Source organism: Xiphophorus hellerii, chromosome 16, assembly GCF_003331165.1.
Source record: "Xiphophorus hellerii strain 12219 chromosome 16, Xiphophorus_hellerii-4.1, whole genome shotgun sequence".
Lineage (NCBI taxonomy): Eukaryota > Metazoa > Chordata > Actinopteri > Cyprinodontiformes > Poeciliidae > Xiphophorus > Xiphophorus hellerii.
The window spans coordinates 12,075,169-12,147,257 of NC_045687.1; the positions used below are offsets into that span (position 1 = coordinate 12,075,169).

The 72,089-nt window shown below is 37.5% G+C and overlaps 4 protein-coding genes across 5 annotated transcripts; 2 read left to right on the forward strand and 2 right to left on the reverse strand.

Moving 5' to 3' along the window:
* Positions 1 to 12,469: 12,469 nt before the first annotated feature.
* On the forward strand, positions 12,470 to 18,313 carry LOC116735589 (somatostatin receptor type 2-like). The gene is made up of 2 exons (XM_032587569.1): positions 12,470 to 12,923; positions 14,542 to 18,313. The coding sequence occupies exon 2, from the start codon at positions 14,579 to 14,581 to the stop codon at positions 15,689 to 15,691; it is 1,113 nt and encodes a 370-aa protein (XP_032443460.1). The 5' UTR covers positions 12,470 to 12,923; positions 14,542 to 14,578; the 3' UTR covers positions 15,692 to 18,313.
* Positions 18,314 to 18,940: 627 nt separating this feature from the next.
* LOC116735588 (ubiquitin carboxyl-terminal hydrolase 22) lies at positions 18,941 to 47,936 on the reverse strand. Of its 2 annotated transcripts, XM_032587566.1 has the most exons (14): positions 47,479 to 47,936; positions 46,698 to 46,730; positions 34,069 to 34,201; positions 30,734 to 30,847; positions 30,524 to 30,625; positions 29,292 to 29,458; positions 27,976 to 28,135; positions 27,449 to 27,554; positions 26,314 to 26,472; positions 24,831 to 24,957; positions 24,264 to 24,355; positions 23,009 to 23,071; positions 20,878 to 21,027; positions 18,941 to 20,796 (listed from the first exon to the last, which is right to left on the reverse strand). In XM_032587566.1, exons 1-14 carry the CDS (start codon positions 47,596 to 47,598, stop codon positions 20,754 to 20,756), a joined length of 1,569 nt encoding a protein of 522 aa, XP_032443457.1. In that variant the 5' UTR covers positions 47,599 to 47,936; the 3' UTR covers positions 18,941 to 20,753. The 2 variants fall into 2 exon arrangements, with proteins under 2 accessions (XP_032443457.1, XP_032443458.1); XM_032587567.1 differs by lacking the exon at positions 46,698 to 46,730.
* A 6,470-nt stretch (positions 47,937 to 54,406) lies between these two features.
* On the forward strand, positions 54,407 to 56,396 carry med9 (mediator complex subunit 9). The gene is made up of 2 exons (XM_032588663.1): positions 54,407 to 54,525; positions 55,847 to 56,396. Exons 1-2 carry the CDS (start codon positions 54,446 to 54,448, stop codon positions 56,070 to 56,072), a joined length of 306 nt encoding a protein of 101 aa, XP_032444554.1. The 5' UTR covers positions 54,407 to 54,445; the 3' UTR covers positions 56,073 to 56,396.
* Positions 56,397 to 56,788: 392 nt separating this feature from the next.
* On the reverse strand, positions 56,789 to 58,905 carry LOC116736279 (dexamethasone-induced Ras-related protein 1-like). The gene is given in 2 exon segments (XM_032588662.1): positions 56,789 to 57,450; positions 57,565 to 58,905. Coding segments are annotated over 2 exon segments (951 nt in total). The 5' UTR covers positions 57,992 to 58,905; the 3' UTR covers positions 56,789 to 56,926.
* Positions 58,906 to 72,089: the final 13,184 nt, after the last annotated feature.

The following is a 72,089-nucleotide window of genomic DNA, read 5'->3' on the forward strand; positions in this document are numbered from 1 at the left end:
GGTAACCAAGGATACTAAAATTTGATTTTTTTTCCCCAAGAGACATTTACATTTATAAAGGAAAATATGCACAATTCAACCCAGATTCATTTTCTACACTTTTTATTCTTCAGTTTGTCTATGCCTTGTTTATGTCCCCAGTCTTTTTTTTTTTTTATAAATTCTCCAAAAGATTAAAACTGTCAGCAATTAGGTTTTTTAAGCAGCTTTATTGCTTCTACAGGAGCAATTAGCAACTAAGAATGCTAATTAATTTCACTGTTAGTAGTAGAGCTCACTTGCTTAAAAAGATCTAGTAATAATTACGGAATCATGTCATTACAGACATCAAGGGTGGGCATTTTCCCCTCCCTGCACACAACCACATTCTGCAATACTATGCTATATTGCCATTTTCAAATATCACTGAAACTCACAACAGTGCAAAGCTTTACAGCTGTATATAACTTTGTAACCTTTATAGATACATATTTACAGTTTTCAAAAGCATTCATATCCCTTGAGCCAATCATTTTGTGGAGCTACAGCTACAAACATCTATGTCTTTTAACAGGATTTCATGTTATGGATTAAAACAAAGAAGTGCATCATTATGAAATAAAAGAAGATGGCACAAGGTTTGAGAGTCGCCCCAGCAGACTAAAAAAAAATTATTTAGCCAAAAGTACAACTGAGTCATAGTTTCATGATATTGATACAAACATTAAAGCAGAATAGTAGAAGAATAGTATAAGATGATTTACACAATTAATTGCACAGCTAGAAAACAAGTTGAAGGCAACATCAGTAATGCTGCTGTCTTTTTTTTGTCTTGAAGGTGTTGAAATAAGAGATAGGAGAAAGAAAATTGAACAATCTTTAAATCTTTTACTTTTCTTAAGTATACTTTTCTTAAAATTCTGTTAAACCAGACAATTGCTAGAATTAATCTGTTTAATAAAAAGGGCAAATTAATCACAGGAAACACTGTATATCTATCAATGTTATTTAACAGAGGGGGTGTTTAAAAATTATTTGGCACATTCAGGTTGATTGCTGCAAAATCAATAGGCAACCACTCCTTTGTCTGCCTGCTGTAAAAGGCCAATGTAAAACAATACTGTAGCTATTCTCTAAGCTCCACTCTTATCTCCACTGGACACCTTCGTTTTGATTGCTGCCATTTTTGTGCATTGTCTTGTCAGTGGGGTTTTCACCTGTCATTTCCCTTCATTTTGCCTCTAATAACCACAGAAAGTAGTTGATGAAGTATAAGTTTGATGTGCGTTCTTATTCTTTCTTAAATGTTACTTTGGTTTGAGGTCTGCTGATGTTTGGAGGGAATTCTGATCCTTTTATCCCTGCTAATACCTCACTGCAGTTTGCTAGTGCATTGCTTGTTGACTTTGTTTGTTTTTGCTTTTGTCCTTTTTATACGCTCTGTCCCCTACGTTCCCTGAGGCTGGGTTTAAGGTTTACCTTTCACATGGGTTCTGGTTTAGCTCTGCTTTATAAACAAACTTGCTCACCAAACAGGCCTGCTCTAAATCAGATGATTTTACTGATAACATCATCAGCCTCTCTGTGTGCTGCAAACAATCACACACTAAACACAAGCACAAGAAATAGAATTATAAATCAGAGTGAACTATTGTGTGTCGGGGTGTCTGTGCGTGCGGTCTATTTCCCTTTCTTTCGTAACCTTTACAGTTGTGTTGGTCAGAATTTTAATTGTTTTTCTTATGTAACCAGCATGCATGATTAATCTAAGTTTGCATTTTACAATGTTGCAATTTCTGTCCTGGTGCTCCACTGTAAGGCGACCTTTTGTTTAAAGCTGTTGCTGTCCGGTGTGTTAGTCACTGCTCATGAGCCTCAAGGTGCTTTTGGTTGATATTGCCTCAGTATATGAATGTTCTTTGTCTTTTTTAGCAGCTCAGAGCTTGGGGCACTGACAGTGTAAGACCCTTCTTAGCACAATCTCCCTCGCATGCTGTGCACTTTATCACTCTGCTGGTTTGGGTTGCAGCACAGTGTTTTTGTCAGTGTGGATGATGCATTTGGGATTTCGGTTGACAACTAAATGCTTCTTCACCTTTTTAAACTCCCTCACTACATTTTATTCTCCCGTGATTACAATTTTTGACAGTGTTTTAATTTGACTTTATAAATCTAATAGGATATTTCTCCTGCTAACGCTAGGATAGCACATTTGTTTTGGTTGCATTTACCCAGAATCCCCTGCACTGTAATCCACTTCCTGCTTTTAAGCGGTCGCTGGTCAGTCTGGTGTTCATATATGCATTTGAGGTGCAACAGAGTTCACTTAAATCAAACACAGACCGAGGTTTGTGGACAGACCAGATTATTCACACCTCTCCAACTGAACTGGACTAGTCTAGAAATTCATTCTATACTTTCAAGAACGACTTTCTAGTTGGATTAAAACACCCAGAACCAGGAGGAGATCTGCACAGCACTGGACCCTGACCAGGATATAAAGTTCAGTTAGTTCAGAAACATTGGAACAACAGGAAGTTCACGATTTCAAACGAAATTAAATAGAAACTGAACATTTAATGATAATTTGCTGACCTACAAATTATCATTAAATGTTCAGTTTCTATTCAATTTAGTTTGAAATCGTGAATATATATATATATATATATATATATATATATAATATAACTATATTATAACCATGTGTAAAAATGACATGCTGTTATTATTCAAACTGCTACTAAAATCATAAATTTGTTCATGATCACAGTTCCAATCATGTTATCTATAACATTTATGTTGTCTATAACATTATGATTGAATTTGTCTATAAAATTCAATCATGTTGAATTTGATGCCTAAAATCCTTTGTTCTTCCCATATAATACTTTGAATTACCTTGCGGATGAAGAGTGCTATACAGATAAACCTGCTTTGATTCCCCTGCATCAAACAGCAGAATAATCTGGTTGCCATCTTTGGCATCATATTAAAAGGACTTTAAACCATACAAAATGTATGATGAAAATTTGTTTTCATTTTTGTAACCTTGGTATACGTTAATGGCGGTTACTGGCCAGTACACTTACATGTACACTTGCAACAATAAGCCTACAGCAAACTATTGTTGATCTTGCCTGTTTTAGCAACTTCTTACACAAGTGGAACCTGCAGCTTTTATGCTCCGTCTGTCTTGCATCAGCAATCTGTCTGTTGAGCTGCCAGTTTCATATCAAAGTAGCTGTAAGACCTGGAGCAGAAACATGCCAGTTGTTTGGTAACATCACAACACTTTATAAATGGAAGTTTTCATTGAAGTGAGTAGCATGTCGAATCAAAAGACAGGAGATTAAGATTCTGCCATGCAGCCATCGTCTGACAGTTCTTTTGTCGATCATTCAAGCAGTTCTTTAAGCATTCTGACATCCTTCAAAAGTAAGATCACAAACAACAACCAGAGCAGCAGAAAGCTCTGCAATGGCATGTCAATTATTGTACATTATTGTACATTCACAGATGGAAGAAAGTCAAGCTACTAAGTTGTGCTTGACCTACAGCTCTGGCTTCCCTCTCTGTTGATGGATCAAGACCATCTGCATGTCTTCAGATACAGTCAGAGAAACACTGAGGTGACCTCTTCACATCCCTCTGCTGTCACAACTGCTGAAAACTCAGAGGTTTCACTCTCCTGTTTTTTCACCCTTCCCAGTTGTCTGCTATTCCTTGATCTCTGTCTCTGGAAAAGGATGTGTGTGTGTGTGGGTGTGTGTGTGTCTGCGTGTACGTTTGGAATAACACTCGGACTGCATTCTGAAACTCAAGAGGATTCTGTGCTCAATCAGTCAGAATTACTTACCTGTTACTCTCGTTGTTCTCCATGTCTCTCAGGTCCATCACCGCTGTCACCTTGTCACGTCTGCCTGCTCCATCTCACCATCCATCGCACTTGCCTGTCAGCTCAATTTGCAGATACTCAACCTGTCAATTTGGACTTCCACTCTGAAATGCACATCTGTCAAAATCAGAGAGACAGTTTTAGAAAAAAGCAGATATATCCTCTCAAGGCTTGAGTTAACGTATCTCCTTTTGTTTTCTATACATCATAGGTATTTTTATTTATTTGTATGTGTTTAGATGCATGTTGGGAAGCAGTTTCCTCCAGGCTGAAAGGTCACTGGTTCAAGTCACTTGGGGACTATTTTTTTTTTTCACTCTTGACTTTTAAGGATTGCCATTAGAGTGCAGCTTGTCAGGCTGATTTGCCCTTAGTATGGTGAATGTGTGACTAGCTGAATTACAGTGTCTTATCATGTTCAATCTTTTTACATTATAACTTGAAACTTTCATGTATTTTATGAAAGCTCTGCAGTAGGCCAAGAAAAAGTACTACATAATTGTGAAGTAGAAAGGTAAAGATGAAAGATTGTCAAATTTGTGACAAAATTGAATAGTGTGCTGTTCATTGTTGCTCAGAGCTCTTTACTTTGATACCTTTAAATAAAATCCAGTGCAACCAAATGCCTTTAGAAGTCCCCTAATTAGTAATTAGTCAATCCAGTCTCTCATAAAAATACAATGGACTAGAACATTCCAGACAGGCAAGTGATGAAGTTGGAAAGAGGTTTAAAACAATAGCCCAGACTATAAAAATAGAGCAAAGCACTGATTCTTTATTTCATCATCTTAAAATGGAAAACGGTGGGCATATCTGCAAACTACCAAAACCACCTAAAAATATAGGCAAGGACATCATTAATCAAGGAAGCAGTAAATACTAATTCCTAAGATAACTCTTGAGAGATCTAAATGTCAGGTGGGAGAGAAGGATACTTATTAGTCGTAGACTCCATAAATTATTTTTACTATTTTATGTAGTAGTGGCTAGGGGAAAAAAAAAAACATGCCAGTTTGCTACATGCCTTACAATGTTCTTGTTGTCCTATTGTTACGCCCCCCCCCCCAAGGTCTAGGGGTTCAGGGGCGGTAACATAAAAATGTGTCCAGAGAAAAAGTGGAATGAAAAAATGATTTATTACAAAAGATGGTTTTCACAGAACCAAAACACAATACAACTTAACCCAATTAAACAAACGTAAAGGACCAACAAATTCAGAAATCACTGAGTGCAAATTAAATAACAAGATGTTCAAACCTTGAACAAGCCTTTAGCTTGTTCAAGGTTTATTTAAAGCAGATTCACCACTTAGCAAAAGAAGCAAGAACAAAATTGTTCAAACTGTCCGAAAACAGTCACCAAACACAGAAGGTGGGGGTCAGCTTTACACAACCTCTTCCTGCTAGCTGCCCCACTGGAGGAATGAATTCAGATGTCTTTTATATGGTGCAGGTGGGCCTCATCAACGTCTGATTGGCTTTGCTGATCCAATGGGGTGGCTGCTCTCCTGCAGCCTCTAGGCAGCCAATCAGAAAGGTGTGCCCGCACAGCTGATCCTGCATAACAGAAAAAAAACAAGGGGCCTGCACAGCCACAAGAGGCCAGGGGCCTTAACACCTATGTACATGCAACTTTGTGTGGCTGAAAGTTAACACTGCACAACACCTTGGAAATGAAGTATTACCCCCAGTGGAGAAATGAGAGAGGCAGCATTATGCAGTGGTGATGTTGGTCCTCGTATTGTGAGTTTAGCAGTTATTTGCCTAAATTATTCATACTCAACAGTTAAGTGAGTAAATAACAAAAACAGTGCACTGAAAAATAATTGGGTGCCCAGCTGAATATGAGAGACTGTCATTGCTTTAATAACTAGAAAGTATGGCTCTTTGGAAGAGAAGTGTTAAGAAATGATAGATTACTTAATACTTTTGCACAGGATCATGAGTCACACAGACTTTTGCATAATGCCTCCTTCTATTTAAAAGGGAAGGCTCGAGAGATTTGAATATTAATGCTTTTTTTCACTCATTGTGGGATCCCTGCAGGGCTGGAAGCTGAGTACTGTGATCATTAGGAAAGCCACGGTTTTAAACAGGTAACAGTCTGCATTAGAAAACCACCTACACCCGATCACTTCTCCTCCTCTAACAGTTTATAAGCACCATCACTGCTTTCCTCTATGATGTATTCATGTATGCTGTCTGCTTGACCACTGCATGGCTTTTCAGCATCCATAATGTGCTGCAAATGACGTGCATTGTTCAATTTCAAAGGTGGGAACTACAAATAATTAGCACAATACTTTGTTAGGAAAACACGATGAAAGAAGGAGTTGTGAAGAGATCAGTTTTCACCCTTTTTTGTGGTCACATCTAATTCAATCTAATTGCTGGTTTGTCCTAGACTCTCGTGTTCAAATCAGACAATTCACATTAAAGCTTCAAAAGACCTCAACTGAATCTCATCGGTTCCTCATAAAGGATGAAGGTCTCATGTATTTGCATCATAGAACAGCTGTGCTTAAAAGATTTGGGTATGAAGCAGTGTGAGACTGAGAGGTCACAGAGAGAAGATTGATGTTACACTTAATTACAGCAATAAATATGCTTTCAAAAGAGAGGTAGATTCCAATTTTCATTGTTCAATATTTTTTAATATATCTGCAAAAGGACCAATCTTTGCATATTTCCTTTTTTTACATGTTAAACTTTCCTTTATACCTGATTAATTGCTTTGATTACTAATACAAAAGCATAAGTGTTGTCATTTTTCTTCCGTTGCGCTTGATGCTGCGTTATATAATTTCCGCTGTTCTGTTTTGTGTGGAATGTTATGTATGAGTTGTTTGACATGTGGACATGCTGTGAAACATACTCCCCACAACTCAAGCTTAATTGTATAGCACATTTCAGCAACAAGGCAGTTCAAAGTGCTTTATACTATAAAAACATCATGCAGTGAAAGAACAGTTCAAGGAAGAATGGAGAAATATGGCAGTGTCCAGATGTGCAAGCCTCACTGAGACCAAGCCACACAGAGTCTATGTTGTGATCGCAGCCAAAGGTGCATCTACTAAATGCTGACTTGAAGGTGGCAAATATTTATGCACTTCTTTTATGCTAAATATTTTATTCAGTTGGAATTATTTTGTTGAAATCTGTTTTGAATTTGACATTAAAGTCTTTCTTTGTAATTATTTGCGTCAAAAACGTTAAATTTTGTTGCTCATGGTTGATTGAAAGGGATAAGTATGATAAAACATCCATCGGGTGGATACTTTTCATAGGCACTGTACACCCAAGAGTAGCAGGAAGTCATAGATTACTGAATAAGGATCTTAAAATTCCAGTCAACGTCAAAAGAAAAATGTAAAAATAATAACATTTAAAGATTTTTGTAAAATAGTTCCAAGATTGTGAAAAGTTGTGGGGCACATCCTTGGAAAGTCTGACATTAAGATGTATTTTCTTAAAATCTGTTAACATTTAGATGCTAGATGCTCCAGGTTAAATATATCTACCATCAGGTATGGGAATGAAACAGACATATTTGGATCACAGACAGCTATTTCATACAATGAAAAATGAGGCTTCATTTACTAGAATGAGTGTTGGAAATGTCAGTGTGTCTTGAAGTGGAGCTCGGTGCATAAGAGCTCTGTGTTGTACAGATGGCTGTGCATTCTGTTTACACCTCAAGAGGAGAAATAGAGGCAGAGCTGTCGTTGCCTGAATGTTAATACATTAGGTTCACAGGCACAAGAAAGCATACACTGTCTTTTAAACAGGTTAATTGGACGGTATATTACACAGCAGTGCAACATAAAAAATATTATTCTTTTAAAAAACATTTTACAGGGTAGGATATATTGTCATAGTATTACATATAAAGTAACCAGAATGTTTCTTTAAAAATCTTTTTTTTAATTTTCATTGAGCACCCGATTAGGAGTTTGAGAGGGGAGTTCTTGCAGTGAGTCAGGGAGGGTAACATGGGGTAGTCTGTGTCACTGACAGCCTATTCAAGCAGAGACCACCTAAGAGATCTTATCCGGTGGCTATTCTGCTCTATGAGCTTCATTATCTGTCATATCTGGGCTCTGAAGAGAAGACTGAAAAACCAATTGGTTTCATAAGATTAGAAAACTGAACTCCCTGACCACAAGCTGCACCTCCCTACATTTATGGCAACAGAGTTCAGAGGACAACAAGCTCTCTGTTTGTACAAAGAATGATTCAAATCTGGAATTGGTTGACTTTGACTACAATTCACACATAAAAAATGTCAGGTGGATCTCATTTAATCTAATGAAGGACATATTTGAACCGAGGTCGAGAGCCTTTCTAAATCAATATCTTCCAACTAATCAATGACTCTAAAGCAGATGGTTGTTTTGCACCTTAGCATCAGTAAAATAAAAGAATAAGAAATGGAAAATGGATACACAACTCCTTTTCTACGCAGGATGATAGGTTTTGACAAGCCTTTGAGGCTTTCTGAGCACAGTTCCAGCCACACACCAGGAACTGACCAACTGTCAGGTATTTTATAAAAAAATGATAGAACAGCCGGTGTCTGGCTGTGCTACAAAGCTTGAGTCTCATTGCAGATTAGTGCCTGCTTTATTGCATTCACACTTTCAAGTATAATTGAATTCAGGGTGAAAAAGTGAAATGGTACGGCTTAATTTGGAATTTACATGCTGCCAGATATCACTGACACGTTTTTTTGAGACATTTGAAATTACTTTTTAATCTCATTCTCTGTCAAGTGCCTGAAATAATGAAAGTGATTCGTTTTGATGCAGACATTTTTGTAGCGAACACAGAATCACTTTCTACAGCAATATGAAATGTGAAGTATAATCCAGGAATTATTGTCAGGGTAATGACAGTCAGAAGTTTGTGCACGCTCATGGGCATGAGTGTCATATTAATTGTGGGCTTTTCATGATGCATTTGAATGATCTTTTTATAGAAGACTTATAACAATCAACTTTAACGAATTTTAAACAAAAGTGTTTGGTGTACACATTTAAATTTATTGTGTAATTTCTCTAATCCACACAGAACCAAATTACACATACAGGCCTAAGCTTATACAGTCACATAACCCCTACGTAACATTTAGCTAAATATTCCTTAGTCAGTTGTGGAACCCAAAGCTAGCTATCAGCAATTTTGTTGCTTTATTCATAAAATGGGCTGCATATAGGAAGACTTTCCTGATAAAGCTGACTTAAATTGTTTGGTTTTCTGGCAGGGAACTTGTCTTTTATGAGTAGTAAAAACATCTCCAAAAAATTGAAGAGCTGCCAAAAAGTGCTTGTGAGGATGAGTCACCAGCTCTTTCCCAGCTTTGTGCAGCATCAACAGTACGCATCAATGAATGAAATCTGCTCAGCTGTCATAGGTAGCACATGACCCATGTCAACCACTGGCTGCATATCTGCAACTTGTGTTAGATAATAACGCTTAGATAGTAAATGCAATGAAATACAGTTGTGGTTTTCACAAAAAAATAAAATATTACCACTTTACCAAACATCCAAGATACTTAAAATTTAAACTGAGTCAAGCAATCAACCAGCAGTTGATTGGTTTCGGACTTTGCTTTGACTTCAGGTATGAAAATAATGAACAAATAACGTAACAAAAGAAACATTTCTTTTTGCATCTTCCAATGTTCATTTCTTTAATGTATTAATTGAAAAAACAAATCAAAAAGTGTCAGGGTATCAGCATACTCCAGAATCAGACATTTGCTGAAGCTGTGCTGGTGAAATGTGGAGTCAGCCAGAGAAAGCTTTATCACAGGAGCCAGGCTCATTTTATGTAAACAAACAGCAGTGTCTAAAGAATACAGATAGAGCAAACCACACAAATTGGCTTAGACTTGTGACTAAGACTGACCCGGCTGATAAGAGTCACAATAATGAAACAAGATGGATTTTTGTCAGCGTGGTCATATAAAATGCTTGATTTTGATCGGAAGAATCAGAATATCAGAGAAATGGTCCCAGACACAATTGTTCTTTCTGAACTGTTATGCGAAATATATCAAACAGCAGGTAAGGAACCCAACATCATTCATTATTCAGTCAGTCCTGCTGCCAGGTCTCTCTACAAGGCAAATAATGAGAGTTTGACTTCAGCTCTAGCAATTGAGAAATGACATTTACCTTACACTGATGACAATCAGTAAATATTTTTATCACAAAATAATTACTTTTTAATTTAAAATATACAGATTTTCTTGTGGCTTTGATTTGAAGACTTTGAAAACAACAAGAGGCACAAAGTTTCTGATCCGTCAAAGTCAAAGCCTTGTTTCTTACTTAATGAATCTAAGAATGAAAAAAAAAAAAAAAACACCAGATTGCTTGAAGCCACTGGAGTAAATAAAATCTTTTTTTTTTTTTCTCTGCCATCGCATCACATCAATCTTTTCTGATCTGCCTGCTTTATTTGTTTGTTCCAAAGCCAAATCATTACAGAAACATCAAAAAAGCCTCAGCAGTATTTATGAAATATTTTGTATCTGCCTTGGGCGGCTAATTGTCTGTCAATTTACCCCAGCAAGATGCCTAATCAATCCCCTCAATTTGAGGCCTGAATCAGAGAGGCGCTTGATCATTCATAGTAATTAGAGGGCAAAGAGAAACCGGAGCAACTGATTCAATATTCTACCCCACACATCATTTTGGTGCATTTTATATGTACTGGTACACATTTATAAGCTTTGATAATGGACAGAAATATTATTCCTGAAGGTCATTTTGGTCCTAATGTATAATTTCTACTGAAATTATAACTGCTTTACCTAAAACTACCTAAAACTCATCAGCTTGCACATATTGTATTTTACATTAAAGCAAGTTAACTGGTCATTGATTGTAGGAATAAAAGCACTTATAAATGACAGCAACACTCTTAATCGTGTTTAGTTTCTACCATTAACTTTTCACTTGCATTCCAGTGTTTCTGGCTGAAATGAAGGTTTTCTTTTATTGCTTTTGTTTTTATCCCATTTGACTAAAAGAATAATGTAGGAATGAGTCATGTTTAGAGGGCTCAGGTGAATCTTAGAAATGAAGACAAGTAGATGTGCATCAGCAAAACACATCCTGTTTTTCCCTCTGCTGCAGACAACGTCTGGTTTTAGATTGCACACAACCTAAATTAGAAACAAGCTCATAGGAAAATTGACACACTTAGTATTTTACGACTAAGCTCCACAAAAAAGATAAATGGGCAGACAAATTGGATGGTTGAATGGATGGACGGATGGTAGCCAGATCCACAGTTAACAACACTGGGGAAAGAATGGGAATTTTGCTGTGCAGAATTGTGGAAAGCGAAGAACACTTTTCAGGTAGTACATCATTCCCCAGCTTAACCTAAATACCTAAATACATGGCTTTTCCCAAGAGATGTAAACCAAATACTGGGGCTGACCACAAAAGGACACAGCTGACCCAGCCCCACAAAATTGGAGGGAATCTAACATCAGTCTGTATCAGAATGTAAAAAGGAAAAATCTGGAGAAAGCCTGTAGCAACACAACATAACTACAATGAGGAACCCTGAGAGGCAATGCCGTGGCATAGTCACATGTGGCTTTTAATGGCACTGTGTCACTACTGTTCATGGATGTGACAGGAGACAGAAGCAGTCAGATGGATTCTGAAGTCATTTAGAGGACTGTCACCTCACATTCTGTCAAATTCAGTAAATATTATTGGACTGTGTTTCTCAATACAGATAACCCAAAGGGCATCAGAGGTCTTTTTATAAGTGAAGGAGTAAAATATTTTTCAGTGACTGAGTCAATCAATTCAACTGAGGTCATTCAGGTTCACTCTTTCAAGGCTAAAGGCAAAATTATCCACAGAGCAGCAAACGTTTTTTGTTTTTTTTTTAAAATAAATATAATATTTTTAGCAGAGATGCAAATAATGTATATACTGTAAGCTAAAGCTGTTCAGTTTTTGTCACATTGCATCCACAAATTTCAATGGATTTTATTATGTGATAAGAAAAAGTGTTTAATGAATTAGAAGGGACACTTTCCAATTAGAACTGTGTTTTTACATTTACATCTACTTACCAGCTACTTCTTACAATAGAGGGCACTGGACTTTATTAGGGGTATCAGATTACAGGAACCTGAACAAATGCAAACATTTTTCTGGTGTTCTTCATATATATCTTGAAAAACAAGATGTACTTTATAATGCTAGACTGCAGTAGGCAATTACATAAAGTTTTAAACTACCTTAAAGTTTCAGGTTTTAACGTGACAAAATGTGAAAAAAGCTCCAGAGATACTTTTGCAAGGAACTGTTTTTATTACAATCTGCATTTATTTTTTGTCTGTTTGGTAAATAAACAGGGAATTGTGCCTGGAAAGGACTGAAGTATTTATACTATAGAAAAGGCATTGTATGATGAAGTATACACTGCGTCTTGATCCACAAATAGCTGGAAGACATGCCATTAGCTTTCTATTACCTGGATATTTTTTTTTGTTTTTTGTTTGTTGGTTGGTTTTTTCATCCAATGCTGTTGACTTAATTGACATGTCAAATCTTCAACTCTCTTCATGTGGTGAAAGGTTTCCCAGTGCGTGCGTCAAAGCGCTACAGATACCATTAATGACCGCTATCAGCGTGAATATCCTGTTTTATGTAAGAGTGGGCTATCTGTTTACAAAAGAACCTGTCTCCTCGTTCAGAGGTGAGTCTCCTCAGCACCTCCGCGGCGCTGCTCCTGTGCGTCCTTTTACATCTCCGCGCCCTCCAACTGGAGACAGTCACGGCGCGCACCACGCCAGGAGCGCATCGGAGCATTGCCTTGTCCTTTTTGTCTCGAGCTCTGCGCAACACATTATGGGATTGCTAAGAAAAAGATCTAAACTATCGAGAGTCATGACTCCTCGAAACCAGTGAAATTGTTCTGATGAATTCCTAAAGGAGAAGAAAAAAATGACACATAAGCTCTGAAGAAGTGGCGCATATTTTGACTGGTGCGATTAAACCCAGCTACAGGTAAGCGTTTTTTTTTTTGGGTGGGGGTGGGGGGGGGGGGGGTCATTTTCACATATTCTAGAAGTTCAGTTAAGCTCAGGTCAGTTAAGCTCACATGTATCAAATGTTTGTTTTGTTTGTTTGGTTGGTTTTGTTTTTTTTAATCATTATATCTAAATGGATAATTATTTGACTTGATTTTCCGAGCCATATATATATATATATATATATGGCTCGGAAAATCAAGTCAAATAATTATATATATATATATATATATATATATATATATATATATATATATATATATATATATATATATATATATAAAACAGAATTGCCGGATGGTGTGTGCAGAGTTTCTCAACATCGTTAATGACTGACATGACCTCTTCGTTTTACTTCGTGTTTTGTCAGATTGCATGCCATCTGTACACAATCTCTTAAATAGAATTTATTCATATAGTCTAAAGAAGAGCAATAATAATGACATTCTTGTGAAAAGGAAGAAAGTACAAGAAGAAACAAAAATTAACCGGCATCTTGAAGTTATGTCATCATAATTTATTATTGAATATTTTATTTGCTATGTTACACATTTTTGCAAAGAATCCTTTTTTCAGGTTTTCAAATCCTTCATTGTTTCTTATTGTTGATTCATTGTCTTAATTGTAATGGGAAAAAATTATCGACTTATGACAGATTTGTGTTAATTTTTTTATTCCTCTTTGGTGTGTTGCTAGACTATGATTTATATTATCCTGTGCAAAGAAAACCATATTTTATCAAAGTTTATTTTAGTCCACCTAACTCCCGAAATGGACATTGAGCTGTCACTGAGGTCAAACATCTGTTTCAACATCAGGATGTGTGTTCACTTAACATTGTCCACAGTCCACTCCGTTCTACTGCTACAAAGAGAGAGAAAAAAAGCAGAAACTGGCTCAATAAAACCACTAATGTTATTGGCACTGAAGTTGCGTTTGTCTTTTTCGTACTGGCAGTGAGAAGCACTTTAATCTGACTATAGAAAGGCAGCCTGGCAGTACTCTGATTCTCTCCTTTCAATTACTTGGGTTGGGATTAATCTACAGCCATGCCCAGGCCTTAATAAATTGAAAACACAAAATCTGAGGGGAAATTTAGAGTAAATTGTCACATCTGATCGTTTGTCATTTCCTCCTGGGGAGTTTGTTATTGCTTTCTGCATGGAAATATTTCCCTTGATAGATGAAGGTCTTCACTGAATATACAAAGTGGTGTGACCTGTCTGGTTCTGGCAGGGATCTTCTTCAGACATACTTTTAGTCAGATAAGTTCTCAAGATAGACGATCAAGATGTTAAATCAATAAATTCCCTCCAGGAAAGGCTGTCCTTATGAGTAACGGGAAAAAGTAAACATAATACAACAGCTCAAAATGCTGAACTCACAGTATTGTATTGCACCATGTCACTCTTGCGTACAACATTATTTTAGATAGTCATCTGATAGTGAGTCATTAGGTTAATGTCAAGTGGGCCACCAGCATCTGTCAGTGAATGCTCTTGATGCTGAAAGGCTTGCTTTTATTATTGGATATATATCATAACCTGCAGAGAAACAATCAGGATCAAAATCAATGTTCTTTTCTGTCTGTGCAGGTGGGATGCCGTAATCAGTTTTGGACAGGGAGAGATCATGGAGCCCTGGATGTTCCCATCATCCCCACCAAACCTAACGGAGCACCTTTTGTATGACAGCTTCATGCAGGGGAATGAGTCCAGCATTAATGGAAGCTACATAGACCACAGCTTCAACCAAACCAGCACTGTGGTCATCACATGTATGTACTTTCTAGTTTGCGCTGTGGGACTTTGTGGGAACGCTTTGGTCATCTACGTTATCCTGCGCTATGCCAAGATGAAGACAGTCACCAACATCTATATTCTCAATCTGGCGGTAGCAGATGTGCTCTTTATGCTCGGACTGCCATTCATTGCCATCCAGCTGGCACTAGTTCACTGGCCCTTTGGGCCTGTGCTCTGCAGGGTCGTTATGACTGTGGACTCCCTGAACCAGTTCACGTCCATCTTCTGCCTTATGGTAATGAGCATTGACCGCTACTTGGCAGTGGTGCATCCCATAAAGTCCACAAAGTGGCGAAAACCACGCATCGCTAAAACTATTAATTTAGCCGTATGGGTAGTTTCACTGTTAGTCAATCTGCCCATCGTTATCTACAGTGGTGTGATTACAAAGCACAATGGCTGCTTCTGCACCATTGTGTGGCCAGAACCTCAAGAGACCTACTACACAGTCTTCATGTTCTACACCTTCATTCTGGGCTTCTTCCTTCCCCTAATGGTCATCTGCCTCTGCTACCTGCTCATCATCATCAAGGTAAAGTCTTCAGGCATCCGAGTAGGCTCCTCCAAAAGGAAGCGATCAGAACGCAAGGTCACCCGGATGGTTTCCATTGTTGTGGCTGTGTTTGTGTTCTGCTGGCTGCCTTTCTACGTTTTCAATGTCACCTCGGTGACAGGCAGCATCAGCACCACCCCCATCCTGAGGAGCACCTTTGCCTTCGTGGTGGTTCTAGGATACGCCAACAGCTGTGCCAACCCAATCCTCTATGCCTTCTTATCAGAGAACTTCAAGAAGAGCTTCCAGAATGTTCTCTGTCTTAAGAAGGTAGGAGGGCTGGATGAGGTTGATCGCAGTGACAGTCGGCAGGACAAATCTCGCATGATGAATGACCCAACAGAGACCCAGAGTACTTTGCTCAATGGTGACCTGCAGACCAGCATCTAGCAAGTTTTACCAGCCTATTTTAGATCTCCTCTGAAAGACCTGAATTATTAGGCATCATTAAACTGAAAAATACAAGGCACCATATGAGTTGGGCTTCTCAGCATTATAGAGAACCTAGACAAAAAATCACAGGTTCATACAAATCTCCTTAGTAAGCTATAAGAGAGTTCTTCATGAAGGAGGCCTGAGGGAATATAACAAGCAGTGACACCTACTTGGCAAATGGTCCCCTGGGTGACATGGATTTTCCCTGGAGACTCAGTATTATATATGTTGTTTACAACAGAGGACCTGCATCAAGTTTCCCAGCAATGTTTGAAAATTACAATGGAACAACACAGGGCTGTGAAGAACATATAGTTGTTAGAGCTGCCAGTTATGATTCCCTGGGAAGTAAATATTTATGTAAATAACTGTGCATATAATGGACAAGACATAAAGATTGTTTAAAAAACGGACCAATATTGTCATGCAGCTTATAATTAACCCTAGACTAGCAGTGTTTAATGTGAAACATCCTTCTGTAGCAGAATGTAATGAACTTCAGTGATCTTGTGTTGATTCTCTTTTTTTCTGTGGGGTAGTTCACTTGTGATATACCAAATGTAAATGTGAGTAACTTTTGTTCCATGCATTATTGAGGCAATAGCCCAATAAAGCTGCAGCTCCGACAACATACATCACAGTGTTAAGATAGAGAGATTTTCTTGCTGGTGTTCATTATACTAACTTTCTGTGTATTAAGAGTTTCACATCACTGCTTGTGTATAAGTAAATGTATTACAGGACAGTTTGACCACACATGTTACCTCTTTTTCAAAAATGTTGGATTATGTGACTCTAAATTATTCAGTATGAACCCTGGGTTGTTTTGTGTGTTTGTGTTATGCTAGCATATGAAACCTGTCCAGATACTGTTTCATGGATGAGGATTGTACTCGTCTTTGCTGTGCACCCATCTGTCAGGGGTTGCTTGAGCTTTAGAGGTTGCTGTGCATCGTTTTTAAAAGAAAAAAAAAAAGCATTGATGTTGTGAAATGCAATGGCTCACTTAAGAAAAGACAAACATAATTTAACTTTTTAGTGCCATTTGAGAGACAGCAATCTCTCTGTCGCTGAGTAAGTGAGCGATGTGAATTTGTGAAGGGCTAGAACACTTATCTTCAAGAGGTTGTAGTGTTCCTTTATCATCACAGTCATCATAGTGCAGTTTCTCAACAAAGTCCACACATCACCTTGACAGCCTGTCTGAATCAACAGCCAGATTGCCGTCTTTACAAAGTATTTTCAGCAGAAGTAGAGTTTCCTCTTCTCTACATTTGTTACACATAAAAAAGTTAAATTACATTTCATTGATCTTCATCACATCACTATGGATTGTGCTAACAGCATTTCACCTATTTTGTTATGCGTTACGGTGAGGATATCTCGAATATGTGTCAACTATGTATTGTACACAATTAATGCAATCATTGTCACATTGTGACACATGTGGTACTTTTGCCCAAAATAATGAGTTTTGCTAGCATGCTAGCTAGAGGGCTAATAAGCAGACTTCAATGACTATCTTTGAGTAGTGTTTTCATGTTTACCATTTTTTCCCACTATAGAGCACAAGTAATCACAATGTAATTAAAGTAGTTTAGAGTCTAAATACATCATAATGCATTGGTGACAACCAAAGTTACAACTAAAATAACTTGTTTTAGTTTTGATATTATAAATGTTTTTTTTTTTTACTTAGCCAAAGCTATACTTTGTAAATTATAATGAAAATGTATAATAAAACTACACATAAAATTTTGTGAAGACTTTAAAAAATATCAAAAAATTGTTGTAAATCACATAGTATTCAGTTATATTTTAACTAAGTGAATTTTGTTGGCAAAAATGGTACACGTAAAAAAAGAAATCGACTTTTAGAATTAAATAAAAATATTGAACTAGTTACATCTTTGTACAAGAATGTGGCCCCTTGGGTTAGTTTTGGTTCCCTACACGCGTTTGTTTTACACATGCAAATTGCATTATTCAGAGTCCTGCAACTTTTAGATGTCTCTACTTCAGCACACCTGACTCCAAAATAAACTCATTAGTAGAGCTCAGTATATATTACACAATCTACCTGTTGCATTGTGGATCTAGTTTTAATCATTTTTACCAACATTAAAAAAGCTTTTACCTCTTGTGTTGAATTGTTCTACTGTTGTGAGCCGAGTTAATTATACATTCATTGGTAAGTTAAACATTATGCATGTAGAAGCTGCAAAGATATCTGAAGAAAAAGAAAATTGCCTTTACTATGACCACAATGTAAAGAAAAACTATTCAACCAGAAAATTTTGTCTATTCTGTTAATGGGTGGTACAAACTGTAAAGCAGTAAAAATGGTTTGCATCACAGTAGCAGATTAACTAGTGGTATTAGCTCTTCATGCCTTCTTCTTGCAGTGCTAATGAATAGACATTTCAGACATTTTTCTTTAAGATGCATTATGTAGCCAATTTTTTTTTGTCCTACTCAGTGTAGTTATCATGGCAACTGTTTCTGTATCGAGTTTGTATAACCCTGATTTTGTTTCTCAAGCTTCTGCTTATTTATAATAAAACAAGGTTGAACCAAGACTGTGTTGACTTAAAGTAGTAGGAGTATTTTACTTTGATAAATATGCTTTTAACAAAAGCTCTATATAACATTAAAAGCCAAATTACTTAGAACATATTTTAATTAATTCTGAGATATGGTTACATCAAATAAAAGTTTGACTTCTCCACATCACTTTCCTTTCATACAAATCACAACTGAAGCACAAGCTCAACATCAGCTATATCTGGTCAAATAAATGCCTGTTTACTTCAGAAATATGCAGCACTTTAGTATAATAATGCAAAAACTTTTTTCTGTAAAACTCATTCATAAAGGTATATGTTTTATAGCCTGGAATGTGATTTTTTTCTTTTCCTTTATAGGCTGTATTGTGCTTCTGAATGTAGCCACAAGGTGGCGATATAATCACGTGCATAAAAGTTGCTCAAAGACCAGAAACAAAATGTTAAAATTTGGCATGTATAGAACTGTATGTCGACAAATTATTTCAGCATTCTTTTGCCCTTCTGGGATAATAGCTCATCGATGATACAGAAACTGTACAACCGACAATAGAAAACTATACAGATTTGGCTCAGATGTACTACAGTGCATCATCTAGTCCTTCAGAGGGAAAATGAAAGACAGCACACAAAATACACATTCCAGTTTTGTTCTGAGTTTAATCACTGAAACAGACAATGAAGCTCTCCTCTTCTTTTGTTTCAGCGGTTTCCCTGAATGCCTTCGGATGGCCTGAAACTGCTCGAAAATGCATCAAAACCATAATGTGACCATTACATATTAACTGTTGAACTTTACTTCTCAGAAAACCATTATATTCCTCTGACCAAAAAAGATATGCAGGTTTGATTTCGATTACAGAGCAGCAAAATACGAATCTTTTTTCTTTTTTACAACTCAGGTAAGTGCCCTCATTTTTTTCATTTGCATTTTTTCACACGAGGGAATATTTTTAAATTTTGTACTTTTTATACAAACAATTTCAGTAACCCCGACATGGATTATGTGCATCATCTAGATCTGACTGAATCATTTTGTTTTTTGTTTTTTTTACTGATCTGCAGAGGGGAAACGACACCACAGTGATCTGCACCAGCCACAGTTGCAATGAAGGAAGTTTAACACTGATGGATTCAGAGCCAGGCTGTGGTCAGGTAGTGCCCATATATGTGCAATGTGTTTATACATCTTACACATTCACCTTTTCGCTCTGCGAATTGTCGTTCCGGAGCAAGCTTTGAGCCGCAATCCACGGCAATTTTTCACACATGATCGCAAAAAGCCTGGTTGCATGCAGTGTGTTGCTAATTTCAGTTTTTTTTTTTTTTTTTTTTCCTTTTCTTGCAAAGAAGATTCAGATTTAAAGTTCACATATCAAAGTCCTCTGCACAATGCCACATGAACGCTCTCTTTTAGCATATTTAAACATCACAAAGGTGAGCTGATAAATCCACACCGTCATTATACCCACAATTCCACGAGAATGAAAGCATAATACGTCCAAAAAACATTTCAGGTACCAGAACAGCAAGGAACATGTGACTGTACTGAAAAAAAAAATAGAAAAAAAATACACAGAAAAAAAAAGTAAAAACTCAAAATTTAACAAGTTGCTAAAAAAATAGATATTCCCTGCCCTCAACCAGACTTTAGAATAATAATAATAATAAAAAAAAAAAAACAGTAAATAAATGAACATGAGAAAACTCAGGTCCAGATCTGTTTAGTTTCCATGGCAGCGCTTCTCCAGCAACTGGCAAAGGCAGCGTTTCTAAGCTCTCCCATGTTTTCTCTGGTCTTAAAAAATAGATGTATACTAGAATTTATACAGTATTTCAAAGCTAAAGTCACAAATGATGAGTATCATAACCAAACCTTCAAAAGGGTCCTTGCAAAGGTTGCAATACACTGGTTTGTATATACGACTTATTTTATTTTAACTTTTTTCTTTTTTTTGCATTCAGTCCTATATGCATATGAAAACATACTGTCCTCATTTTGAGCAAGTTAAATGCTTGGTCAGTTGAAATGAGAGCACCATGGGAGAGAAATGGAGGGGGTGCGGGGGTCAGAATACTGTAAGAAAATCCCAGGTGTGCCCAGCATCACACTCCATCCCTGCAGCAGGAAGGGAAAGGGGACAGAGAGACTGTGGGATCTGGGGCCTCTTCCCACGTCAGAACAGGCGACGCCTGACTCTTCCACCACCGATCCTTTTCATTCAGTTTTGTCAAGTAGATGCCAAGAAGTAGCTCAGTGCTTTTCTTTTTTTTTTCAGTTTCCATGATTTTACATGTCTTTTTTTTTACTTTTTATCCCTCTTAGTGAAGGAGCAGACTGGTAGTTAAAAGGTTTCAGGTAGGTTTGTGTGTTTGCGTTTCATCCCGCCCCCTCGTCTCTTCGCTCTCTCCCCTTTGAAGCAGTGGTTCTTCATGATCAGTGGTCACAGAAGCTATTCATACTCAAGGAACTGTTTATGATAGAATAAGAGATACCTGAGAGGGAAAACGAGGATCAGATTTAGATTTTATTACTTCCTTTTCAGAGTTCTGCAAAGGTCTAGCTTCGGTTCTTACCCCTCGCTATCAAGTACATCCTTAATGCTGGCCTTGGTGATTATGGCATCGTCGCATTTGAACCACTGGTCTTTGTGTTGACGGATGAAGCTAGTGTAGTGGCCGCTCTCTAACGTGCCTTGGTGGTTGACCACTGCAAACAACGAATACCTGAAATAGAGATAGATCAGCCATGATTTAGATTCCTTAATCAAACTTTATTTGATTATTTTTGTTAATTTCAATATATGTGGCTTACAGCTTACAAAGCTCCAAATTTAGTTAATATAATTTGAGTATTACAGAAAATCAACAGAAAACTGTTTTACTATGGCTATAATGTAGACTACACAACCATAGGGGCCTGACAGTTGTCATTGACACCACAAGGTGGTTAAAGCATAAAAAGGGTTTTGCTAAAGAAGTAGACTGTTGACAGAGTGCTGTATTCAGGCATATCAATAGAAAACTTAGTGGAAGAAAAACGTGCACAAGCAATCTTAAAAGGACTGAGTTAAAGCACATTCAAGAGTTTGGCAAGGCAGGGACAGAGGCTGCAGCCAGCGCTTTAAGAGTCACTACACATATGGCCACGTTTCCGCTGAGCTGTACACCATTTTATGGTCCGGCAAATTCAGGAGAGCATTCCTACCGCCAGTTGGACTCTCACTGAGGACTCTCACCCAAACGACTAACACAGTGACCAACTAGAGAGGTGATGAATATAATGCACTAGTATGTCGTCTACTTGTCACAGGCAGTGATGCGTTTCTGTCCTCCAATCAAAGGACTGTGTTGTGCGACGTGAGTAGCTCCACACTAACCGTACCATACCATTGTCCTATGGACTTGCAATAGAAGGGAGCCCAGGAACAATATGGTACAGGTTGGTTATATGGGCCACTTTTAAAATGGAAGCAAAAAAAAAATAAAAAGTAGTGTAGTAAACGTGCCGCTCAGTGGAAACAAGGCAGATATACCCAGGACAGAAGTTACAATTTTATTTATTGTGTCAAGCCACTCCTCGACCAGTTTGAGACGTTACATGTTTCTTACCTGGGCGAGAGGGGAAAAGACTGGGCTGCTGCTCAGTGCTCCAAAGTCCTCGCTTTAGATCAAAGTACATTTTGCATTTTATGTGGAAATCAAGATCCCAGAATCAGGACGAAGAGTGGAGAGGCACATAGTCTAAGCAGCTTGAGGTCCAGTGTGAACTTTCCACAGTCTGTGATGATTTTGAGAGCCATGTCATCTGCTGGTGTTGCTCTATTGTGTTTCATCAGGTCCAAAGCCATGGAGATTTTTGAACTGTGATTGCATTGTCCTGAAATGCCAGAACTATCAGTGCCTGCTTTAATCATCATGGGATCACTATGTTTGATTGGCCAGAAAACCCTTGCAACCAAAAGCCACAGAGAACCTATGGAGTTTTGTCCAGAGGAAGACAAGACAACAAACCCAACAAGGCAGATGAGCTGATGGCAGCTATTAATACCACCTGGGCAGAGTCATAGGCTGATCGACTCCATGCAACACGGCATTAATGCAGTAATTTATAAAAATAAAAAAAATTTGTTAAAAAAAAGCACTGAAAGTACTGAGTGAGTACACCTTAGAGTACATCCACTTTATTAGGCTGACAATGCACAATTAAAAAGCTACATTTATTGGTCTTATGAAAGGTTTTCATTAGCTCTAAGCCATAATCTGTAAAATAAAAACTCAAAAATGTATTGCTCTGACTGCAATGTATCAAATACTTTTTTCTAAATTTATTTTGCCAAAACGATTCTCAGCAGTTTTCTGCATTGTTCAATTGTGTTGATTGTAAGAGACAAATAAAGCTACATTGCATATCTCAGCATGTCCCCACCAGGCAGCACTTTGACATTTTTATTAACAAGTACACCCCCATAAATGTCTTAGAAAATAGATGCCATTGTAACTCCCATGGATGAAGAAAACTAAACAGCTTTTAATAGACCACAGCCTGATTTAATTAGAAGAAGTCACAGTTGGCTGCTTTGGGTCTTTAGCATGTGCTGCTGTGCTCAAGTTAAAATTTATGTGATCACTGTGCTGCTTTAGAACCACTGAGAACAAAATGTCTAGAAATCAGTCTTCCTTCATATGCTAAACCACGGGTACTCACTTATTGTCGTTGTTTAATACGTCAACTGACTGTTGATACTGCCCATTCATTCTGCTCTCTTTACTGTGAATGACAGAAGAAAAACAATTACAGGTTTACATTTTACTTGAGAATAAATTTCCACTAGGTGGCAGAGCAGCACAATTTTCTGTATCAAAGGAACAGACTTACCACATTTTCTAAATTTGAACATTCTAGACATTTTCAAATTCTAAATTTATGAATAATTAATGAATAATAATCATTACATTAACAAATATAAGCAAACAAAAATCACAGACTGAAAGTTTTTGTTTTTTCCAATTACTTGAACATGAATGGCAGTTCATCGCTGTTATTTTATTTTAGCAAAATAAAATAAAAAAGATACATTGCTGAAAAATGACATACCTCACTTTGATACTCATTTGTCTCATTTTCTGTATCAAAGCTACATTGTGAATAATTCTTAATCTTAGTCATTACCATGTTTATCCCTCTAAGGCCACACTTTGTTTAGTTTCAATAAAAAAAAAAATTATATGAAACACATTAATTGTTATGTCTATATGTAATACCCCAGCTAATACAGTAGCAAAGAATATATCATGTTTTTGGTTGAAACTCGTCTTTAGATTAAGTTAAAATTACAGTGTTTGTCAGGTTTTTTTCTACATTCTTCATATGAGAATTCAAGCTCAATTTCATTATCATTAATCATAAGACTCAGTCTTATGATTATTGAAACAATTGTATCATCAGTAATTAATGTGATTTCCCCAAACTTTGATAAGGTGTGTATGAAGTCTCAAATTCTTAGGATAACAGATTAACATCCATATTTCAAACTACAAGTCATGATAAAGATGCTGAAAGGTTCAAGTTGGATGAATTCATTCTAGTCAAGTGTGTAAAAATTACTGTTTACACTACAATCCTGCCATCTTAAAAAACTGTTTAATTACAGAGTTTTTATTTAAGAAATATGAACCCGAAGACAGTAATTACACAATAAGTACAACTGTGCTTAATTTTCACAGATATATATATCTAGCCTTACAATGTGTAATTTTTAAAGCTATTTATGTCCATATTTATAATATTTTTGTGAAGTTACATTTTTTTTTTCCCCCATACGTTTTCAGACTTGGATACTTTTATAAGACTAAAAATAGCTTAAATGAACACAAGAAAAAAAATGATCTGCCCATCATAAGTCAGACAAGATCAGAGCTTTTATAAAACAAAGCACTTCAAGTTTTCACTGCAGCCTCACCTGGATGCCATAAAGGGCGTCATGTCCAACTCTAAAGGGAAGGAAACATAGGTAGTAATCTTCCTCCGCAACTTAGCAGAGTGCTCAAACCGCTGGAGAGGGCCAGACAGGAATGACGAGAGAAAAAGGGGAAAAGAAAGTAAATTTATAATTAAAATGAATTAATTTTACAACACAATTTATAATTAGATTTATGTTTTCAACACAATAATGGCAAGCTAGCAATGGCCTTGTACTTATTTAGCACAATCCTTTTACAGCGTGTTCCTATGAATATTACAAAGATTATATGTCTCCACTGCCATATAATAAATAAAACATGGACAGTGGAGGACTGTATGAGTCATAGGATTCATGGGTGTCCTGGGACAGAGCATGAAAGCACTAAAACAGTAGGGGGTAAAGCAACAACAGCTATATGGGATGATGAACACACCTACGCACAAAGACTCAACCACACGTATAAATAAAATAATACAATCTTACAATACACAGTTTCTGTGCAGAAACCAACTGTCTTGGAGTGAAGACCAATAATAAACTGGCAACACATCGTTACTGACTCACTTTGAGATGAAAACACGCTACAATGGGGAGCTTTTTCATTGTCAGCTGTTTGGTGGACTCCTGGTAACTATGGCAACCGCCGCACTTGATTTTGGCACTGCTTCCAAGATGCTCAGGCCGCGTAAACCTGCAGACCAGAAGACAGAACATGTAACAAACTGTAAATCTGCATGATTACAGATCACAGAATCATGATCTTAGGCTTTTATCATTAACCAGAGTGTAGATTTTGTTGCATCTCAGTTCAGTAAGCGCAACAGCTTCAGCCTGCTCTGTACCTTTAAGAGACTTGCTGCAGCAAGTAGGGGTGTGTGAGGTGCTGCAGTGAAAAAAAAATGGAGGCGAGAAAAGAAAAAAAAAAACGGGGAAAAAAAAAAAAGAGTTGGGGGTGAGACAAATGGGAGAGGTAGAGATTGAGGGCACGGGCAGAAAGGGAATTAGGTAGAGAGGCAGGGAAATGAAACAAGATGAGGAAAAGTGAAAAAGAAACCGCAAGAACGAGGGGGCTGCGGAGGAGATTTGAGAGGTCACACCTGCTCCGTCAACCTGGTGATGGGAGAAGATGAGATCCAAGCATAACAAGGTTGTTGTGACTGAGCAGACACCACATGTGACCCTTTGTACAAGCATGGGGAGTTGGGGGGACAAATGAAATTTGTTTGGTTACTACTGCAAAAGGCAATAAGTAAGAATAACAACATGTTTTTGTTTTTTTTTTTCCTCTATTCAGCAGTGTCTAAATAGGATTAGTGTTCCAGTCCAACAGAAAAGAGAACATTACCAATAGCAGCAGTATAAATCAGTGGTAGAGATGCACTAATCTGGCCTTTCAGGACAGATAACGATTTCAGTCTGATAAGAGAAATGCGCTGCAGAGTTTTGGACAGAGTTGGTAGTTCTAAATCCATCTAAATTAGGAATTAATTAGGGTTATGAATGAACATGTCTTTAAACCTATCTGATTTTTATTACACTGAACGATGGGAGGTTAGTGAGATGGTGGGAATTGTCATTTCGGATGAATTTAATGAGTAAAAAAAACCCGTTCTATGATATTAGCAAGTTACGATCTCTGACTGTGTCGTCAGTGGAGTTTGAGAAAATTCCCTTTATTTCTGTGCTTCCACTGGTCCATTGTGCTGATAGTGGTTAGATTTTTCCTCTCTGTGGGACAGGAACATTTACGCTATTTATGCAGTTGTCTGCATTCTTGCTTCTCAGATTGACTGATCTAACGTCAGATAACAAGACCGACAACTCGTAGGTTAAAATTACTACAATTTATGTCAACGTTATTCTTCAATTTATGCTTTTTCTTTAAAATATGTTTTGTCACAACAACAAGATATATATTTTGAAACACAGATAATAAAGTGGAAACTCTTCAAACTTTATGTCCCTATCTTCTACCCCTGAATAAAAAAAAAGAAAGACAGAAAAAAAAGGAAGAAAATGTAATTTGTGGGGTGAAATGAGTTTGTACCTGCGTAGGCAGTCTGTGAGTGTGGTGGATCCTGACAGGTGGCTCTCGCCGTTGACCGTGCTGCCGTCCCCTCCAGGGCTGAGAGGCCAGAAAGGCGTAGATGAGCCTGGCAAATCCAGACTGATGTCCCAAAATGGATCTATTGTTGTTGAAACTCCACTGCGGAAAAAAAAGCAAACAAACACAAGAAAGAGAGGTTAGTTCAGGACAATATATAATAAATGGGAGTGAGGTTTTACTGTTGGTCTGTTTGTCACTTATTGCAAGTGATGAAAGGATGATGACATATGCTGCAACTTACACATTTAAATCCAGCCATCCTCTCTAGATTTGAATCATGTTTTTGTTTTATTCTGCTGGGGGATGTAAACTGTGTGTGTGCATAATATTTACACTTAATAGGTAAGGCTACAAAGAAAATTGGCTTTTCAAAGATATTTGTCTTTTACCCTAATGGCAGCCCTGCAGCCCACAATGGACGCTTCTAATGGCTGATATGAATATATCAGTGACAGAAGAGAAGAGTTGCTGCACATCACTAATACTGATAAGATGAGTCATGATTTTGTAATTCTCAAAGGATAGCAGTGGAAGGCCAATAAATCAAATAGGGATGCATTTATGGTGATGGGAGTGCCACCCTGCAGTAACCTGGCACCATTTGGCTCCCTCCCTTGTACAAAAAACTGATGTATTCTGTTCCTTAATCGCTTATCCTCTTGTAGTCTTTAAGCAGAAAGCCTTCTTAGAAAACTAAGAAGAATGATTACGGTAATTGTTAAAGCAGACAATGCAGAAAACATCACAATGGGCAAGGTTTGTCTCCTAGTTTGGGGAAGGTGCTTTGCAGTTCAGTGCAGCGTGCATGTATTAATGCGACAGGACAGCTCTAGGGGGCAGGCGGGCAGCGCTTCAATCGTGCTGCTGTCTAGACAACCCCCATTAAAGTAGCTCTGCAGGGACCGGGCTCTTTGAATAGGAGAAGGAGAGACACATGGTTAAACACCATGTGAAAATGGGCAGCGTCCATTTTGATCTGCCCGTGGGCGAGAGGTAGGTAAAGGTGGATAGACAAGTAAATCCAAGGGAATAAAAAGCCTTTATTACAAGCCATAAACAAGTCTTGCACACTTACTGGCAAACCTGACAGGTAACATCAGATTGCAGGCCTCCAGTGAAGATTTGGTCAATGATGCAGTTACAGTGATTTGGATTGTTGGTCTTCTTCCCGTTGTCATCTCCTGCCGGAAACAGAGAAATCTGAAAAACTGGTTCGACTTCTTTCTCAGTTTACACTTCACCGGTAGCAGTATCACTTCTCTACTTCAATACTCTCAGGTTCTCAAAGAAACCATTATTGCCATGTCTGGAGGTGAGTGAGGCTGACATCACACTGCAGCAGGGCCTATTTACATTCTGCATACCGCTTACTACCCAATTCCCTTGGTATAAACTATTGTTAGTCTCCTTCAGTACGTTTCCAATAATATCAGGTACAACCTTCTTACACTTAAGACTACCACTATACAACTTTCTATGCAAACTATTCTCTGAAAATCGTGTTTTAGGATGTCAGAAGAAATCAAGTCATGTTTTTTTTGTACAACCGAAAAAAAACATTTAATTTGAAACAAGGGTCAGAGGGATTCAAGCAGAGCTTACTTATTGTGTCTCCTTTGCAGTGTCGATGTAGAACATCCAATGCTGCAATAAGGAACTCGTGGGCATCCTGCTGCTCATATCCTGCGAGGTGACGTGCATGAGTCCACACCAGGTGCAGCAGCCGAAAGGGAATGTGGGGCGAACGGTGGCCCGAGTAAAACTGAGGACACAAAGGAAAGATGCTCAGTGCTTTGAAAATGTCTCTTACCTCTTCACCTTTTTCACATTTTGTCGTGTTATGGTTGTGCTATGATTAAGCGAATTCCTCTGGACCCATTGTTATAGGGTACATCAATATGCTGGTTTAAAGCAATTGATTTTAGCTCCCGTTGTATATTTATATTTATATTAGTATATGTATATTTATATTTAGTGTTGTTGGTTTGCTGAAAAAGGGAAACTTTGTCCCAGTATCAAGTATTTTACAACCTCTGACCAGTTTAGCTCCATCCATGTTCATCCAGCTTTCTCATCCCTGCAGAAGAGAAACGTCCCCACAGCATGCTGCTGCCACCATCATGTTTACCAATGAGGACTATGTGTTTTAGGAATAATTTATTCATAAACACAAATAGCACAGACATTCAATTACTGAGATCATTAGCTTTTTATGTGATTTACTCTTTTTTTTCCCCAAAATACAAATATAAAGCAAGGGCACACTGACTATTAGGTTCACACAATCACTATGATCAGAATCCACTTTAAGAGTTTAATTTACATCATGTTTTCCATCCCCACCACTCCAATGCAGTTTAACAGATCAATCAACTGAGAAGCGAGAGAGCCCTGCTAGTCTGTGTTGTTGCAAGACTGCAAAGGTGTTGAGATGGGGGTGGCAAATCAACTCATAATACTTTAGAGCGCCACTTGCCATCTGCGGGCCTGTATGTATGCTGCAAACAGAGAGGATGTAGGAAGATAGTTAGGCAGTGTGGGAGAAGACAAGCTACCCATTACGTAATACTTTTAAATCGCAAGATCTCAAAGAACATACCAAGTAAAAATAGTTTGCTAAAATAACTGGAAAAAGCTGCATGACATCTAATTACTAATTGGTACAACAAAAAGTTAACAGGGCTTCCTTTTCTTTCATTTCAATAGCTGTTCATATTCCTTTCGGGCAACATTTCTCCTCCTCTCCCTGTCTGAGTGTAATCCGCTGCAAAAGGCTGAGTCACAAAATCCAAAAGGGAAAAAAATAAAAAACATGGTCCTTAAAAGTCCCAGATTACGGCTGCGTGAAATAATTCTTCTTTTCTTACTTAAAGTTAAAAGTTCACAAACACCTCCTTTAAGCAAGCAGTGCATCATACCTCCTGAAAAAGCTGCGACATCTCACACACCAGACAGGAGTTTGATTGCATCTCGCACTTGTGTCTGTCTGAGAGAAAAAAGTCTCGCAGCAGCGGTGTGTGTGTTAGGGCCTGGACGATACAGTTCATGAAACACGTGTTGCCCAGGTTTATTAGCCCTCGTAAACCTGCGGGACGAAAATACAAAAACAGAAGTGTGAGAACGACATGGCAGGGAAACTGCACATATTTGACTTCATACTGTTGGAGAAGCGGAGGAGTTTAACATGTAAGCATTTATTTAATTTAGGAACCAGATAGGTAGCTCAGAAACAGTGTGATACTGAAGCTGGCTTTCGAGCTGTGGGTGTAGTAAAGGCCTATTTCATCGCTTTTTTGTCATCCGTGCTAACTTAGATCAGCTCTCTGTCAAGATCTGAACACAAATACACTTTACTTTTCATATTAATATTTGCAAAAAAACATTTGACATTTTCCCCTGGACATCACAGCTTAGATTGTGTTAGGACATGCTAGGTGAACTGTGACCCTGTGGACTTTGTGGACGTTTCCACTCACATGTGTTCAAATGTTTCTTGAAACAGTTTAATTAATAAATGGCTTGTGATTTAATAATATGGTTTTGGTTTAGATATCCAAGCCAGCAAACCGTGTGAATCCTGGAGAAGACCACAAAGCTGTGAACAATTCATTTAGAGTCCTCCTCTGATGGCCGGTTGAACAGGTGGAACACAGCCAGGTTCTGGGTGCGATCCAAACCGAGTAAGGTTTGGTGCTAGAGGAGCGTGCTCAGTAAGATGTTAAACACTTTACACTGGTTCTGGCATGCAAACTGTCCAAACAACACACAATCTATCAGCCAGTCAGGCTGACCAGTTATTCTGTCTAAAGATTTGAGGGGGGAAAAAAAGGTCCAAACGGATAAAACAAAATGACCTAGAGTACAAGAAAGCAACAGATTGCTGTAAAACAGTAGCTTCAGTGAATAACAGAGACAAAACGAAGCTTGTGATGCGCTTCTAACTCGGAACACAGAGTTCTGCATCTCGCTGTGCTTTGCCTGTGGGGTTGCTCTGTGCAGTTGACCTTGAGTATTGCACTTAAATGCACGACTAACCCCAAGCACACTTGCACAAAAAATACAAAACACCATGACAACTCATAACTGTCAAAAAATGAAAAACTGTTCTGGTTATGATACGCAGGCTGAACAAGTGCGCTCTATTGCCTACCTATGGTACAGTTTGTAGTGATTTTCCTTCGCTTTGGATTGTGTCGTAATAACTCTAGCTCTCTCTTAGTCGGCTCCCACGTTGTGTATTTCTCCCCAATGCCTGTTGAGCACACAAGAAACAAAAATATGACAGCAGTGAAATATTAAGACAAAACGGACTAAAAAGCTGCCTTTGTGTTTTCTGAATGATATAAGCAGAATGATATACCTTGCAATTTCCAGGCCTTCCTCTGTTCCTCTTTGGCAATCTGTTCCATGTCTTTGTCGTATATGTAGTCTTGACACACAAAACAGTATATTCCACCGTATAATAAGTCTATTGCTGGAAAGAAAAGAAAGGACATTACAAATTTATTATAACATATTTTTGAGTTTGGGGTTCAGGCAGATAAACTTAAAGAAGAAACTCTCCCTACGTCGTCTTTAAAAGTGAAAGTTTCAAAACTACTACAAATCTGTCCTAATTTATTTAAGCATCCTGTATTTTTGTTTAGATTTTCCAGCTACTAAAAATGTGCAAAATAGATAAGTGAACAAAGATACAATAGTAAAAAAAAATGAAGTTCTAAGCAGCCTTCTGCCTCAGTTATATTAGAAGGCCTCCAAACTTCAGCTTGACGAAAAATTTTAACATTCATCTTCAAAGTAATATAATTGACATTGATTTAAAAAGTAGAAACATAAGAACATGAGTGGAAATACTATAATCTTCGCCCTCTTAGTGTATATCCGTGCTTCAAACTTAATAAGTAATACATCTGATTTTCATAAAGATGATCATGTTTATGAAAAAATGTGTTTCAGTACCATGAAACTAGTAATATTGGTCAAAGTTCACCAGAATCTATTTGTGATCACATTATTACATAAACTGAGTAACTATGAAACAGCAGAAGTGATGGTATAGGCATACTTGTTTCACCTCTCCCACCCATGTACTAACACATACGCCACCATCTTCCATCCTCCAAGTCCACAGCAACAATACCTCAGCTCTGTTGCCATGACAACCTATTTTTAGTTTAACTGGACGCATTTCTGTTTTTGGCACTACCCACACTAAGAAAGTAAGCTTCAGCGTTATTCAGAAACCTTTCAACAACCGAATGTGCAGATTTAGGACAAAAAGAAATGCAACACAATGAAGTGGCGATGGAAGAGGAGAATATATTGACTACAAGAACTTCACTGACAGACAAAAATCGATTACTTTTCCTCACCTGAGCGAAGCACAAGAACAGCGAATGAAAAGATTGGAACATGAGGGGGAAAAAAAGTTGATGTGAAAAGGGCTGAAGATCTGAAGAGATCTAAGAGCGAGGCTGTTTAGAACAAACACGTTGAAGCAGCATGAAAGCAGCCCTAAGAGTGAAGCTGCCATCAAGCCGTTTTGCACACAGGGGAGATTGGATTAATTTGATTTGAAGCAGAGATGAGCAGAGGGCCAATGTCAGAGCAGCTTCTGTGTAGCTCAAAGCTAATTAACACCATAACCATTCACTTGAGGTATATGTGTTTAACCAAACTGTTAAGCAGCATTAATTCAATTCAAGCCGTTAAAGACAATAAAGTAAGAGTATTGCCCCTATGTGTTAATTTGCCTACATCAGAGTAACATCTAAATCTTAGACATTAACATCTTTTTAACACAATTAGAATGTTCGTATAAAGCAAGGCCTTTGGAAGATTTAGTTTTGTTTCTTTAACCAATTTCTTCTGTTATTTTAAGATGTGCTCTATTAACTTGAATGTAACATCACTGACTTTGGCTGTTCCTCTACAATTGCAACATGAGATTTAGAAGCAGAAGTTCTAATTATGATACTTGAAACACCTGTTAAAACGTTAACATCTTATTGCACCATACAGTAGTGGAAACACATACAGTAAGTAATATGTGAACAAGAAGGCACAAAAGTGAAGAGTTAAAAAGGAAAGGTTTAAAGAATCTAAGTATGTAGTAAAACCTGTTTCTCCTGTGTTCAGGCAACAGACTGCGATGATCATCATATGTCTATTAATTGGAGATTTCTTTTAATTCAAACAATTTTAAAAATTGCTAACATTTCACAAACAGCAAGCAAATTGAGTAAAAGACAGCACAAACTTGCATTAGTTAGCCCCAATACCTGTAATGTGCATTAAGTCCTTTTCAAAAGAGGCAAAAACAAATCGAGTGGGAGAAAAATAAATAAATAAAATTTTTTACTTGCGGTGCTAATGCATTTTTAATTGTTTCCACATTAAATTTCATTGATGGATAAAAACAAAGACTGTTTTATAGCCTGTTTTATAACTTCTGGAGTACCAAAGTTAAAATGCCTTTAACTTTAGAGTGCCAGGGAGTGTTGACGGTGTACCAATGGCTGACAAGACATTTTTGGGACAATGAAACATTTATATTAAAATGCCTTTTGTAAATGATGATTGGGCTCGCCCAATCCCAAAAAGCTGATCAGTATAGAAGATCTCACTTCAGATGGCACTGAAGACTAGCCTACCTTTTGACATCATATCGGTGAGAGAAATAGCAACAGTGTAGTACAAAGACATCACCAGAAGCAACGACACGAAGACAACACCGATTACTTCAAATAGAATGTACAGCTTCATATCAATTGACAATATTACTGGAAAGTTAATTTATTTCAGTAATTCAATTCAAAATGTTGACTCATGCATGGCTAATTAAAAACAAAAATCCCACAAAAATCTGAAACTTATTAAAAAGGACCATAAAAAGTTATTTGAATTGAGCAATTAGCGAAATTTAATAGAGAAATGTTAAAAGCACTTCTACGTAGTGTCAGTGTGTGGCAGTTGGCCAATGGCACCTCTAAGGACGTCATCTGCATTACATCTGCTGCTTGTAATCCTTTTTCTGCAAGTTCTTCCTTTCTTTAAACTTTTTATTAATAGGGTAGTATACAGAACTCATCCAGAAGATTTAACTTAATGACATTTTGTTGCTTACCATCATTTTGGAAGGTCTCATTCACAGTATACTGGAAATCTGCAGAGTCGGCGTTTTAACCCGTGATTGTATGTAATACATTTATTTAAAACAACATAAAAAAAATTAATAAAAAAAATAAAATAAACATCATTGGTTGTGTGAGATATTATACATTTCTGAAAAACTGACTTTAAGGTGTTTAATGTAAAAATTAAGACATAAAGCCATTAAATTTATCAGTGAGTTTAATGTTTTTTATAATGCTCTATTTTACTGACATCCACCAGTATGTCTATATGAAGAGTCGACTGGGAGACATCACAAGATAGCTGAGAAGCAAGCACTGCATTTGTATATACAGTGAAATCTGACATTCCTTAAATTGGATTGGGAACATTGGTCTCATGTGGACACCAACATAATTTAATACTAGTCTGATATAATGATGGCTCATTCTACAGCAAGACAGAAACAAAAATGTGAAGGAAACTTTCAGTGTAACTCTGTTGAATGTGGTAACTTCCAGAAAGTATCTATTGTAAAACATATTGTGGGCAGTAGTGTGTATGGAAGAATGGGTCACTTACCTAGATTGTGTCTTTTGCTTTTTGCGTGTTCGTGAATGTGTTTCTTTGTAAAACAGCCAAAAAAGACGCAGTAGAGACAAGAGTGGAGTCGGTTCAGGTGGGCGCCACACATGTGACAGATGCACGACTTGGCCTGCAAAACAAACAAACAAACAAACAAAAAACAGGGAGGATGGGGGTTTGGATCAAAACAAGGGAGAGAAGCTAGTGAGTGAGAGTGAAGGAGGAGATAACAGAATACTCATGGTGAGTGGGAAGTATACAGAGAGGAACTGTTTGCCAGCTGAAACAGATTTCTATCTTCCAGTTGCTCCCGTAAACACTTCAGAGAACACATTGCTTGAATAAACCTGACATGAAAGCAGACTGACGACTGCTCTGCCTGTTGACAAATCAAATACAGTCGAAAAACAACATATTTCCACGAAGAATCTTTCACTCTCCAAAACACACACAGACGATGATGGGATTTAGTGCTTGGCAGGCACACTGCAAGAGATGAGCAAGATCTGTCTGAGGCAAACAGGCACCACATCAGCAGTGGCTGTGTGCGTGTATGTGTGTGGGTGATAGGTTTGGCTTATATCGTTGAAGCAATCTGCAAAACTGTGCATCTGAAAGCTTGACACTACTGGCAAACGTGCCGAGAGCCAGTCCAAGTCCCGCCAATTCCCATTGCGTTCAGCAGTGCAACTGTTAATGTGTACAAATGTTGCAGAAAGACATGGCAAGTTGTTAAATACAGTAGACATTGCTAAATCTTCAAATTAAACTTCAAATTAAGGCTTACAAGAGTAGCATAAAGACATCCGTGTTTTTGTGTTTTCTACAGTTTTATGCCAATTATCCTTTTTAAGCACATTCAGAGTCATGGTAGAGCAGAAAAGTCACCAGAATGTCTGCTTTGTAAGGAAGAAAGAGGGTGAGAACTGAGGAAAGTAGGTGTGAAGCAGGTGAAGATGCACAGAAAAAACTAAATCTGATACAAGCCATTTATCAGTTACCCATTACTAATAAACAGTGGAAATTTAGAGCAAGATGAACCTGCACCAAAAAACATCTAAAGCTTTTGAAAACAAGCTCAGTGAATCTGCACAGCATTATCTACATATTGTTCCCTTTTGTCTAGAGATACAATAGAGTAACTAAACTCCATCTGAACATCAACCCTTGGTATAATGGGAAAACAAGGAGTCATCCCTTTCATCCTCTTCTCCATGCATGATTCAAAAGACATAATTTAGAAAATCAACTGTACATTAGATATTTCTCTTTGATAGTGGTAATTACCAATCATTTAAAAACTCTAAATATTCCCTCAAGAGTAGCAAAAAAAAAAAGCAATATCTCCAAAATAAGAGTTATGTGTGTTCGGCAAGGAAATTCATAGATAAATTTGCTGTCTTCATGAAGAACTAAGGAATCATCGCCAATGGTTCATCAAGTTATACATTTTGAGTAGTGGAAAAAGTGAGGTATAATCTGTCTTTTACAACGAGAAATGCTGCATTTCTTTTTAGTTGATTTTTACATGCATGTGTCTCTGTCTCATAAAAACCACCAGTGTTGCAAAGAATCTGTTTTTTGACTTATGGCTGTTCTGTAGAAAACTTGTCTCATTTTAATATAACTGATTCATTAAGTCAATTGCATTTTCAATTCAACAAAAAAAATTCACAAAATAATTTGAATATTCTTAAAAATAATCACATGAAAATTTAATTTTTCCCAATTTCTACTGTTTTTAATGGTTAATATTTCCACAAACCTTTTCATTTTGACTTCATCTATCTTTATTATATAGGAGAGTTTTTACACTCAAGATTAGATTTAAATTATTATATTAAAACCTGGTTTAAAACATCGTTTCCATGCTAATACCATACATTTGATAGAGGTTCTTTGTGTCAATGTTTCTCTAAATCTCATTTTGCCAAAGTGTACACAAACCAAAGTTTTTTTAATAGGAGATGCAAATTACAATTGTATAATTTATAAAAAATGTATTATTATATTAGAAGTGTGTGCAACAGAACTGAAATCGCCATGGGAAGAGCCGAAATTCTCACACTTGACTTGAAATTAGGGATGCACAATATATCCCCATCAAAAATTTGCAGCAGTATAGTCAGAGGAAGGAGTTGGCCATGTGGTTTTTATTTGGACATGTAACAGTGATTGTGGGTGATTTTAACTGAAGCAGAGAAGTAATATCAGTTTCTCAAAGGTGTTGTGAAATATAATAACACTGGTAAATATAGATAGGTAGCCATAATAGCAATGTTAACACCAGATATTGATTTTAGCACATTTTCATTTTGGTACATCCCTAGTTAATATACCACAAACTCACTTAATAGTATTATCAAAATATATCTAAAAAGAAATATTAAAAGCAGTGATTATTTCTGTTCTAATAACATTGTCTTTAGCATTCAACATTATCTTGACTCGTAGACTTAAGTTTTAAACATACACAAACTTAAGTAAAAAGTTTTAGGGCTTATGCAGAATTTGACTTAAATCGCACTACATAGAAATTGGATTTTTGGGGGCTGGGGGGTTTGGCTCTTTTAACACATTAACCCAATGCACAAGTATAAAAAGAACCAATATTAGCAGGATAATTAGTAGTGCCATTTGCTCAGAGCCTGTAGTCAGCTGTTAAACAGCTTACACAGTCATTTTAAAAATGTTACCACAATAGCAGAGATGGGCAGAGCAACTGTACTTAGTAGAACATAAACACTGGGGGTTTTGTGATCAGAAATCTTTCCAGACAGCTAAATCTGTTTTTCTTCTGTGCATGGTATGGAGACATTCACATTCAAAGTGATCCGATTGCATTGATACTTTGGCAAGTGAATATACTTTAGGATGGTTTTCCTCACACGCCATCAGGGGTGGCTTGAGACAACTGCATGCATTTGTCTGAACACAATATGTCCAGGGACATGTACAGTGGCTACCCGTTGACCTGAGGCGACACCACTCAGGCAGCAGTTTCTTGCACCATGCAACCAAAAAGCAAATGTCAAAAAATATGTACGTGGACACAAGATCAATTTATACACTCTATACACCTGAAGAGTAGTGTGATATAAGCAATTCATATTTGAAAAGTAAAAGTGTGAGAATCTGAGGAATTCTGGTGTGTTGTCAAACTAATCGAGGGCTGATGTGGGCAGTTTATAGTGTAAACAAGCTACTACTTATGTAAGATTAGCACAACTAGTTTGCCTTTTTTAACACTTTACCACACAACATGCATGTTTATGTTTTTCAGCTAAGATTCTGTATCTACATCTTCTTTGAATACTAAAACCATCATAACGCATGAAAAATAACATTAAACAGCTTCATAAGTTCATTAGAACCAACATCAGTCAACATTTATATCTTGTGTTAAATCACGGTTAATTTTTATTTGGCTGTAGCGCTGTGAATAAAATGATAAATGTAGGTGATTAAAATTGTAAAACCACTGTGGCAGGGTTTTGATTGTGCTTTATTCATTTAATCACAGTTCATCATACTTCTTTTAACACATTAACCCAATGCTAATGTGCTTGGCTACCCATTAACGTGATTACTCTGTTTGACTGAGATATGTTGAAATTCATGACCACTCTTCACCATGTCAAGCCTTGTGAGAGTGCTGCTGTAAGCTTTAATGTACAAAAACAAGTGTGTTCAGTACGCAAGTTCCTGCACAATTAATCAAAATAATTGCCTCTATGAGATCAGTCTAAAATAAATGTTGCAAATTAGTTCATAGTGTTAAAGATGACACACCTCACTGAACTACATGTAAGGTCACATTTTACGTACAGAGGCGTACAGAGGCTCACAGAAAAGCTCCCAATCTGGTTTGTATATCGGTAAGAGGCATGGATTCTAACAACACTGCAGTTGAGTGGATATTTAAGTTCTTTAACACTAAGCTTGGTTTTATTGAAACTGGCTAAACAGTGACTCAAGCAAAACCAAAAAGAATTAGTGGGAAAAAAAAAAAAGATTTTCTGGAGGACATAAAACATGACATTCAATTCATCAAGGAACATGCCTGCATCTGTTAAAAGTAAAAAGAGCAAAACCCTAAATGGGTGCTTTCCACTGCCTGTCTAAGTGCATCATTCCAAAGCAGTAAGACTACTCATCCCTTTTCCCCTCCATGCACCACAAGTCCAAAACAAAAAAGCCAGTGAGTGCCACGCCTTGCCCTCCTTCTTATCTTCCTTTACACCTCTTCAGAGAGCAGAAAATCTATCTCTGCCTTCTTCCCCTGACAATGGTTCAGTGGCCATCTCTTCCTCAGTTTCAGCAGTCCTGCCTCTATGTCTGTGCCGGGGCCTTTTAATGTTCTATTAGATCGGCTATTGATCAGCCGGTAGCTCAGATTACTGAGACCAGCGTCGCACAGGTAGCAACCTTCTGTTCATACTGTGTAACTCTGCATCCCATTTGGGATGCTCTCTTTGTGGTTGAACGGCTCGTTTCAAGAGCAGAAGAATGAATTTACAGAATTCTCCTGAAGACCAGAACTCTGGAAAAGTTTAGCATTTTGCGTAAGGTTTACACTAATTTAATGCTTGTACTAGGTTTTTACCTTGGCTTTAAGAGCTGTTCTTGACAGATTTCTTCTAAAACTCACTATCCCTGCCAAAGAATAGCATTCCCAGAGCATGACTCAGCCACCACCATGTTACACCTGGGTAATGGTATGTTTAAGGTGATGTGCAGTGTTACTTTTCCACCACAGCGTTGCACGTGCAGGCCATCTGGCCTCTTTTCTACATGTATGTTGTGCCCTTGACACAGCTTGGGGCAATTAAGATCGTCTTATGGCTCCTTTACAGTGGCAACTAGTTTACTGTTGCCACTTGTCCATAAACTACTTGGTTGAACTGGATTTTATTTCAAGGTACAAGAGAAAAAGGGATTCAAAAGAATGTTACATTTTCACTTGTAAAAATCTAAACTGTGTATGATTACCCTTTCCACTTCACTTATACTCTAGTTTGAATTGTATCGCATTTAATTTAAATAAAATCAACTGAAATGTTTTGTTCTGCTATACAAAAAAGCTCAAAGGGAGTGAATGCTTTTGCATGACTGTATAAAAGCTTAGTGCTGCTGATTGCTGGAGCATCTATATAAGAGATGCATTATTTGAATGAATAAATCATTTTGTTAATAAAAAGAGAATAAGGCTCCTTTGAGGTTCTGAGTGATCTTGGCTAAGACGATGCGGGCGCAAATCTATAAATCTTCCAACGTTCTAAATCCAGCATCGTATAATTTTATTTAATAGCACTTTAATGTCTCTCTATTGGATCTTCTGCTCTTTTGCGTGCATTTTTAACATAGGCACACCCTCCCGCTATTAGTATTCAACTTAATGCATTCATGTAGGCAGTAATGTGATGCGCTGAAACTAAGGAGGAGAGAAAATGACAGTTATATTGTGGATGAAGGTCTGGATCAACTGAGCACGCTCCGGCTGCTGCAAAAAACACAGACGGGAGGGGGGGAGTGGAGGAGAGTTGATACAGGCTTGAGCGCATTGCTATATGAGAACAGTGAGTCACCACTCTGCCAAGCATTTATAAGCCTCTGAATGTATGCAAAACACACAAGCTCAACCGTTAACTGCATTAACAATGCATCGAGCTGAAATGTGTTTAAAGGCCTAAAAACACTTACAAAATATTTCCACAATTAGCCCACATGTTAAGATATTTGTTGGGAGAATCCAAATCCAAACACATATGTACAAAACAGCACACATATCAGCCTCTGAATCGGTATTAATATGAGCAAGAAACAATAGAATGAGGAAACTGGCAGTGATGCTTTATGCAGCCAACTGATCCCATGGGATGGTGCTGTCAGCGCCTTACCAGGACGGTGTTATGGACTGCAACCCGTCTTTCCTCCCTTCACAAAATGTCATCAATATGCGCTGCCAGTAAAACGCCCTTGAGACAAATTTTCTATGTGATTCCCTTTTTCCTTTTGTCTGCCTTCCATTTGCTCATTGTGATCTCTGTTGACAATTTGTGAGGCTTTGCGTGAGAACGCTTTTCCGCATCGTCCACATGAATTTGGGAGTTGGGAGATGTGAGGGATTGCTGGAGTGTGTGGCTTCTCCTTGTACTGTGTCAAAGCCATCCATAAACACCAGCCTATAAAGTAAAGCTCCATGGAACAAAAACATATGAAGTGAACTGATGATGGTGCTCAAGAGTTTTGAAGTTATAGACACTACCGTGAACACCCATTCATTCTCAACATTTTTAAACCTTGGCACACTTAATCCACAAAATTAAGTATGCCAAGTGTGGCAGTTTTTTTATGGAACTAAAAGACTGCCACTTTTTGCCTTCCCCTTTAACATGTGAAATAGAAGGCAAATTATTGATTTGTCTTTCCAATAAAAAAATCTATGCATTCAGTCTATTCTGATCTTAGGCCACTGTATGAAATCCACAGCCATAAAATATATTTTTATGCAGATGTGCAAAACATTTTATAGTGAAGAAAACTAATACTTCACACCATCTGAGCACACCATCCTCAAGGTGAAACCAGATGGTGGCAGCATTATCTGGTGGAGATGCTTTTCTTCAGTTTAAAATGTGAAGCTGGCTAATCCCTCAAGAAAGCCTGTGACGATATGCAGAAAAATTTGACACTGGAGCTGAGGTTGGTCTTTCAATAGTTCTGTAATGCTTTTCATACCAATACAGTTAAAAACAGAATGGTTTAACAGAAAGCATTTTTATGTGTTACCATGGTGATGCTTTGTCAAAACGTAAACAGATCTTCATAGATGGTCTCCATCCAATCTCATTGAGATTAAAGTGTTTGGTAAAGAAATTCAGGCTTTTAAACACACAAGTGTTTGTTCATAACACTTCTTAAAAAAAATTTATAAAAAACGTACTTGCAAAAAGAAAAGCACAGAAAAATCTACAACACACAATTCCTACATGTCCATACCTAGGTGAGCTACAAAAATTAGACCAGTTCATCCACACAAACTAAAGAGGGACAAACAAAATGACTTACAAGGAAGGTGCCATTGGTCTGAATGAGCATCAAGAACATGAGACTCAATGTTAGTGCATTCCCATAGTACCAATTAGGATCAGTCAGGCCTTAGCTATTACCTTCTGGAAAATCTATAAGCTGCACAGCATAGAGGCACAATGGAGCTATTAGCGGCTAACAATGGCGGTAAAAGTGAAAATATAAAAAGAAGTCCTATTTAATTATCTTTCAACAGTCTACTGCCACGTATTCTCACATTTTCCATAAACACAACCATTTCTAGACAGTTTAAAGAAACTTTTACTTGCTTTCGAGGCATTACCAGTGGAATAACAGAGTGTCCACACTAAAAGAGATTGATTACCTCTAGGTTCTGGGCTTGGACAGTCATGGACAAGTGATGGACAGCTCATTAGCCAGATGGCAGTTCTGAGGGGGGCTGGATGGCTGCCTGGGGCCGGCTCAAACCATGACCACCATGTTTTGTAGCAACAATGCCTTTCCAAAGCTGTCTGAACAGTCAAATCGGGAGGATCATTTAAAGTCGGGGAAAGTCAAAGGAACAAAAAAAGACAGAAGAAAAGCAGGGTTGAATCATATGGAGACAGTTGTGTTTTTTTTCCAGTCAGACAAGTTTCTTATTCATTAGCTCAGACAATGATGCTCATTACAAAATACCAACTAATAAAAACAATTGGTTGGTATTGTTTTGTATTGTTCTTTTGTGGTACAATGAGAAACACCAATCATGCACTTCCTGGCTGAAACAAAGTTTCAGTTCAAGGTCTGACATGTCCATACTGATTTTTTTCAGAGGACTTTAACATATAGAAAGATAAAATCAAACAACAGTGACAGAAGAGGAAGTGCCCTAAAACCACAATAAAATGCTGAATATAGATACATATTACAATGGAATATCTAAAGAACTGGACGGCAAATAGGACAGCACAAGAAGACACATCAGGACACCGATTACCCCCAGAGGGCTTTACATTTGTTTAGACTGAGTCATTCTACCAGAGTCACTATGACTGACAAACCAAAAGCCACAACAGACAAGACGGGGTGATGGAGAGCATACAGAGATGAAGGAATCAGATCTGGATAGGGGCCAAATCCAGCACCACCACAGCTATAGTGTGTGAGAGAAATACAAAAATACCGTATAAAAATACCGTATAAAAACCTCTGTTACATTTCAGAATAACCATTCTTGGTCTTGGGCAAACTGCATTACATTTAATAAAATGTGAGTTGTATGAGTATTTTTTTTCCCGGCACAAAAATCCGAAAGAAGATATGCAGGAAGCAACATGAATCATGGTTTTAACTAGGTTGACAATGAAAAGAAAAAAAAAATGAAAGCAGGGGGAAAAAATAAAGGAGGAAGCCACAACGTGGGAGTGAAGGGAGAAGAGGAACAAGCAAGCAGCATGAACAGTCTGTAGGAATAGATCTCGCTGCTCCAAATGTATGCCGATGAGTCACAGAGCAGGAGGCCTGCGATGTGATGGAGTCGGATCTGACAAAGATCTGCTCACAGCACCAAAACCAACCACTCTGTGGATTAAATCATGCCTCATCTCATTTATGTTAGAGAATGCACGCGTCAAGTGAAGTAAAAGAAGGGGGAGGAGGAGCAACATAAATGTTTTATCCTTAAGAAAATATTCATTTCTACCCCTAACAATCCCTGCTCTATCTTGCATCTTGGTTAACACTTGAGGGTTGGGGGTGGAGATGTTTTTTTTTTTTTTCCTTTCTAGTTCAGAGAGGTCTGTAATCAAAACTTCACTGCTTTAATCAAAGTGACAGCAAACTCTTCAAAGCAGATATGACATTAAATACTGCCAGTACCAGCTAACCCACTTTCATCTTATGTCATATACAAGCTAACCCAATACTTTGAAGTGCATCTTTAATGTGAAACTATCACTTTCAAATACAGATGGGGTCAATCCTTTTGATAATAGTAAGATTTATGCATGTTCCATATAGAGCCTTGCAAAAGTATCTGTAACCCTATAGCTAACATTTGTTCAAGTCACAGTCATGAACTAATTATTTAATTATGATTTTATGTTGTTTGCCAACACTTACAACAAGACAACAAGACTAGAAGATATATTGTACATTGTTTTTGTAGAGTACAAAGATATTCAGTCCCCTTTCCTCTGAAATCCTTAGATTAAGTTCTGTGTAACTATTAGTAGTACAGAACTCAATTGTTAATCTGTGTCCAATTCAATATAGACATAAAATTAGCTCTTCTGTGAAGACCTCACTTGTTTGGTATGACTGTTCACCAAGACATAGACAAGGCAAGGAGAGGCTTAATCAGAGAAGGAGCCCAGAGGTCTGTGGTAATTTTGAAGGAGCTGAAAAGATTTACAACTCAAGGGGGAAATACTGTTGGCACGACAACCATTAGTAATGAACTCTACGTTACCATGAACCAATGGTGGTCGCAGCATTATGCTTCAGGGGACACTTTTTTTTTTCTTCTTTTTTTAACATAGCCAATAAAGCTCATCAGAGTTGATTAGACGATGGTTGGGTTTATATATTGGTCAATCCTGGATGAAAACCTATAGGTTCCAGAAGACCTGAGACTGGTGTGGAAGTCTCAGCAAGACAACAACCGTGAACATACAACAGGAGCTACAGTGAAACAGACTGAAAACTGAAAACAGATCTAATCTCTAGCAAGGGTTAATAACTGGTTTATTCATGCTTTTCCAAAATAATGTAGTTGCTCAAAGCTGGTAGAGTAATACCTCAAAAGACTTGCATATCTGCAAAAATATATCATGACTTAGTTGAAAACTAAGTAATTTCTCTTCCAGTTTACAATTTTGCACAATTGGTTGGTCTATCACATCAAATCACCATAAAAATACATGGAAGTTTGTAGTCATAATGTTATAAATTGTGAAAGTTAAAATAGAATAAATTCTTCTTATTCACCCCTTCATCATATAGATCAAGCAAAAAATATACTGCAACATCACTAAACAATGTTGTTACAGAACATTGTTTCACCTAAATCAAAAACGTTTCTGACGAAAAGCTGCCCAGAAATCTCATCAATATGTTAACATGACAGTAGTCTGAGAAACAGCTTTACTTAAGAACAGAATAAAAGAAAAACAAAAGAAAAAGGTCAAAAGGGTTATTGGATGTTTTTTTTCTTCTCCTTACCAGTCTCTTTGGTAAACTTGGGTGTAGTCTCTCTCAGGTATTACTAAGTTTAGACCTTTGACTACCTGATAGGCCATGCCATTTAACTCCAATATGCAGGACATAATGAATCAAATTATGTAAGCATAACAATCAGCTTCAAAGCCATTAAAATCTCATGCAACACGCTCACATTTCTCTCTAAAACCTGAAGCATTAAACATTTTATGGTCATGCAGACATTTCTTTTCAACAACAATGACAAACACAAGCACAAAGCCTGCAGCTTAAAATGAAAGCAAGAGGTTTCATAGACTCAGAGGGCAAGGAAACAAATGATGTAGTTACTTTAGGTTTCCAGTGAACCTATAGTACCCAAGCAGCCTTTTAACTGTGCAAACAGAGCAGGTGACAGATTAGCTCTTGCACATTGCTTGGGAATTGATTTAAGCCTCGGGGAACAGAGGATGATAGCAGCCAAGAACAAACTTTAAGAGAAAAACAAAATGAAATGAGAAAAAAATATATATGTGGAACAGCAATTTAGCAACAAAACAAATCATTGAGTCTTAAAATCCACGATGGAGAACGCAGTGCTAAATTTGAGCTGATTTTCATTTGTGCCATTGTTGAAGGATGAATAAGCGGTGAGCAATACAGCGATAAAGCTTGTCTTTTCAACAACAGACGGTGATCATAACGCTTCATGATACTGTCATCCATTTCTCTCACTTCTGAAAGCCTCGATGCGGGTTTAGTGTATGCGTTTATAATAAGATCCCAGAGAACTGAGAACTCAAGGATGAAATAGATGAATGCCTCGCTTCTCGAGAGCACGTTGCTTGTGTGCAGCACGACTGCTGCTCTGCATGTCACATCGGCTAAAAGGCTCAGTGAGAGGGTGTGAGGCACAAGACTCCTGATTCCATCACCAACATGGAATTTAAACAGACCCAGCTTCAATGTCTTCCTTTTCGACTTTACTCATTTTATCTCAGCAAACGTACGCTGCTTATACAGCAATGGAAAACCTATTGCTTGGCTTTTTTACTGCAGCATCTAGTTAAATTAACAACTGGTGCTGATTAGAGAGATTCTGGCAAATGCACTGACAAATTATATGAACTAATGGAGGGGAAAATCCCAAACTGTGGAGTAATCTAGCCCAAGACATTAGAATGTTCAGAGGTGGTTGGGGTGAGAGACAAAAATTTAGACATTTTTCACCAGAGTTTGTATTAGAAATGCAATGAAAAATCTCACATTTCAGCTCGATCGGCCATTGTGGAACTGGATGTTTTTCCTGATTAGTGAATGCAGCTTATATAAGCACTACCACGCTATGCTGACAACATGGACGCCATTACGGAATGAAGAAGACTCGCAGCTTGCTGCTTTCTGCATCAATAGGATGTCTAAAAATTATGTCAGATGGATCACTGAAATTTACTAATCTATTTGAAAAGTAACCATTTTCTATTGCATGTAAACACTTGTGTGTGGTTCATTCAGGCGACGAGAATGGGATTCAGTGGCTAAACACAGTGCATAAAAGCAGGTCTGTTTGGACCGTTTGAGCTTTAAACCTCTTATGACATTTTAATTTATGATGAGTTCGGAAATCTTGACAGCTGTCTGAAAATTTTGTGAATTAATGTAAGGATCCATGTTTTCCACAATGCTGGAATGACCTACCAGAACAGGAGCCCTATCCTGCCTTGCATCAAGAAACTCTTGAAAATCCAATATCAAAATACCACAAAATTAATATCCATACATTTTACAACTTTTATAGTAAATGTGTTTTAATATTTTCGCATAATCAGTTTTGCTTATGGTCTTAACTACAGCAATTACATCACAGGTGTGTGCTGTGACAGTCTGTTTGCTACTTATTGAGCCCCCTCCATCAAAAGGTCTGTTTTAAATGTCTCCCAGCCATATCTACAACATCCTGAAATTAACCCTTTTAGTCCATGTTTTAAATATAAATTAAATGGGAATAACTCCCTTTGAAATTCCTTTTTCTAAGATGCCCTGTTTTAAATTTGAACCTACATACACAATCTTGATATAACATAAACGTTCTTTAAATACACTTTCAAGTGTAATCCTTTAAAATACAAAATTTGGAGATTCTTTTGAAGGTACACATTTTAACTTAGTCATATCTCATTGTGTGTTTGTGGTTTCAACAGTGCAACCTTCCGGTCAGATTCCTCCAGCCTACATTAGGTGACACCTTTTTTTTTTTTTTTTATCCTTTCAGTGAAGAGGTACTGGAGAAGGCGGGTATGCTTGGGAAGAGAGAGCAAGCTCGCTCTTATGCATCTGCTCTACCTGCATTATGTCAGTGAAGATGAGGTGGGGTACAAGCAGCATCAACTCACCAGATCTGTCCATCCTGCATCACTCTGAGGCACCTGATTTATCACAACGACATAAAAATGTACAACACTCATGAGAGAAGATCAGTTCTGGTCTAATAAACAACAAATTACTACAGTAAGGCAATGACGGGGTTTGAAATCATAAAGTAAGATTTAAAAATGAAAGGGGAACAGAAAGGGTGAAGTAGTGACATCGTATTGTCGAGAGCTGCAGGGAGTGGTGCAGGCCGGGCTCAGACACAAACTGTGATAATAAGGTAATCAACTCAAACTCCCTCTTTCATTTTGCTCTGTTAAAATGAAGGAGGGACAGGGTAGAAAGAGATCTGACCCACGCCGACCAGAGGAAGAACTCCACTCTACTCGTGCGTGGGGAAGAGGAAGGGGGAACACAATGGGTTCATATTTGGTGAGGTAATGTTAGTCCGTGGCCACAATTGTTCAAACCCCAAGTTTACTTATCCAGCAAACATCACCGCTCAGCGAAACCGAAGACATTCCGCTGCACCACATTAAGACAAACTGAAGTTTTTAAGTTCTAATGCTGCAAACAAGCAACCGGTTTCCGCAGTTCAGACCCACAGCAGCTAACTTACCGGTGGCTAACAGCGGAGCTAGCTACTTGAGCAGTTCCAGTTATACAGTAATTCTGTTCAGCTGTGGCTGTGCTTCATGCGGGACACCACGGTTCTACGCGTGTCGGTGCCAAATAAAATACATCTCCCTTCTGTTTCAGTGGCAAACGTTACAGTTTCCATGTGTTTTATTTTTATTTTGTTACCTTGCGTCTCCTGGTCTCAGCAGTACCACTCCAAACAAAGCATTGGTATATGACTCGGAGGTTTTGTTTCCAATTGTCCACCTTATAACCGTTCACATGGGAGCACCCGGCCGGACTCATGACAGACAAAACATTCAGGATGGAGTTTGAGGTGACAATAAGGAGTCTCCTGGGTTATTCACTCAGCTAGGCTACCTAGCACTACTGTCTGTGTCCAGAAACGGTTTCCGTTTGGAAACGGGACAATCGGTGTAGTATCCAAAATGCTCCTCAGGCATCTGATAAACTCAGTCGTTATCAGCTAACTCTGAATCAGTTCATGTAGCCATCTAACAGAATCCTGAGTCCTCTGAGACTCCTATTCTCCTCTCTCTTTTGACAGTTGTCTTTTCCTTTAACGTTAGCTCCACTTCCACTCTCACGATTAGTTAGCCTGCTAACTCTCAACTATAGCTTCACAATGCCCGCCCATGTGGATCATGATTTGTCAACACAAAGACGTGACGTAGCTACGTTCAACTTTGTTGCACGTTTGGTGCGCTGGGTTTTTGGCCCGGCGTGTTCCGTCTTTCGGAGTTTGGAATTTTATCAATGATGTTTTCATTTGCGGGAAATGACACACCTCCCATTCAGGATAACCGGGAATATATGGACAATCAGGAATTTGTAACAGTGTTATTCTTGAATGGTGTAAAGTGCTTCCATGAGTACAAGAGTTTGCCCCATTTAATTTAAGAGTCGCATCGCAGCCCAATCATTATCTCATTAAGTCCAATAAGGAAAGGTCGCGTGGTTCTTTCAGATTGACAGGTTTCTTAGTTGTTGCAATTTTGTTTCCTAACCCAATTATTTTACATATTCCTCTAGGTGTCTCATCCAGATGTTAAAAATAATTGAAAAGTAAATGTATTTATAGTTTGCTGATCAGAATACCCTTGAAAGTGCGAAGATTATTTTAAAGTCTTGACATTTAACTTGAAAATAGTTTATTTATTCATTCATTTGTCCAAATCAAGCTTTTTTCTTATAATGTTGTTGACCATTTCCTTTATTTTGTACACTTACTTTGACTGAGTCAATCAATTTTTATTTTTTTCTTTCTGTCCCCTGATTTACTTTTTTTTATTTAAATAGTTGCTTGTTTGTTTGTTCTTTATATATAACTTGTACTGTTATGCTATGATATAGTGGTAGTAATTTTAAACTATTTTCTAATAACCCCATTCTGTGAAACATGATTTTTAATTATTTATTTATTTAAATTGACTTAATAGGTTTTTATTGATTTACAAATGTTTTGTAACTGCTCCAACAAACAAATGGCTCATTACCAGGACCCTGGCAAACTTGATGACATACTGAAGAAATAATTCAAACATTTTATTTGGTTGTATTGGAGCAGGAGAGCATTGATTCCCTTCTGGACTTTAATTTTTGAGAGACTTTTGGTATCTTTTAGCCCAAATAATTAAGTTCACATAAACAAGGAGCACAAACAATACTATTAGAAGTAAATAAACTAACATTTGATGTGTTCAAAGTAGCAGTAAAGTTTATTTTTTTTCTTTTTAAAGGGATGTCATTTTCTAGTGCAGAGTTTCATACCAAATATGTACAGTACAGACCAAAAGTTTGGACACACCTTTTAATTCAATGAGTTTCCTTTATTTTCATGACTATTGACATTGTAGAATCACACTGAAGGCATCAAACTATGAATAACACATGTGGAAATATGCACTAGACAAAAAAGTGTAAAACAACTGAAAATACCCCTTATATTGTAGTTTCTTCAAAGTAGCAACCTTTTGCTGTGATTACTGCTTTGCACACACTCTGCATTTTCTTGATGAGCTTCAAGAGGTAGTCACCTGAAATGGTTTTCACTTCATAGTGTTCCCTGTCAGGTTAATAAGTGGGATTTCTTGCCTTATAAATAGTCATGAAAATAAAGAAAACCCATTTTAATTAGAAGGTGTGTCCAAACTTTTGGTCTGTACTGTACATAGATTCTTGCTGTAGCACTTAGACTTTCAGAGACCCAAATATGGAGACGCAGGGTTCAGTTTCTATGCTCCACTTATCTGGAACACAATTCCAAAAAACTGCAGAACAGCTAAAACAAGGAGTCCCTTTAAATTTAGGCTAAGTAACACCTGCTTAGAATTGCCTTTGATTCATAATAACTGGAATGCTGATCAATATTTTTAATATTTGCTTGATGATTTTGATTACTGCATTTGACAAAAATGTAATATTTACTGCTGCTTCATAATTGGTTACTGTATTGTGTTTTTATGGTGTAAGGCACATTGACCTGTTTTGTTGAAGAAATAAACCTGACTTGAATTAACTTAACTTTAATTCAGTCCAAGGTTTATTTCTCAGATCTAACCTCGCATAATTATGCTCACCATTTAAAAACGGCCTGTTTCATTACACAAATCCTGGGAATTGGGTTTCACTAACCAATTCTTTCTGCAGAAAAATCAGAGGCACAGATTCAATGAAAACCTGAAGAGAATCCTCATATCCACTTGGGGGACGATATTTGGATTCACTGGTTAAAGCCTACCACCTAGTGGAGGTTTCTAAGGTCGCCTTAACGAGGCATAAACGAGAAAATTTAGTCACTATTGTCTCAGTTTGAAATGATAAGTAAATCTTAAATAGCAGCACTCTCTACTTTCAGGAATAACTTGCATAAAACGAGCGCTTTAACTTTAAGATTAAAGTCTATTGTGGTAAAGATATCACTAACAACTGAGTAGCATGTTAATATTCAGGTGATTAAATGTAAATCCTAAATTTACAGTACAATAAAAGACCTTTAGCTACAAGAAAGATACTCAGAATAGAATACTGTTTTTAAGTCAGTTTTAATTTATGACTGTCTCCTGGGAAATGTCAGATGGTTGGTAGATCAAGTAAACTGGGAATATTGAAGTTATTGGCCTTTATTTAATTCACAAAATATATTTACTACCATATCTGTATTATACGTCAAAGAGGGTAGGCTCTGGGAAAAGAAACAAAAAACAAACAAATGAAAACATAACAGAAAAAAAAGAAAGAAAGAATTGCGATGAATTTTGTTGTGTTATTCCCAGGTTTTTGCACTTGGGGGCAGTGTGAATCTAGTTTAAATTTTTACTCTCGTGAAAAAGAGCATCCTTTAGTTTTTAAATAATGTGTCAATTTTATTTTACCGATAGGTCTTTGTAGTTAATAAGTTGCTGTCAGTCTGCAACAAGAAACTGAAATACTACTTTGAGTTTGTCTGGACACATAGATTTTTCATGCGTTCTTTCAATCAATGGACACTCATGCCCACATTTACTGGCTACTCATTGTCCGTCGTAATACAAATCAGCATCAAACATGTTATTTGGCAACCTTTACGTCCTTTAAATATAACCTGAATAAATAAGTTTTAATCAATCTCCACATCTTTCCTCAATGACATTTACTGTTTAGATTGAAGCTGACATTTTTAGTTCATGTTTTTTAGCAAAATTTTCCTAACCGCACCCAATAAAGTTTCGCTCCGGGAAACATGCTGGACGATCTTCACTGTGTGTGCCTGTGGGGGTGTGGGTGTGTGTGTGTGTGTGTGTGTGGGAGGGGGGGGGGGGGGGGGGGGGGGGGGGGGGGCGTGTGTGTGTATTTTTTATTTTATTTTATTTTTTATATTTTTTTACCATGTAAGAAGAAACCAAAGCTGGAGTTTGGGGTTAGACTGCGAACGTGGAATGAATAAAAAAACCTGATGAATCTTCTATGTAATGTTTTTCATTGTGATTTTCCAGGAAAGAGAACAGATTAAACCCTCTTGTCAATATATTTTGTTTGTCAAAGCCTCGAAGCAACAAAACAGCCCATCTGCTATTTAGAATCAGAATCGGTGAAACATAAGAAACAAAGTATCAGAACCATAGTGTAAAGTGCATTCATACAAGCTATAACTTTTCACATATTGTGAAATTACAATCACAAACTTCAATATCCATTTATTGATCCATCCATTATCTATATCATGTAAATCACTTTGAACTACCTTGTTGCTGAACACAATAACACTGTGCAACACAATAAAATCCTCACAGGATTGCAGTCATCAGGCAAGAGGTAGAGTACAATCTGGACAGTTCACCAGTTCATCACAAGCCAACACAGGGACACGCAGGACAAGCAACCATGCACACACACATGACATTTTATGTGTAGACTAACACAAAGTGGTGCATATTTTTGATTTGGAAAGACAAAGATGGTTGTCTGTTTTGCATTGCTTCTAGCTACTAACTACAGAAGAGTCTACAGTTGCCTTAAGTGAATGTAATAATTTATGTTGTAGGCTTTGTAAGCGTGATACATATATATATATACAATAGATCACAAAGGAAACTTTTTTTCAGATCACATAACTGGATTGCAAAAAGCTACTCCAGAAAGATTTTGAAATTATTTCTTCACATCGTACCTTTACAGACCGAAGCAATCACAAACAATGAATGGATGAACAAGAGAAAAAGTTGAACCATGAATCAGTGGAGAACTTTGTTAAATAATCAAGCCTAAGTTTGAAATCTGTTGTAATAAGGTTGAATTATTTTTAGTGGCACTGAACAGGAAACTTGACCATCTTAATCTATAAATACTGGATATTCACTCAAAGTAAAATTAAGTTCATATTTGCAATCAAGTGTTTACAAAGGGCTTGATTGTGTCTAATTTGTCACATAGGATGCATTTAATTGAAATAGTCCCAAAAACTAAATTTAAACACTGATTTAAATAGCGTATAACGTCAGTGATTGGCCACATCTTTCACATAGAGAAGCGTGCTAAGATTAGCCAGCATATTGTCAGACAGGACATCTGCATATTGCTGGCTGTCAGCCACAGATGCTGGGATATGACCCATCTGTTGGAAACTGTCAGCTGCTCTTTTACGTCATTACAAGGTGTGGGCAGGGCAAGCCCAGTCACTTGGGGAGTGCTATGGATGGGTTCAAACGGAAGTCTCCCAATGTCACCCAGGCCAAAAAGTTATCCAAAACTCCCCTGATAGTCATAAGGCCTCTGAACTGCATGTGAGACATTTCCAGAAAGATGTTTAACTTTTTCTCAAACATGGGAAATTCTGCAGGGGCCAAAACATGAACCACAAATAACCATAGAAAGAATATTTTTTAAAAAGGGATTTCAAATATACATTACAGTACTGTAATATTCACCATAACTATGTCATAAATCATGTCAATACGCATTCATATGCATTCAATATGCATTCATTCAAGTGAACTTCTGTCACTTTTTTAAAATATATCAATCAATCAATCAAATTTTATTTGTATAGCACATTTCAGCAGCAAGGCATTTCAAAGTGCTTTACATCATATCAAACACAGAAACACAATGCAACACAGAATCAACAATCAAAACACGACATTAAGTCAGGTTCCATCAATAAATTTGTAATTGATTACGTTTCAAGTACAATCCTAAACAGGTGGGTTTTTAGTCAAGTTTGCATCCATAAAAGGTTTACCTGTTACACTCCTACTTACGTCGTTATATGGAACAAAATACCTATTGCTATTTTTATTCCCACTCACGCTCACAATCACACAGTTTAAAACAATGTAGACAACATTTTAATGGGCTTCTGGCACAAGGCAGACAGTTGTTGGCCTATTTACTTGAGGTTATGTATGGGCATAACTTGTGGAAAAATCCAAATTGCAGTTTAGAATTAATCATAGCTTTATTTTCTTTTTAAGTCTGGCAAATGCCTTATTTGACAGACTAACTAGAGTATTTATCATTTTTTGATTATACTACCACTTCTATCTGATGTTCTGTTTTCATTTAGCTATGTTTGATATTTTAAAGTTTGTATGTTTCCACAGAGAAGATATTTTTGCCTATACTAAACTTTTTGTAAAGTTGTAAATTGCTTAGCACAAAACATTACATTTGAGACTTTTTTGCAAACAACTGGGGGGAAAAAACAAACTTTTTATGTCACTTCTAAGAAAAATGTGTGGAACACACAAAAAGTGAGAACCCTATGGCTTAGATGTAATTTGCCTTCCCCCCATGATCATTAAGTTAGGAATAAAATCAGAACAAAGGACACCGTTCTACTTAAGTATGTTTAAGAAATCATTTACAGGCACACATTTTTACGGTCTAATAGTTTTGGTGTGTAAAGCTATTATATTTAAGACGACTGGTACTTCACACTTTATTATTAAGCATGCATTCAGGACAAGTGAAAGCATCACAGTCATAAATTGAGCAATTTAAATCTGACTTACAATCTACTTTGTGATATTGGAAATGATGTAATTAAATTGGTATCTCTAGAAAAATACTAATATATACATTGATGGTAAATTAATTTGTGTTGTATTATTTTCTGGGTTAGATTATTGGTGAACTGTAAGTAGTTGTTTCATCTAGTGATGTGTCGTTCATGACCGAGCCAACGCATACGGCTGGCTGCCCGTTTTTTCCACCTAATGCTGTATGATGTTCTTATGCATTTTAGGGTACTATTAACCACATTGCTTGATATTGGTTTAAGGCTCTCATTAATGATATTAATAGTCCGTCAGGCACAATGATATAACAAGATCAGACAATGAGCTTAAAAAATGGTTGGAGTTTGTGTGAAACGAAAACAGTTGGAGTTGGAGGGTTGGTGAAATCAAATGTGACAGTTTGCATATACACTCATTTAATATGAAAATATTGTGTCGAAAATTATGTTATCAATATATATATATATTTTTTAAGAATACTCAAAAAAACAATAAAGGAAAGTCCGTCTGGGAACCGCAAGAATCATCTCGTTTGTGAACTGAGCCAAATGACTTGGATCCTAGAAAAGAGCCGGATTCCCCATCTCTGACGTCAGCAGACCGTAATGTGACGAGAAAAAGCTGCGCAACGAGCGATGGCGGTGTCTCAACCGAGGGTGGAGAAAGACAGCGAGGATTGTTCTCTTTTGCCTTTAGTTCACGATGTTATCAAATGGTAAGAGCAAGGTTACATTGAGAATGTGCTTCCTATGTATGTAAACATTTGTACACCTTCATTCTTCACTCCGTCTGAAAGAAATGGTTTCGTGGCGTTACAGAGCATACTGATGACCTGTTAGCTAAAGCTAACATGGCTACCTCTCAGCTGGAAATGTAACGTAGCAAGTGTCATTGAGCCACAGATTCGATTTTGGACCTGTGTAAGGCAATAAAGCTCGTTTAGATTTGCATATGTCTGGCTAATTTTGGAACACTTGTTTATTTGTCATCATCGCATATACAAACAAAGTGACTGTGGGAAGCGCGACTTGTAAGGTGCAATATTAATTTTAGTACTGCGCTGGAAAACAAACTTGTGGAATGCTGCGGAGATATTAAGATTTACGATGTACAATCAAATGCTTAACTGTGTTAATGGTTTGATGCTTTGTACCTACTGCAAACACATCTGATGAATCATCTCAACAAGTCAAAAAAATGTATTATTTGTCACTACAGCTGCTCTTTTGGCTCGTAAGCACATCTGTTGCACAGCAATTCAGTTTTCTGTCAACTTTGTCAGAACATTTTAAAGACTCAAAAATACCCGGTACCTGATGTATTAAATAGCAAACATCACGTAACATATTACTGCTATTTAGAACACGATCCATTTAACAACCTGTTTAGTGCCATCAAAATAAGTTTGATGATATATATTCAGTTTCTTATTTAAAAATCACAGTGTTACTAATGGTTCCAGGGTTATTGTAGATGATGAATTTACAAAACATGTGGGTGAAACTGGCAAGACTGTAATTTTATTCAGATCAATATTCAATGCCCAAAGACTTGTTCCACTGGTTGACCAATCAGATGTCTTTTTCCATCAAGCTTATAAAATGAATTTAAACAGTCAATAAATGTCACTTTGACACATTTATATATTGATTAAACAATTACCGTAGCTTTTAATTTCACTTCTATTTGTTGGAGTGTAACTTTGTTTGCCCATAAATACATTTTTTGTTTTGCCAGCAGTTAAAAAATAAGAAAAAATACAACTTCCTTCAGTGTATTAAAGATTTAGACAACCCTCTTATTTTGTGGTAATGCATTTGATGTTGTTTTAAGTGTTTCAGGAATTTAACAAGTCTTAGGCATCCATGCCATTTCAACATCATTTTCATTTGTAAGCCCAATGTAGTTTGGGTTTTAACCGGACTACGTTGGACAGATGTTTAGATGTTACTCTTATTGGAAGCTCTCAGGTTAAAAATGCAACAGATTGATATTTAGGTTTTGTTTTATTTTACTTTTGTCTTTGTCTTTTCAAGCATGGACAAGGATAAGGATGGCCAGGATGTTCATCAAGAGCTGATGAAGCTGAAAACAAAGATTCAGAAAGCTAGGGAGCAAATCTCCAACATGCCCGGGATAGACAGCAGTCCACAGGAGCAGCAGCAGCAGCTGGCCACTCTGAGAGAGCAGGTGCGCACCAAGAACCAACTGCTTCAGAAATACAAAAGCCTATGCATGTTCGATGTCCCCAAAGCATCATAACACTAGTTAGGTTGGACTGGACTTCACAAACTGGAGGGAAAAGTAAATTGAAACTCATGCTGGTCAAGGACATGGCATACACGGGATTTTTTTTCCTACAATGCACGACAATTTTGAGGATCATTAGTTATTTTATTATTTTTGGATGTGTTTGATTCTGTAGATTTTGTTTGGATTTTCCAATCTTGTTTTTTTTGTATTAAAACAATTTTGAAAACCTTATCTAGACGTTGTTATTAACATAATCTACTACCACTTATGAGTTGCTGTGTTTATTGTAAACAAATCCACTGTTAGCACAAAATTAAAGTGCTTAGATGTTAAGGAAGGCAGTGAACTTGTTTATAAAGAAATGTAAATTCTGTCTTTAACATATTGTAATCTTAATACTGAAGATTTCTTTTTATTAAAAAAATGGAAAGAATGGGATGAAATAGTACATAATATAGTGTGTTATGCATGAAATTAATCACAAGAGAAACAAGAGGCTAAAAAAGTATCAAGTGTTTTATTTTCTCTTTGTCCAAAAAATGTCGACAAGGACATGATAAATACATATGAATTTATTTTTGTTCATTCTGCAAAACATTCAAAGTGCCATTCTACGTGAGAACGATAGCAAAATGTAAACATTTCTTCCCTTCAATGCTGCTCTTGGAGAGACAACGCAGTCACATTTACAGCATTTCCAGAGCATTTACTGCACCGCGTCTCGACCTCTATTTGGATCAAGCAGTCTACAGGTTTTTTTTGTTGTTTTTTTTTCTATTTGGTCTCGTGTTTTCTGCAGCCCGGATGATTTTTATTTATTTATTTGGCCGCAAGAGTTTTGAGCAGTCTATTTGGTAAAGACGTCAGCAAATAACGCAGCCTTTCTCTTTGGCCTGGCTGCCACCTATTGTTTTCTCTTTGATGTACATTAAGTCACTGTGCACACTTGGTCTGCGCGCAAACGGTGCCACTATCCCGTATGCGTTCCCATCCTTGCACTTCTTATTCCTGAATGACTTTCTGTGCAAAACGTCGCAGTACTGCAAGGAAACCTTGCAGTGTCGGTCAGGGCTCATCTCGTTGGGCAACTTGGCCATGGTAAAGAGCGTCTGAAACATCTGGTCGACGTTGGTGTTCTTTTTTGCAGAGATCTCAAAGTACGCACAGTGCTCGTCCCCCCCTACCAGCTTCTCGATTTCTTCGTCCTGCACTTCTCTGTAAAAGTCCCGGTCGCACTTGTTGCCGCAGATAACAAGAGGGACGTCCACTTTTTCCTTAGTTTTGTTGCGGAGGCAGGACTTGGTTTCGTGTATTTGGCGCTTTAGACGCTGCACCTCTTGGAACGAGTCTCTGTTGTCCAGACTGAACACCAGGATAAAAACATCACCTGTAAAAACAAAAAACACAAAGGAACATGTTTTAATATCAAGAAGAGTTCACAAAATCAGATCTAAACCACCGAATAGAGTAATTTGGATTTTTGATTTAACTCTAAACTCACCAGTGAGAATCGAAAGTCTCCTCATTGCAGGGAACGGGTGGTTTCCAGATGTATCCAGGATGTCCAGCTGGTAAACGTCCCCTCTGATGCTGTAGAACTTTCTATGGAAGTCTTCAATAGTCGGTGTGTACTGGTCATCAAACCTCTCGTTGAGAAACCTGGAGATAATGGCCGTCTTCCCAACTTTAGTGGAGCCAAGAATCACCATCCTGTGGCAATTCTTGGCAGGAATGTCGAAGTCATTCTCGGATGAAGACATTTTCTTAATCATAGCTGCAGCAAGTTGCACCCCGTCTTCAGCGGTGCCTTGTCAGTGTGGGGATAGTTTTAATCCAAGCAGTGATGGGAAAGGTCTGAATGCGCTCTGTCTGAAGCTGAGACGGGCTGCTGGCTGAGAATTTATAGGAGAAGATCGCCGCGCCTCCATTGCGTCATGCGTCACCCTAGCACCGTAGGAGCAAGAGCGGAGAGCGGCAATCAACTTTAGTGATTTAGTGTTTAGTAAGGCTGCGGTTCTGCGTCAGTTCTGTCCATATCAAAAGAGAAACTGATCAGATACAAACTTATGTTTTCATATACATGTCACCGAGTTCGAAAATCATCGAAAATTTGGTTTATTTCAGCATTTGTTAAAAAATATTTAATTTGAATGGATTGGGTTGGGTTGGATTGACTGTACTGACTGCATTTCTGTGTATAAATTGAATGTTGCCTTGAGACGACATTTTCTGTGAATTGTTTCTATATATATAAACTTTGTTAAAAATGTATAATAATGAAGAATCTTTAACTCACATCCTGAATCACATGTTTTAAGCATTTGTTTCTGTCGGATTTGATATTTGTGGCATAAAGCTATGACACGAAGATTCAGTGTTCTAGAAAATTGGAATACTAAATAAACTGAATTATTAAAAAAGATAAATGTTGAGGCTTAAACAATCACAGAGAAAACTGCAGACTTACAGTCCAGAAAGTAGTCACTAAAACCCTGCCCTAGTAATATAAGAAAAGTATTGATTCTAATAAAGAGTCTAGTTGTTAAGAGAAAGTGGTATTCAGATATAATGAAAAATTGAGTGGAAGAAAAAACTGTGGTGACCAAACCTTGACAAACAGCATGGATAAAGGTAGACCTGAGAGGATTATGCAGCAAAACCCATTGAGCAGTTATAGTGGAAACTTTAAGATCAATTAAAGACAGGAATATATAATTAATTATCTCTATTCATCTGAATAATAGTGTGAAATATTTTTTAAATGTTTTTTTATGCTGAGAAAAAAAAGTTTTTCTTGTGAATGTATCTAAATATGTGCCCTTTATCTCCATGTAAAATCAAAACAATAAAGAACAAATGTGATTAAATACATGAAGTAAGTCAGTACAGATTCTGATGGCATCCCCCTTTGATGGGTGACCATGCATGAGCAAAAACAAAAACACATATTACCCTTTTGAGGAAAAACTGGTACAGCATACAAACCACATATGTTTAAGCATTTCTTTTAGGAGCCATAAAACTAGCCCAGTTATTCATCACATCCCAGTAGTTGGCTCTTTCATCACTGTTACTGTTTTACAAAATGTCAGAATGCAAACACAGTGGCAGCAAACGTCATAGTGGCTCGAAGGGCGGAAAAAAAATCTAAGGAGAAGTCCAGCTGGTTTTAACTACTGCCTGCAAGCCATTCAATCCAATCTGTATCGACTTTCTCATATGGCCTATTAATTAAGGTAGCCCAAGATAGAGCCTGCCACTTGTGACTCAGCCTCTGCTCATCCACTTTTCCACTTTAAGCACTCATCACCTTTAACCTATCCTCTCACCTGTGAATCAGTGTGAAGAAGAGAGAGATTTCTGATAAAAGGGACAGCCTTGAAAATGATTTAGGTGTCGAGTGTGCTGGCACATGTGATACACCTTGTGGAACTCAGTTCTTCTCTTTCAAAGTCTGATTTTTGACCACTTAATTAACGTGCTCAGCTTCTATATATTGGGGAGAACAACATTTTAGAAAAAGTGCATCACAAAAGTATTCACACCCCACACACAATGTTGCGGGGTGCGTCATTGTTTTATTGTATCGAAGCAATACATTGCACCAAAGAAACATGCCAGACAAGTCACAGATAACACTGTTTGAATGTAGAAGGTAGAAGAATCTTTTGACAGCATAACTAGTGGAAAACTAACTGTGCATCACTCAGAACAAAGCAAACAAACAAACAAAAAAACATGTTAGTGACAGTATCAAACAATGGGGATACTTTTGTTCATAGTTGAGAGAAGGGCTGAAGCTGAATGCATCAGCAAGAACACCTATCATAGGCAACAACATTTTATCATATCACATGCAATTCCAATAAAATGCAGTGAAGCTTGAGACTGAATGTGAAAATGTCGCAGGCATTTGAATACTATTGAAATGTTCTGTAATAACAACCAAGAAAGAACCTCAGACAACAACACTCACTGGCTATTCTGAGGCTGCTGATGTTGAACCATATAATGTTTTTGAGACTACTGTCAACATGTTTTTAATTTAACTGAAGGTGCCCTGTGTTGCTGGGAATTCTCAGTGTAATTTGTAGGCCAACCTACTGCTTCCCGTGTTTTCATTGGGTTTACAAACCTGCGTCATTGTTTTATTGTATCAAAGCAGTACAGCCAATGTCAGCCACGTTCAAGACGTTGACATTGTTCATCGTAAACATTCTGCACCACAGTTTCATGTCGCCTTCTCTGCTTCAAGTATCCTGTAACTGCTCCAGAAAAAGCAAAAACATCTTTATTCTTGATACTTAAGTTGAGGACAAGCTTAGCCATATGTCTCTGTGTTTATCTAATTATATTTTGTGAAACCTCATACCTGCCAACACTGGTGACCTTTTTTAGCCTTCTGTGGGGCAACAGGTTGAAATGAGATACGCATACACCTAAGCCAGGGTTGTTCAAAGCCTCAGTGATGGATTTGTGCATGTGAGGTGGAGTGAACCTGTGCTACATCCCTGACTATTGGTTGAAAATTTAAGCCAGTGTGTTCCCAGAGTTGCATAAAACATATCACGTTCAGAAGGACACCATTGTCATGGTACTGCTTTTATAAACATATTACATGGAAACAGAAATGTGCATTTCACTTGACTAGTATCAACACTTTAAATTTGCTTAGCATTAACCTACATAAAGAGTGATAGAATGATTTTTTATTGTTTATTAAAATTTGGATCTCATCGGCAAAAAATTACATGCCTCACACTGTACTGATGCTGTGATACTTTATATAGAAACAGACTTCAGTATACGTACTGTGTCCTCATGCTTAGTCTCTTAAAACGTGTTTTTGTGCCTAAGCTAATCTCCAGTCTTGTTTTTTCTAGATAGATGGACTTCTTGCACACTCACCATCCTGGCAACATGGTCCAGAAGAGCAAACACACCGGTGGCAGCCTGCTCACGCCATGAACAATTATACACATTATACTAATTTTCTTCTCAGCAATGTTTGCCTTCACCGATTAGCAACGAGGACAGGAAAGCTCTGAAAGGCAAAAAATTTGGAGTTCTTGTGTGAGGACAAAACGCTTCACAGCTGAAGAAACATGTTTTTTGTTGTTGTTGTTGTTTTGGTCAAGCTTTCACAGCCTCTCATCAATCTTAGGTTGTGATGTATTGGGAAAGAACTCATATCAGCATGCTTTTAAGACCTTGCGAGGAAATGAAAATTATTTTTATTTTTCCATTTTACAGAGAAAATAAGGATTTAGTACCTCATTTCCACCGTGTGGTATAGCACTAGCCGGTGCAGTTTGGTACGCTATCGTATGGTCTGGCATATTCAGGAGAGGACTTCCAACACCAACTGGACTCTCACTGGGCAGACAGGTTTGATCTGGACATGTCTGCAAACCCAAAAGTTAACCTTTCAGTAGTTTTAGGAGTGGCAACTATTACATGGTAGTCTTCTACACTCTATTAAGAGATACCTACAGTGTCGGCAATGCCATTGTTGTCATGACAGACACTAGAACTCCTGGACCCAAGTAGCTAGTGACAGAAGTTAAAGTCTTTAGCAGAAACAAACTTCTTTAAAAAGATGTAGAGGAGTATTTATTACACCTGGGTCTACAAAAGTATGATTTGTAACTACATATAAACCACAGCAACCACATCTGGTTAAAAATCAAAGTAATAGGCTTAAGGTAAGTTATCTGACCAGCAACATTGGTCATGCGTTTGTATTATGGCAACAAAGAAAAGAACATTCTGGGAAATAAAATCATGTTCCACAATGTAAGTCTAAATTATCAGTTTTAAATCAGCAGAGTCAGAGGAAAGGAGTTGAATACAGAAAGATAGGGGCTGCCTGTGTTCAGTGAGATTCTGGAGAAAACAGACAAGGCCACCTCATGCTGCATATGTTTTGAATGGTGTGTTTACATGGCGTGTGCTCTCAGTCCATTGCGTGTCAGTCAGGGCCACGCTGCAGAGAATCCGATGAATGAAGCATGATCCTTTGATTTCCAGGACAAAAGCCTAAAAACGTCACGGCCAATCAGCTTAGAGACTGTAGTTAGGCTTTAGCTTGCTGAACACCTGTGTGTTTTGGTGGTCTGATAATCTGTCAGCTGTGTTTTTATCAGCAACATGAGCAGTGATTTTACGCATGGTGTGTAAGGTTGTAAATATATGAAGGTAAACATCTTCATGAGCCTTTTATGTATCAGTTTATGGCCAGAGGTGGGTAGTAGCTAATTACATTTAATTAGTTACATTTACTTGAGTAACTTTAAAAAAGAATGATATAAATTAATATAAATATAAATTAATATAAATTATATATATATATATATACTGTATATACAGTATATGCATTTATCATTGATTAATATGTCGATTAATATTGAAAAAAAATCTGTTTTAAAAGCAGATGGTTATCAGCTCCTTTGTAATCAAATAACCTTGTTTTTTGATATTTTTTTACTCATATTTGAGTAATTTCATGGACAGCTGCTTTTTACTTTACTTGAACAAAAATATGTTTTATTACTGCTATTCTAACTACAGTACATTTGGGTATTCTTTGCACCTCTGCTCGGGGCTGAATATTATAGAAGGAAACATAATATGTTTGAATCCTCACTTTTCCAGTTCATTTCATTATAACCTCTTGGGGTCAGAAATGATTTGTGAATACTTGTCGACCTCACTTGCACTGAACAAACAGCAGTTCACAGGGTTCGCCTCAGTTGACCTTTTTGACTAAGAACTTCTTTTTGCCAGGTGGTTATTTTCATAATGGATTTACAAGCAATCTGTGCAGATTCATCTCATTATCCTGGCTCCGAGTCTTTGCTGGAAAGATTTCAGTCAGATCAATATTCATGTTCCCTTCTTGAAAACGGTCAGACAAAATGTATTTTATTTGGAAACATGGATATTTTTGTCATTAGTCTACTTGTATATATCAGATGGCGTTTTGATATCTATAGATTTTGTTTAGGTTCCTTTGAGACGGCTAGTTTGGCATTAAGCCTGCAGCAAAAAAAAAAGGCATAGTGTTTGGTGCAAACCAGTGCAGTAAGTGCATTATTTATTTATTTATTTATTTTTGCAGTTTTTTGAAAATGGTAGAGTGCATAGATATTCACTAAGCACACAATCTGTAAATGGAGGCATGTATTACTGAATGCCAGTAGAGGTGCAATCTGCTTCTTGTACAATAAAGCAAAATCAAAAGATGAAGAGAAAGCAACACTGGTTAAGTAGGTTAAGTTTGCATAAGACATTGTGCTGAAATGCTTTGGCAAAAATAGTGACAAGTGGACTGTAAAATTCTATTTAATGAAAACACAGCAGAAAGTGAGTCCATATACAAAGAGACTCAGTAAAAGTGCTTTCGGAAAATTGGCTTTATGTGATTTAATTTATTTCCCTTAAGCATTAATCTGACTTGTGCAAGTGGGAACAGTCACCTCCAGCTCTGTGTACTTCATTGAGCACCGCCGTCAGGAAATATGGCGACAACTGAGTGATCTTATAAATGCTTAACTGTAGACGTCAAAAAACCTCTGCCCTTTGGAGCTCTGTTTATGTAATGCTAATGGTCAACAAATGGGAAAAGAAAGAAGCAAAAAAGGGGAAAAATACTTTTATTTGGTTCTCACAGGTATAAATGTGAGAACCACATTTATACCTGTACTTCTCACAGTGACTTTTACTAACAGAAATTCATCCAGTGAATTACATAAAACCCTTATAAATTAGCATAAGTAACAAATATTATAACCCTCCCAAAAATATTTATCGAACATGTTTCCCATCTCGGAAATATGAAAAACAGTATCAAGACCCAACTGCTTTACATAAAAAAGACAACCAGGAAAAAAGAAGTCTCGCACAAACATTTGAAACTGAATTACCAGAGAAAAAAAAGAAAACAGTGCATGAAATAAAAAAAATAAAAAAATATATATATACAGTATATACACGTGTTTTTGTGATAAGCTTTGATGCACTTCAATTTCATTTTGAGTCAGAAGAGCATTCAGCTGTTTGAAGCAAAGAATAAATCAACTTGTTGACAAATTTCCTCTCAATTTAGGTATATAGATATGTATTTATGTCAAATCTGTTCAAATTAACATTAAATTTAGTTTGTCATTGAAATAGATTTTTATGATTCGTGTGTCATGAAATGCAAAGCGTGGTTGCTGTTGACAACAGCATCTACGTTACATCCAAAGCGATTCCTCTCTTACACCAAATTAGCTGTTTATGGGTCACCAAATGTTGTGCGTCAGGGTAACATCATGGTTTATCACATGCACCTTGCTGTGATTAATCCTGATGAAAGCCCACTCATGGTTTACCATATCCTACATAATTTTGTATGATAATTTCAGTTGTCACTAAAAGTTAAATACATATTTTTCCATAGTGAAATTGTTTGTGACCTAAAAAAAAGTTGGCATGGTTGTGCTGCCTTTTGTAAGTTAAGCTGGACCAGCAAGGTTGAAAACCGCACTAGAACGCCCCCTGGTGGATATTTTGTTATGTTTTGGTGACGCTAAAAAAGAATATAGATCCAAGATGGTGGAACGTAACACCGAACAGTTCATGGATTAAGCTGATTATTATCCTTATACGTTGTGTTTCAGACAAGATTTGTTCGTAAGTATTGGTTAATTGTGAAAGCAATAATTGTCTCTTTGTTTTATGTAACTGTGGTGTAAATAATTGTACGCTGGAGTCATTTAGGAAAATGTTGTTGTTTTTTTTAGCTAGCAGCAAGAATGGCTAATTTGCAATGTTCGTTGGCTAATACTCAGTCTTGTATGTTTCAGTTCACGATGGCCAAAGTGATGGCAGTGGTCAGAGGGCACTCTTCAATAAACAAGTAGAAAAGAAAGAAGTTTGGTTATTGGAGCGTCGTTGTCTGGCTGTCTAGCTGCTGAAAACTTGAAATCTCAGGGCGAGGACAGCACAATGGTATTTATGCATGTTTTTACATTATGCCATGTTGTAGATACAAATCTGATGCATTTAAATTGGAAAACAAATTCAAAATCATGGTGCACAATTTTAAATTATTTTACAGATAAAAATCTGAAACTTTTGATGTTGAGTTCAGTTCATATGAGCCAATTCCTTTTAGGATCACAATTTTTCTCAGTTACAACTGCAACTCTTTGCGGGTATTTATGGAGACTATCTTCTTTAAAGAGTTCAGTCTTAGCAAGACTGGGCAGAGAGAGTTTCTGTGAGCATCAATATTCAAGTTGTCTCTCCACCATAAAGACCAAATATGTAAACTGTATGACATAAAGTTGACTTGATAAAGTTGAACTGATTCCCCTCATGAGTTGTGGGTCTTTGCAGCTTTTCTGGAGTTACTATGGACTTGCTACAGTATATGTAAGCTATGATTGCCTTGATAAACCCAATTTTCACAGGATGGATTAAACAATACTCTGTGAGATGTTCAAAGCTTGGCATATTCAATCATCTCCAAAACCACTCAAATCCGTCCGTCCGTCCGTCCGCCCGCCCGCCTGCCCATCCGTCCGTCCGTATCTCCAATGATGATTAGGTGAGAGGCAGGGCACACCCTGAAAGGTTGCCAATCCATTTAATTTACTTGCATTTAAAGAAAAAGAAATCTAAGACTAAATTAATATTAATCTTAAAATTTTCATACTCCATCAATAGAAAAATATCCCCCTAAATGATATGACTCACATAGCACAAGGAGTATTTCATAACACAAGACGAATATCACACCCCGTCTGTACTGGCCCATCCTCTCTGTTTTTGTTTACCTTGATGCTGTGTAACTGGTGCCTATTCTAACCCAGTTTGATGCTGATTTAGCAAACCGCTCAGGTAATTACTACACAGCAGCATACTCAGATATCCCTGCTGTTCAGCTAATAAGAAATATATGAATACTGCATTCAAATAATTACATAGGACGCATGCACAAGCATAGTCACTAGACTGGTGATCTTCATGCTGGAAACATAACTGAGTCTTGGAATTGTCAGCTGATATCCACAAAGTGTGTGTCCCTGTCTGTCTCTGTGATTTCTCAAGTGTGTAAACAGAAAAGCATCACAAGGATATCAAAGTACATGTGGCTATGATAAGAGAGGCAGTTAATGTTAATGCAGCTATCTGTTTCAGTAATGATTCATGATTTGTTTGAAAGATCCTGCAATTTCTTATTTACATATTGACTTGTTTTTAAAAGCTTTTTGATTAAGAAACGTACCAGAAAATATCATAGATGTTTCCAGAGGGTGTTGTTTAAATTGTACCCAAGGAGATACAATATCGAAGATTAAAAACAAAATAAATAAAAAAAATCTCTACATTTCATTTATGAGTGGAGCAGATGTAAACTATTAGCCACATGGTTAAACTGAAAACAAAGCTTTTGACCTTTTCAATAAATGAAAATGAACTGTGACTAACAGTTTCACCCTCCTGTGACAAAATCATTTTCAAATGACGTATTACATGAAAGCCAAAAGCTTTCCTCCTTAATGTCCTTCAGGAGGGCTTCAAGTGGATGACAGCTAATTACATTTTGATAGACAAATCAGCATACCAAAATATTAATGCACATAAAATATTTTATTTCTTTAAAACATGAGTTTTAAATATTTTACTCTACTATTATTAAAGCTTTTAGTGCTTAAGACTTATATTTTACTTGGACTTTGGTTACAGCAGTTTCACCCTGCTGTGAAACTGCTGTAACAGTTTCACAGTGCCTTAAAGTCTGTATAATGTACAACAGCTTCCCCAGCAAAATAGCACATATGACACATGTATGATGGCTGTATTGGGGAACCATCTGTCCACCTTCTGTTTGTCACAAAAACAAACAATTATCTTCCTATGATTAGTTTTTTTGTGTGTGTTGTTTTTTTCCTCTCTTGGTTTAAAACATTTGCAAATTGAGCTTTGGGAAGTACTAAAACTGGGTTTAATCTATGATTCCAGTAATAGAGGAACTGTGGTAACTGTTAACTCCGAGTTAAACCATTCACAATTAAGAGTGGTCATAGTCCAGTCCTTATGAAAAGGAGCAATAATTATATTGTGTTGGTTTTTCAAAGTTGCTTTATTATGTCTTGTAGTATGTGTTCAGTGGACTGTAGGGGCTATGCTTTACTTTGGTGGGCGTCACTCTCCCTTGACATCTCAGAGGCTAGCTCACCTGGTGGTCTGGTAATGTGGTTTCCATTCCTTAGTGCTGGGCGGTCTTGCTGCCAACATTCAGATGAGAATTCTTTGTAATACTTCTACTTTCCTTTTTCATGAATATCAACATCCCATATCCTGTTTTAGCATAATTTTAATGGCTGTTTTTAGCTTAGAAAACTGACAATGAAATCAAAATGGTGGTTCTATAAAGATGCCAATGTTTTTTTTTTTATTAGACACTTATCAAAAATTACAAGTTGTCTATTTTCAAAAGATTATGTAACATTTACAGCTTTAACTTTATCATTATTGTGGACTGAGATCAAAATGGATCTCTGGATTGTAAAGGTTGCATACCTGTGCTTTGACAGAAAACATTTTACACAAATAACAGCAGATGAATTCAGAATGTTAAAACCAAAAGAGGAAAAAGACCACAGGCTGCGTGATAAAAATAGCAGGTCTGTCCTTCTCTTGGCATCTATTTATCTTAGCGTGCTGATAGATGCAAGGACAATGCAGGGAGCAATTACTAAACACATGCAGATATAATTTGTGTTTCAGGACAAGAATGGATACCATTAGAGAAGGTTAATTTGAGAGGAGGGCTAAAATTACCCCCTTTTCCATTTTGGAATTACTAAAATAGAATATCCTCTCATGCTCTTGCTGCTAAAAATAAAACAGCAGTAATGTTTGTAGGTTTTTAGCCCACAAAGGAACACAAGGTCATGTTCTACTATCTGTGTGTCATTTCCTAATTGGAACTCCTGGGCCCTGAGCAGCCATTACTAATGACAGGCGCACACAGAGTGCACAGGTAAAGACAGACTTTGTCAATACCAGCTGCCCATTAGCCTGCCCACTGTACTGAGCTAATTACAGCTAACTGGTCAGGACTGCTTTGAGTGCCCGAGTGGCAATATGGCTCCAGGGTGGTTAGTGATGTACAGACAAATGTTCTGTAATGCGAGACTTGACAAAGAGGTGAGAGCCTATGCCCATATAGAGATGATTTACAAAACATATCTGTATATGAACTCATACACACAACACCTGACCCTTATTGCACTCTTCTACCCGAGCTCCCACCTGAACCCAGGAACCTAAGACCTTGTTTTCACTCTGCGTCATGCAGCTGCTGGGTTTAGTCCACCTTTCATATCTTAATTTACCCAGCCATGTTGATGGAGTGCGATAGTGATCATCATCCCTGTAGAGCAACTCTGTGCATCCACCGTAGCTCTGACTGTGACCTCAGGGAACCTGACTACTTAAGCCCTGCCAAGCACAAACAGTACTGGAGTGTTTCTGCCCACATTGTGTATTTATTTGTTCGTGTCCAAAGAAGATTTAATCACTTTTCCTCCAATATGAGTTAATAACATGTTATAAGCGATGTTCTAATGCAGCAGAAGTATTTTGTTTAGCTTTTAAAATTATACATGGGCAGAAAAAGTTGAGTTATTAGTTCCCTAACTTCATAGCACTACCACAATCTTGCATATACTTTGTGTGGTATATACTGTATATATATATATATATATATATATATATATATATATATATATATATATATATATATATACAGTACAGACCAAAAGTTTGGACACACCTTTTAATTAAATGAGTTTCCTTTATTTTCATGACTATTGACATTGTAGATTCACACTGAAGGCATCAAAACTATGAATAACACATGTGGAAATATGCACTAAACAAAAAAGTGTAAAACAACTGAAAATACCCCTTATATTCTAGTTTCTTCAAAGTAGCAACCTTTTGCTGTGATTACTGCTTTGCACACACTCTGCATTTTCTTGATGAGCTTCAAGAGGTAGTCACCTGAAATGGTTTTCACTTCATAGGTGTGCCCTGTCAGGTTAATAAGTGGGATTTCTTGCCTTATAAATAGTCATGAAAATAAAGAAAACCCATTGAATTAGAAGGTGTGTCCAAACTTTTGGTCTGTACTGTATATATATATATATATATATATATAAGAAACACTTGTTCCCACATTTATGTCTACATTTCTTTTGGGGATTCTCTTAACATATTCTGCATATGCATAGACTAAAGGTGTCACATTTTTTTTGCAAAATACTTCCAATTAAAGCTGAAACCACACTACAGGAATTTTTGCCCAATTTCACCAGCAATTCCTTGTGAGGGAAAGTCTGTGTCAGTCTGCATGAGTTGTTGTCACTCGACATGGTGGGTCAGCACAAAAATCTGTTCGTGTGAAACGGGGTGAAGACTGGAGTCTGTCTGTGTGAGGGGAGTAGACCCTCCCCACTGCAGTCACAGTCAAACATAAATGTTTACATTTTTTAGGGTGCTTCTGGACACAGTTGGGTTGTGTATACTGATCACAGACCCTTCTGGAAATTGGGTTACCGACAGCCGGTGGAAAAAGAGAGGCTGAGACACGGCAACAGCTGACTTATAAAATAACAAAAACAATTTGTAACACTGCAACATTATAAACATAAATGAATGAGGCATAAAACAATAAGTTAATAAAAATTTTGTAGTGATTAAAAATAGAGATTCTCAAATATTTAAGACTAAAACACAAAAAATAATGAAGGACCTTCTTGGAATAAATCAAACAATTCACACAAAGGTAAAGGGGTCAACCTCTTCTGAGGATTATTTTCCAAATTTGTTTATGAATATAAGATATCTTTTTCATTCTACTTTACATAAAATCCCCAGAACATATATTTAAGTTTTCACTCTGTGTGCGCCTGTTGTTGGTAATGGTTGTTGTAAAGTGGCAAAATGTGAAAAAGTTCAAGGGGTATGATTGCTTTTGAATGCCACTGTGCAATTTGAAATAGTACAGTTTATTTTATGGTGCAGATAGTTTAGCACTGCTAATTTACTCTGGACCCATCCATTGAACAATACCATAGTACATAAGCATCCCTTAAAGAAAACTGCATTGAATCTTCAGTCCTTTAGTTTGTTTCTTAATGCTTTTAAGTGGGAATGAAAAATATACATTTCCCAAAGACAGGTCACCTGATGTCAGGCAGATGGTGGAGGTCAGATGACCTCCTGTTGCTTATTGTATTGAGACCTGCACTGACTGACCCTCTTCATATGCATTATGCATGTTTAGTCATGTGTTTAATCTAAAGTTAGCATGCCTGTCACATGGACAGCATATGGACAATGTTGAGGTGTCTACAAAATATATGTATAAAGACATGCACTCCTTCCATCTTAGGACCTTATGATAAAGATTTGCAAGTACAAAAACCAGTGCAAACTTGATAGCCCGTGCAAACCTGATCTGCAAGCAACATACAAATAGGACAGGATCCGTAACATGACCAGCATAGCAGGCATTGTCCATTTCGCATGTCTGCCTTCATGAATATGCAAAACATGTACTGATCATCAGAAAGTGTAAAATTCTGGGAGGAGGCTATCCAGATGTATTGACTTACAACCTGCAATGAGATTTATTAAACCTGAACCAGACTTTAAGTATCTCGGGATCTTGTTCACGAATGGGGGAAGAAGGGAGCGGGAGATCGACAGGCGGATTGGCGCAGCGTCTGCTGTCAAGCGGGCGCTGTACCGGTCCGTCGTGGTGAAGAGAGAGCTGAGCCAAAAAGCGAAGCTCTCGATTTACCGGTCGATCTACGTTCCCACCCTCATCTATGGTCATGAGCTTTGGGTCATGACCGAAAGAACGAGATCGCGGATACAAGCGGCCGAAATGGGTTTTCTCCGTAGGGTGGCTGGGCTCTCCCTTAGAGATAGGGTGAGAAGCTCAGTCATCCGGGAGGGACTCAGAGTAGAGCCGCTGCTCCTTCACATCGAGAGGAGCCAGTTGAGGTGGCTCGGGCATCTGGTCAGGATGCCTCCTAGACGCCTCCCTGGTGAGGTGTTCCGGGCACGTCCCACCGGGAGGAGGCCCCGGGGAAGACCCAGGACACGCTGGAGGGACTATGTCTCTCGGCTGGCCTGGGAACGCCTCGGGATTCCCCCGGAGGAGCTAGAAGAAGTGGCTGGGGAGAGGGAAGTCTGGGCCTCCCTTCTGAAGCTGCTACCCCCGCGACCCGACCTCGGATAAGCGGAAGAAGATGGATGGATGGATGGATGGATGAACCAGACTGTGGGTGCTGATTTTGCATTTGCATTTAGCATGTTTGAAAAGCAGGTGCAAACTGGCAATGAAAGATAACGGGTGGCTTTCAACATATGAGGAATTGCATGGTCAACTGGTGAGGAGAAAGACACCTTACTGAGCTGACCATGAAAGGATACAGAATGTGGTGTGCTTGGAGACGAAGGTCAGTGTGGATAACCAATAGCAGAGCATTAGTTGATTCCTCACCAGCAACAAAATTGTTTTTCCTGCTATAGTTCATTTCTTGGATATTGCAGAATGTTTACTATACAGCTGTAGATAGTATATATACATATACTGTATGTATACATAGTAGATTTGCAGCACATATACAAGTCAAGTGAACTCAAATCTCAATCTTAACATTTTTGGATTCAACTTACATAAATAAATCACTTGGACTTGAGCCGTTTGACTTAAACCCAGTGTGCATTTTAATGTTATAACAGGTTACATACTGTATATCTCCATGATGAAAGCAACACAAGAGTTTAAAGGCGTTCACAAGATGCTTATGCAAGAGTTTCACTCCAGCATGCACCCACAGCAGGCATTCTGGCTACATCCTCTGCCAGAGGGTGTCATTGTTGTGTATGCACAGGATGTACCATAACAATTAACCAGCTCAGTTCATAACGAGTCATAATCATGCACAGCAC

Bases quoted from the DNA above. Each gene is read 5' to 3' on its own strand.
- LOC116735589 (XM_032587569.1), top strand. From the start codon at position 14,579: ATGGAGCCCTGGATGTTCCCATCATCCCCACCAAACCTAACGGAGCAC.
- LOC116735588 (XM_032587566.1), bottom strand. From the start codon at position 47,598: ATGAGTCCGGCCGGGTGCTCCCATGTGAACGGTTATAAGGTGGACAAT. The intron at 30,848-34,068 runs GTAAGTGACCCA...TTTTCTTTCCAG, and splicing joins AAGCAAAAGACACAATCTAG to CAATAGACTTATTATACGGT. The intron at 30,626-30,733 runs GTATATCATTCT...TGTGCTCAACAG, and splicing joins GAAGGCCTGGAAATTGCAAG to GCATTGGGGAGAAATACACA.
- med9 (XM_032588663.1), top strand. From the start codon at position 54,446: ATGGCGGTGTCTCAACCGAGGGTGGAGAAAGACAGCGAGGATTGTTCT. The intron at 54,526-55,846 runs GTAAGAGCAAGG...TGTCTTTTCAAG, and splicing joins GTTCACGATGTTATCAAATG to CATGGACAAGGATAAGGATG.